Source organism: Mytilus californianus, unplaced genomic scaffold (genome assembly GCF_021869535.1).
Source record: "Mytilus californianus isolate M0D057914Y unplaced genomic scaffold, xbMytCali1.0.p SCAF_3, whole genome shotgun sequence".
Taxonomy (NCBI): domain Eukaryota; kingdom Metazoa; phylum Mollusca; class Bivalvia; order Mytilida; family Mytilidae; genus Mytilus; species Mytilus californianus.
In genome coordinates, this window is record NW_026262679.1 from 58902461 (window position 1) to 58962999 (window position 60539).

General features: G+C 32.1%; 1 protein-coding gene and 3 long non-coding RNA genes across 6 annotated transcripts; 1 reads left to right on the forward strand and 3 right to left on the reverse strand.

Annotated features, from left to right (window-relative positions):
* Nucleotides 1–6794: 6794 nt before the first annotated feature.
* On the reverse strand, nt 6795–9603 carry LOC127733102 (uncharacterized). Its single transcript, XR_007996751.1, has 3 exons — nt 9110–9603; nt 7479–8958; nt 6795–7081 (listed from the first exon to the last, which is right to left on the reverse strand). It is a non-coding gene; the product is annotated as an uncharacterized LOC127733102 (long non-coding RNA).
* Nucleotides 9604–10966: 1363 nt separating this feature from the next.
* On the reverse strand, nt 10967–45880 carry LOC127733101 (uncharacterized). 3 transcript variants are annotated; one of them, XR_007996749.1, is made up of 4 exons: nt 39439–45880; nt 38780–39041; nt 26354–26489; nt 10967–11931 (listed from the first exon to the last, which is right to left on the reverse strand). It is a non-coding gene; the product is annotated as an uncharacterized LOC127733101 (long non-coding RNA). The 3 variants fall into 3 exon arrangements; XR_007996750.1 differs by lacking the exons at nt 10967–11931; nt 26354–26489 and adding an exon at nt 23781–25966; XR_007996748.1 differs by lacking the exon at nt 10967–11931 and having other exon boundaries at nt 23781–26489.
* LOC127733092 (max-interacting protein 1-like) lies at nt 14527–23450 on the reverse strand. The gene is made up of 6 exons (XM_052242386.1): nt 23268–23450; nt 23067–23154; nt 20602–20631; nt 19477–19591; nt 17763–17940; nt 14527–17039 (listed from the first exon to the last, which is right to left on the reverse strand). Exons 1-6 carry the CDS (start codon nt 23323–23325, stop codon nt 16903–16905), a joined length of 606 nt encoding a protein of 201 aa, XP_052098346.1. The 5' UTR covers nt 23326–23450; the 3' UTR covers nt 14527–16902.
* On the forward strand, nt 18353–55286 carry LOC127733108 (uncharacterized). Its single transcript, XR_007996757.1, has 2 exons — nt 18353–19078; nt 54593–55286. It is a non-coding gene; the product is annotated as an uncharacterized LOC127733108 (long non-coding RNA).
* The last annotated feature ends 5253 nt before the right edge of the window (nt 55287–60539 follow it).

The window sequence follows — 60539 nt, forward strand, 5'->3', positions numbered from 1 at the left end:
ATATAAAAAAGAAGAAAATATCTTATTTTATTGTAGCATCGATACAATTAAATTAATAGGATTTTGATATTTGATGGGCTTGAAAGATAAAATACTTATCTTATTTAACATATAAGTGTTCCATAACCATAAAAAGAAATATTAGTAATAGTTATGTCTTTCGTAAATTACAAGTGTTTTCTGACCTATTCGTCAAGCTGAGAAAGTTACGTAACACAAGATAAGATACGATCGAATATATACATGTAGCTCTATAAAAGGAAATTTTCAAATAGTAATAAATTGACCAGTGACTAGCTGTTTGATTGATGTGACATTTGACCGCATACCTTAGTTGGTCAATTAGTTCAAATGACTCTGATATAACCAGCCTGTTTCAAGTCCGGAAATACTCAATCTTTTCAATCTTAATTTTTGTCATTGAATAGGAAAACGTTCTATATTTGAATCATAGCAAATAACCGCGTGAATGTAAATGGCTGAATTGTTAGATAAAGATTGCAATGTATAGCTAAATTATTATTAAAATTATTGATATAAATTTACAAGACGCTTAATTAATTGATTTATTCGTCAGTTAGGGACCCCATTTGGTAAAAACATGCATTGTTCGGGGTTTTTAAGCGTTACACAAGCGAAACTAGACTAAGCTTAAAGTCAAGAAAATAAGTAGGTCTGGGTGGTGTCTTCTTGCAGATCTTGTATGAACCAATGCACCTCCCTATATGAATAAGGAGATGTGATATGATTGCTAATGAGACAGCTATCCACCAGAGACCAAATGACGTTGATGTTCGCAACTATGTGGTACCGTATGGCCTTCAACAATGAGCAAAACGAATACCACAATGCAAGCTCTAAAAGGCCCATACTTGACAAAATGTAAAACTATTCAAACGAGGAAACCAGCTACCTGATGTATGTACAAAACAACAAACGAAAAACAAATATGATATACAACAACAAACGACAACCACTGAATAACGGGCTCCTAATTTTCGACGGACACATAAAGAACTCCGAGGGGTTAAACATGTTTGCGGGCGCTCAACCCGCCTTCTTACCTGGAACAGCACAGCATAAGAACAAACTATAAAAATTCGTAAAGGGTTCCGCAGAACCCTGTGTTTCGCGTATGATTGCTGTTGTCAGTGTATAAGTATAATATTGACTGTAAAAGGTCCATTTTAAAGGCTTACGATACAGTTACAGGGGAGGTAATGACGTTGCTAACGTAAACTGCTACTTTTCGCGACGTCAAACTGCGACATATCGAGAAAAGGTGCGTTTTTCAAGTGATTTCAATCATTAGCTTGAAAACGAGTACATGGACCACTCTTTTTTAAAATAACATTTGACTTAATACTGTATAAAGATTATTTCTCCGATGATTTTTTTTTAAATTAGATAAATATGCAGCAAAAAATGCCGTTTATTTTCTAAAATCATGAGAATTCTATATATAAAAATGAATTATTTGCAATGAATTGTTACACAAATCAAGAGATATTCCAAATCTTTTTACAAAAATTCGCATGTATTTATCTTTTGAAACAAAACACTTATGTCTGTCCAAAGGATAGAAATGTACATGAAACATAAACACTTATGATTCCAAGTACCGATTTGAAAATACTCGCAGTGGTTGAAAACTAGTTCAAAGCCAATAACAACTAATATCAAAAGAGCACACACACTGAAATGTATCGCCTTCTTTACTGACCTTGATTGGTGTTATGTTGAAAGTTTTAAAGGTAAAGGTATTATTACGAGTATCACATTAAAAGAGAGTCAAAAGATACCAAAGGGACATTCAAACTCATAAGTCGAAAATAAACTGACAACGCCTTCGCTAAAAAGAAAAAGACAAACAGACAAACAACAGTGCACTAAACACAACAAAGAAAACTAAAGACTGAGCAACACGAACTCCACCAAAAACTGGGAGTGATCTCAGGTGCTCCGGAAGGGTAAGCAGATCCTGCGCCATCTGTGGCACCCGTCGTGTTGCTCATGTTAGTACAAACCCGGTATTAATAAGTCTAATTCGGTAGGTCACATTCGGGGGAAAGGGGACGGGATAGTAGTTACGACAATTGGAACATATCCGCTATCATCTGTGAAACAGATATTCCATAACGGTCAACCAACTCGTGATGGCGTCAGTAAAATTTACTAAGGGATGATTTCAACTTCACCACTTGAAACTCTTGGTTTAATAGCTTCCTTGTGAGCAGCAACCCTCTATCAAGGAAATCTTATGATAAAAAATACAAGCCCTGGAATATCGTATCAACTGGGAGATATATACTCCATATGCAGTCGCTGTTGGAATGTTGCCACATAGAAATGGAAAGTTCACAATTGGGAAGCTGAAATCATCTCTTTTGTCGTAAATTTTTGTTTTCAACCGACCCTCAATGTCAATTTCTAGATGTATGTCAAGATATGAGGCAGACTTAACTGTATCTGTTGTATCCTTTATCTCAAGTTCGATGGGATAGATGCGTTCAACATAGTCACCAAATTTTGAATTGTTTAGTGAGAGAGCATCATCTATATAGCGGATTGTGAAGTTAAATGATACTGCTAACTTCTTTTCTTCCTTCCTAAGAAGTTTCTGCATGAAGTCAGCCTCATATGAATAAAGGAAAAAGTCGGCAAGAAGAGAAGCACAGTTGGTTCCCATTGGAATGCCGATTGTTTGTTGAAAAACAAATCCTCCAAACGTAACAAATATCTTAACTTTGTCAATCAAGAAATCAAGCATCTTGATAATGTCAGATTCAGGGAATTTTGTTTGAATTAGATTCATTTTTTACAAAGTAGGATTTATCCCTCCCTACGAAAAGAAGATAATTGTATCTATACGATGGTCATTCTTTTTTATGAAACAAAGCAGGACCAACTCTTTCAATTTGTCTTTTAGTTTGGAATGGGGAATACTAATGTAAAGTGTAGAAAAGTCAAATGTTTAATACTATTGCAAGATGAAAAAGTCTTAGATTGTGTGTACTCTAAAAGATCTTTGGAATTTTTTAGTATCCCCATCTGATTCACGCCACCTCAAGAATAATAACTGTGAAGCCCGGCTTTGATTGCTGATAAAATTTATGTAAATAATTTAGAAAGAGGTTAAACTTAACATTATCAGTGGGCCATAACAATGAGGTCAAGGTCAGATAAACTTTGCCTGATTGACATATACACCTTTAATACAGTCATTCCATGCACCAAATATAGTTAACCTATTGCTTATAGTTTATAAGAAACGGACCTTTACACGTAACTTTAACATGGGCCAATGCAACATGAATTGAGGTCAAGGTCAGATGAACCCTGTCAGAGAGACATGTACACCTAATAATCATTCCACACACTGCATTTATTGAACCTATTGCTTACAGTATCTGAAAAACAGACAAAAACAAAAAACTTAACATTGACCAATGAACCAATGAAGACAATTAGGTCAGATGAAACCCGTCAGACAGCAATTCACACTTTACAATCATTCCATACACTACACATAGTTGAACTACTGCTGATAGTTTCTGTGAAAAGGCACAAGGTAACTTTAACCTTGATCACTGTTTCATGAAATGAGGTCGAGGTCAGGTGAACCCAGCATGACGGACATGTAGACATTGTAAAGAACCCATACACCACCGTTATCATATTACTCATAATACGCTAGAAATTAAAAAGACAAAAAACTGTATTATTTTAAGCAGTAGCTGAACCATGAAAATGGGTTCAAGGACAATGGACAACAGAAACTTTGTTATATAAGTCATTGGTATAATTGGTTTGAAGCCTCGACGTCTTCTTCCCTCTGAAATATAAAGCTTAATACAAATAGTTTACGCCGCCGATGACGGATTGTAATCCCTATTCATTCTTCATCTTTCGTCGCAGGCGAGACCAAAATCATGCATCCAAGTCAATTCAGCATAAAGTTCCCATCACATAACATTTTGTAAGCCTAAAACTGAAAGTTATATGTCGCTAGAGGTTGAACAGGAAGCAACTCTCACTATTTATTCTACACAGATGAAATAAAGATATATATAGCTTTATAAATTTCTTGTTTGAACATGAATATCTATGTATTTACATAAAAATTTGCTGATGCAATATCATGTGATTTTTAAAAAAAATAATAATTATTTCTATTTATTGAGCCATGCCAATCGCTTCTATTTTTACATTTAAACAATAAAAAGATTAAAATCCAGAAGCCGGAAATAACCTTTATGTATTTTTTTTTTTTTTTAAATTGAAAGGGTTCTATACGTGGGAGGCGTAAAATTCTATTCAAATGGTCGATTACTAAGAAATAACTTAGGTTTTTTTATTACAAATCAGACAATCCTTTTATTACAAATCAGACAATCAGGCAAAAATATTTGACTACAAAGACGAACTCGTGTATGAAATAATATCAAAACTAATACAAAACAGTAGGTTAAGTGTCTAAATTACATCTATTTTTTTTTTTAGATAATTAATAGTAATTCTCATTATACATTTACTGAGGTCATAGAAGGTTGCATGTTTATCTGCAGCTTCACTTAGGCATCTCTATTTTGTTAGCTATATACCTTGAAAAGTGCTAACATTTGACTGGGGACGTTCACCTTTCATTATGGCATTCACTTATTAAAATTGGCAATACCATGTCAAAACTTCAACTTGGATGTGGGAAAATGAAAAATAAAATAAATATGTATCAAAACATTATTTAAAGAACTGAACCATGAATGTATTTGACTATTATAATCTTCTTATTTTTGCTTGTTATTTTCCTGTTAATTTCTTTTTATTTCGTGATATCAAGTTCACACAATATCGGTATAACATGAATTAAATATTGAATACAAAATGTACCACTTGGTGTCACCAACTGATGGGACAAAGGCAGTTTAATATAATTAAAGCCAGTAATTTTAATTTGAATTGTGAACATCTACCTTTTTCTAATGAATTCAGAAACATAATTTGTTTTTAATTATAATTCCCTCTGGTAATGAAATATGCAGAAGTTATCCCATCACAGTACCTCACATGAACTAGGGTCATTGACCAACTGAAGGCACTGGCCACAAGGGTAATCTGTGTTTTTACAGTAAATGAGTTAATTTATTCTACATCAGAGGTACGAATTGGGAAATGATTAGAATAGCAGATAATATACCAGTTGACCTTCACACTCTTAACGTTTTTACATAGCATTTATCAACTAACTTCTAACTATCAATCCTGTTATCCAACGCGATTAATCATATCTGCTTTTCAAAGCGCATCATCAAACCCCAGGGACAAATGGACTGTTGTTAGATTGTAGTTTGGTACACAGATGGTACTGATATTTTTCTATTAAATTATAACAAATATTTTCATTATCAGCTATTCTTATTAATTCTGTAGCTTCACAGGGAATAATCTTTAGTCTTTAGTGTCATAACAGTGCAAAAAGGTAAAGGTGAAATATCTTTGACCTTATGATGGGTGCATGCATTTAACTTTACAATACTTTTTAAAATACCCGGAATATGCTTAGTTCAGGGATATAGGGGAAATTGACTGCTATAAGTAGCAGGCTATGGGACATATTTGTGATCTTTTAAATTTGTAGATCTTGGAAATTTGTGTTACTGGGATACAGGATAATTATAAATGTCAGCATTATGCAAGATTCCAATTAATTTTCCGTGAATCTGAATGTTAGAGAGAAGCTGGACTTTATCCTAAAAATAAAATGCTCCGCTGGGCGCAGCTTGATACGACCGCAGAGGTCGAACCCTGAACAGTTGGGGCAAGTATGGACACAACATTCAAGCTTGATACAGCACTGAATTTGGATTGTGATTAAATATTTGACACAGCATAGGTTTCTGACACAGAATGAATGTGGTCTAAGAACTTAAAATTGTTTAATTTACCTATTCAAACCATATCATAATTATTTGCTTTTATATATAAATCAGAAATAACCAATTTAAAATGAAAAATTTTAAAGAAAAAAAAAGGAAAAAAAAATCAACCCCTCAAATTTTTTGAACCCCCTTATGATTCATCACCCCAAACTCAATCCCAGCCTTCCCTTTGTGGAATGGTACCTTGCAGTACAATTTCAGAGAGATCCATACACTTGAACACAAGTTATTGTCTGGAAACTAGAAAAATGCTTGTTTTTTGGCCCCTTTTTGGCCCTAATATTCCTAAACATTTAGGGCAATTACCCCCAAACTCAAACCCAGCTTTTCCTTTGTGATATGGAACCTTGTAGTACAATTTCATAAAGATCCATACACTTACACACAAGTTATTGTCCTGAACAAGAAAAATGCTTGTTTTTTGCCCCTTTTTGGCCTCTAATTTCAAAAATTTTGAGGCAATTACCCCCAAAATCAATCCTAGCCTTCCCTTTGTGGTATGTTACCTTGCAGTATAATTTCAGAGAAATCCATACACTTGAACACAAGTTATTGTCTGGAAACTAGAATAAAATGCTCCGCAGGGCGCAGCTTGATACGACCGCAGAGGTCGAACCCTGAACAGTTGGGGGAAGTATGGACACAACATTCAAGCTTGATACAGCTTTGGATTTGGATTGTGATTAAATATTTGACACAGCATAGGTTTCTAACACAGATTGAATGTGGTCTAAGAACTTAAAAATTTTAAATTGGACATTCACCTATTATGGTCCAATATCCAAAATCTAAATACATGGTTAGATTCAGCGTATCAAAGAACCCCAAGAATTCAATTTTTGATGAAATCAAACAAAGTTTAATTTTGGACCCTTTTGACCTCAATGTGGACAAAGTTGATAACGGGGCCCAAAAATCAAAAATCTAAATACATGGTTAGATTCAGCATATCCAAGAACCCCATATATTCAATTTTTGTTGAAATCAAACAAAGTTTAATTTTGGACCCCGATTTGGACCAACTTGAAAACTGGGCCCATAATCAAAAATCTAAATACATGTTTAGATTCAGCATATCAAAGAACCCTAAGAATTCAATTTTTGTTAAAATCAAACTAAGTTTAATTTTGGACCCTTTGGACCTTAATGTAGACCAATTTGAAAACGGAACCAAAAATTAAGAATCTAAATACACGGTTAGATTCGGCATATCAAAGAACCCCAATAATTCAATTTTTGATGAAATCAAACAAAGTTTAATTTTGGACCCTTTTGACCTCAATGTGGACAAAGTTGATAACGGGGCCCAAAAATCAAAAATCTAAATACATGGTTAGATTCAGCATATCAAAGAACCCCATATATTCAATTTTTGTTGAAATCAAACAAAGTTTAATTTTGGACCCTGCTTTGGACCAACTGGAAAAATGGGCCCATAATCAAAAATCTAAATACATGTTTAGATTCAGCATATCAAAGAACCCTAAGAATTCTATTTTTGTTAAAATCAAACTAAGTTTAATTTTGGACCCTTTGGACCTTAATGTAGACCAATTTGAAAACGGAACCAAAATTTAAGAATCTAAATACACAGTTAGATTCGGCATATCAAAGAACCCCAATAATTCAATTTTTGATGAAATCAAACAAAGTTTAATTTTGGACCCTTTGGACCTCAATGTGGACCAATTTAAAAACGGGGCCCAAAATCCAAAAACTAAATACACGGTTAGATTCAGCATATTAAAGAACCCCATGAAATCAAGAATAAAACCACATTGAAATTGGTCAAGAAATAAGCAATTTATAGGAAGTATCTTCTTTTGCACAATCCTGTACTATTAAATATTTCTTGCTATTGCGCAATACTGTACAATTGACAATTTCTTGCTATTGCGCAATATTGTGCTATTGGATATTTCTTGCTATTGCGCAATACTGTGCAATTGAAGATTTCTTGCTATTGCGCAATACTGTGCAATTGAAGATTTCTTGCTATTGTGCAATACTGTGCAATTGAAAATTTCTTGCTATTGCACAATACTTATTATATAATAATTTACACATCCTGTTTGGTGTGTATCTCCTACCATATCATTATTATTTGATTTTAAATATAAATCAGAAATAACCAACTTAAAATGGAAAATTTTAAAAGAAACAAAAAAGGAAAAAAAAATAAATCCCCCCCCAAAATTTTTTGAACCCCCATTATGATTCATCACCCCCAAACTCAATCCCAGCCTTCCCTTTGTGGTATGGTACCTTGCAGTACAATTTCAGAGAGATCCATACACTTGAACACAAGTTATTGTCTGGAAACTAGAAAAAAATGTGTCTTTTGGCCCCTTTTTGGCCCCAAATTCCTAAACGTTTAGGGCAATTACCCCCAAACTCAAACCCAGCTTTCCCTTTGTGATATGGAACCTTGTAGTACAATTTCAGAAAGATCCATACACTTACACACAAGTTATTGTCATGAAACTAGAAAAATGCTTGTTTTTTGCCCCTTTTTTTGCCCCTAATTCCTAAAATTTGGAGGCAATTACCCCCAAAATCAATCCCAGCATTCCTTTAGTGATATGGAACCTTGTGGTACAATGTCAGAGAAATCCATACACTAACACACAAGTTATGTCTGGAAGTTACAAAAATGCTTATTTTTGGCCCCTTTTTGGCCCCTAATTCCTTTACTGTTATTACCATAACCCCCAAAATCAATCCCAACCTTCCTTTTGTGGTATTGAACCTTGTGGTAAAATTTCATAAAGATCCATTCACTTAAACTAAAGTTAGAGTGCGAAAACCAATGTGTCTTCGGACGACGCCGGACGACGATGACGACGACGACGACGCCGGACGACGACGACGCCAACGTCATACCAATATACGACCACAAAAATTTTTTTGCGGTCGTATAAAAATGCTTATTTTTGGCCCCCTTTTGGCCCCTTATTCTTAAACGTTTTGGGCAATTACCCCCAAACTCAATTCCAGCTTTCCCTTTGTGATATGGAACCTAGTAGTACAATTTCAGAAAGATCCATAGACTTACACACAAGTTATTGTCATGAAACTAGAAAAATGCTTGTTTTTTGCCCCCTAATTCCTAAAAATTTGAGGCAATTACCCCCAAAATCAATCCAAACATTCCCTATGTGATATGGAACCTTGCAGTACAATTTCAGAGAGATCCATACACTTGAACACAAATTATTGTCTGGAAACTAGAAAAATGCTTAATTTTGGCCCCTTTTTAGCCCCTTATTCCTAAACATTTTGGGCAATGCTTGTTTTTTGCCCCTTTTTTAGCCCCTAATTCCTAAAATTTTGAGGCAATTACCCCCAAAATCAATCCAAGCATTCCCTTTGTGATATGGAACCTTGTGGTACAATGTCAGAGAGATCCATACACTAACACACAATTTATGTCTGGAAGTTACAAAAATGCTTATTTTTGGCCCCTAATTCCTTAACTGTTGGTACCATAACCCCCAAAATCAATCCCAACCTTCCTTTTGTGGTATTGAACCTTATGGTAAAATTTCATAGAGATCCATTCCCTTAAACTAAAGTTAGAGTGCGAAAACCAATGTGTCTTTGGGACGACGACGACGCCAACGTCATACCAATATACGACCACAAAATTTTTTTGCTGTCGTTTAAAAAAGTCACTTAAAGTGGTAGAAAAACTAAAACAGTTGCATTGGCTTTCATGCCTCTTTTGTATAGTTTTTGTGCAATGTCCTGGCTGTAGGTTTAATAACAGATGAATGAGGGTCTGGATAGGGGGTCCTTCAATTCTGTATTCTTTAATTTTCAAGGACATTTTTCTCTATTCTTTATTTTAGCACTCCATTATTCTATATTCTATATTCTTTTGGTTGATTTTTCTCTTATTCTTTATATTTTTTGGCCTTTATTCTACACTTTTTACCCATTATCCTCTATTCTGTAAACCATTCAGACCTTCATGAATTCTGACCACTTACAAATTATTTGGAATTCATCTACCTTTATTTTTCTTATAAAAAAGAAAATGTGGTATGATTGCCAATGAGACAACTCTCCACAAGAGACCAAATGACACAGAAATTAACAACTATAGGTCACTGTACGGCGTTCAACAATGAGCAAAGCCCATGCCGCACAGTCAGCTATAAAAGGCCCTGAAATGACAATGTAAAACAATTCAAACGAGAAAACTAACGGCCTAATTTTGTACAAAAAATTAACGAAGAAAAAAAAAAAAAAATATGTAACACATAAACAAACGACAACCACTGAATTACAGGCTCCTGACTTGGGACAGGCACATACATACAGAATGTGGCGGGGTTAAATATGTTAGCGGGATCCCAACCCTCCCCCTAACCTGGGACAGTGGTGTAACAGTACAACATAAGAACGAACTATAATCAAAGCATCGTTGATGTTGTGATCCAGCCATATTCATAGCTAGTCTGATATTCTTTCTGACCATACTTTTTTCTAAATTTTTTCCCTTTTCATTTCTTATCTTACTGTAAAATTTCTATGTTATTGTGCAAAGGTAGGGAACTTCGCAATATTGATGCAAATATAAACATATATACTGATTTTTCAATTTTAGACTCTGTCAGATTTTATTTTTGACAAGAATGGAAAGGAAAATAGTCAAACAAGTAATATATATTTTATATGCCATTAAAAATGACAGGTTTAATAATTTCAGAAAGAGGCCTTATAAATGCACTTTCTCAATAACAAAAATTAAAAAAAATAACTATTTTTTATCTAAATTGGTGTTCATTCTTCATTAAGAAAAAATATATTTCCTGTATTCAAAACTGAATGTACAAATACCTAATGCTGAGATATTTCCAATTACTGTTAAATAGCAATATAATGGGATATAAATGTAAAACAAATAAATTTTATTGCAGAAAATGCTCAGGTAAGAGTTATGCCATTTTGTTTAATATTTAAACCAAATTTCTGATAATTGTAACTAATTAATTAGAACTTGATTATTGACTTGTGTCAGATGATAATGGCACTGATTTTACAAGTGAAATCAAATTTGCTTGCATTTTTCATACATATTTTTTTTTCATTTTAAGTATTTTCTTTGAAAAAAAAACCACATCAGATTAATCATTCAGCTAGCTAGCAAAATTAACAGAATATTTTAATGTAGTGTAGATCAAAATAAATAATACATTTGTAGGTTTACTATTGAGGTCAAGAATGTGTGAATTCAGTAAGGTGTGTAATAAATTGTGTCTATTTAATTATGTAACAGGTCATGAGATATTAACTGTTTTGAATTAAGCCTGGGGTTGTTTCTAATTAGTACTTATTTGAAAATCATGACAGTTAATAATCATTCTGACTCTTACTTGCCTATGGGAAGAATTGGAGTAATACCATTTCAAATAAAATGCTCCGCAGGGCGCAGCTTGATACGACCGCAGAGGTCGAACCCTGAACAGTTGGGGCAAGTATGGACACAACATTCAAGCTTGATACAGCTTTGCATTTGGATTGTGATTAAATATTTGACACAGCATAGGTTTCTAACACAGAATGAATGTGGTCTAAGAACTTAAAATTTTTAAATTGGACATTCACCTATTATGGTCCAATATCCAAAATCTAAATACATGGTTAGATTCAGCATATCAAAGAACCCCAAGAATTCAATTTTTGATGAAATCAAACAAAGTTTTATTTTGGACCCTTTTGACATCAATGTGGACAAAGTTGATAACGGGGCCCAAAAATCAAAAATCTAAATACATGGTTAGATTCAGCATATCAAAGAACCCCATATATTCAATTTTTGTTGAAATCAAACAAAGTTTAATTTTGGACCCCGATTTGGACCAACTTGAAAACTGGGCCCATAATCAAAAATCTAAATACATGTTTAGATTCAGCATATCAAAGAACCCTAAGAATTAAATTTTTGTTAAAATCAAACTTAAGTTTAATTTTGGACCCTTTGGACCTTAATGTAGACCAATTTGAAAACGGCACCAAAAATTAAGAATCTAAATACACGGTTAGATTCTGCATATCAAAGAACCCCAATAATTCAATTTTGATGAAATCAAACAAAGTTTAATTTTGGACCCTTTGGACCTCAATGTGGACCAATTTAAATACGGGGCCCAAAAATTCAAAAACTAAATACACGGTTAGATTCAGCATATTAAAGAACCCCAAGAATTCAAGAATAAAACCCCATTGAAATTGGTCAAGAAATAAGCAATTTATACGAAGTATCTACTTTTGCACAATACTGTGCAATTAAATATTTCTTGCTATTGCGCAATACTGTACAATTGACAATTTCTTGCTATTGCGCAATATTGTGCTATTGGATATTTCTTGCTATTGCGAAATACTGTGCAATTGAAGATTTCTTGCTATTGCGCAATACTGTGCAATTGAAGATTTCTTGCTATTGTGCAATACTGTGCAATTGAAAATTTCTTGCTATTGCACAATACTTATTATATAATAATTTACACATCCTGTTTGGTGTGTATCTCCTACCATATCATTATTATTTGCTTTTAAATATAAATCAGAAATAACCAACTTAAAATGGAAAATTTTAAAAGAAAAAAAAAAGGAAAAAAAAAAATCCCCCCCAAATTTTTTGATCCCCCTTATGATTCATCACCCCCAAACTCAATCCCAGCCTTCCCTTTGTGGTATGGTACCTTGCAGTACAATTTCAGAGAGATCCATACACTTGAACACAAGTTATTGTCTGGAAATTAGAAAAATGTGTTTTTTGGCCCCTTTTTGGCCCAAAATTCCTAAACGTTTAGGGAAATTACCCCCAAACTCAAACCCAGCTTTCCCTTTGTGATATGGAACCTTGTAGTACAATTTCAGAAAGATCCATACACTTACACACAAGTTATTGTCCTGAAACTAGAAAAATGCTTGTTTTTTGCCCCTTTTTGGCCCCCAATTCCTAAAATATTGAGGCAATTACCCCCATCATCAATCCCAGCCTTCCCTTTGTGGTATGGTACCTTGCAGTACAATTTCAGAGAGATCCATACACTTGAACACAAGTTATTGTCTGGAAACTAGAAAAATGCTAATTTTTGGCCCCTTTTTGGCCCCCAATTCCTAAACCTTTCGGCAATTACCCCCAAACTCAATTCCAGCTTTCCCTTTGTGATATGGAACCTTGTAGTACAATTTCAGAAAGATCCATACACTTACACACAAGTTATTGTCATGAAACTAGAAAAATGCTTGTTTTTGGCCCCTAATTCCTAAAATTTTGAGGCAATTACCCCCAAAATCAATCCCAGCATTCCTTTTGTGATATGGAACCTTGTGGTACAATGTCAGAGAGATCCATACACTAACACACAAGTTATGTCTGGAAGTTACAAAAATGCTTATTTTTGGCCCCTTATTCATTTACTGTTGGTACCATAACCCCCAAAATCAATCCCAACTTTCCTTTTGTGGTATTGAACCTTGTGGTAAAATTTCATAGAGATCCATTCACTTAAACTAGAGTGCGAAAACCAATGTGTCTTCGGACGACGACGACGCCGCCAACGTCATACCAATATACAACCACAAAAATTTTTTTGCGGTCATATAAAAAGTGTGGGAATCAACTTAGATATAAATTAATACACATGTTGACCTACATTTCATTGGACAATAATTTACACAAGCACAAGATACTAATATAATACTTTCAAAATTCTTATCAACTGATTCAATTGATATACAAATACTTTTTATAATTAATTCATAAATCCAATGTAAATAGTAAATCATCATAAATTTTGATTTAGAAAGGAACTATATGCAAGTGTATATCTAAAATAAAGTCACTATTCGACCAATTTTTTCTTAATTTAAAGAAATTACATGTCAAAAGTTTGCAGTTGATGATTAAAATGGGGTAAAAAGTTTCTGCAAGTCATAAAAACACATAATTAGTTTCATGATATGTCTTCAACTTAGTATTCTGCACCATCTCCAAAACCAGAGTGATCGCATAGATCCAGCATGGATGAACTCATCAGATGGATAAAAATACAAATACTACAAATACAAGTGGACTACAACTAAATTGTATATTTTGAAAAATATTGAATCCCTATATGGCTTAAGTGGCTAATACATGGTTGCTGTAACACTTCACAATTACCAAGTCCATATGCCACCTGGCCCTGGGAATGATCTTTGTAACAGATATCTAGAATCTAAATTGAAATCTATGCTGGAGAACTACATATAACTATTTCCAAAGGATTCGTTGGATACCAATTTTCCTGGATTTCCGAGGGTGAAGGTGAACCACGATTTTAATTGGTTAAAAAATTACAAATTTTCTACAAGGTTTTATACAGGCTTTGGCAAAACCAAGAAAAATCAAATGGTCTAAACTAATGAGCTAAAATGCAAGTTTTCCTGAATCCAAGAAAACTGTTAGCCTCGAAACTAAATGAATCAACAGTATCTCAATATTTCAATTTCGAACCACCATTCTTAAAGGTCATGGTCAAAATTTATCAACCATGTGAAATCAGTCTGTCTAAATAATAACAAGATCTTGTATTTTTTTATAAATAAAAATTTAATAGACTTTTAATTCTCTGATGAGAAAAATAAAACAACTGATGACATTGCCATTTGTACCAACATTTAACACTTATATTACTCTCTAAACTAACACATGCACATTTATAATTATTTAGTACAATTAAACAATGGAAAATTCATACAGTATCCATGTGTTTTAACACATTTCACTTGCGATGGTCTAATGATTCTTCACAGGTATTATTTCTTGCAAAATGAATGTTGATTTGGGACTGCCGTCATTTTACATTTGCATAATCACATTACACAATTGTCACTTACACACTTTTGATGCTGGTGTATGAAATTTTGAAAGTACAAACTTTTCTGTGTGTCAAACATATAAACCCATAGAATAGATGTTACTAAAAACTCCATTGACATATTCGGTCACATTTGTAAATAATGCTCAAATATGCAATTTAGATACATGGCATCTTATATCTATTCCACCTTTAAACATGCACACTTATAGCTTGTATTATGCGTAAGTTACAATTTTAGCACTTTTTCCCTTTCTGGAAATACAATCTTGCAGAGAGTATTTTTTTTGTCATTATAGTATTGTTTCTGGTATTTTGTCTTCCCAAATGACATCAATTGTAGAACATTAACGATCAGACAAATTTTGATATTTTGATTGAACAATTCAACTTACATTTTCATCATACATTTCTGCGATCATTTATGATTAGTACATCAGATCAACAATTTGTCCATTTATATATTTCTTTTCTCCTTTTAAGCAGTTTTTTTTGCAAAATGTATGTTTGGCACCATAATATTATTTTTGGATTCAAAGTGAACATGTAGAAGTAAAGAAAAAGAAAGACCCCCATTTTTTCATACTGAGTATTGTCAGTGGACAATGAAGAAAAAAGTACTTATTCTAAACATTTATTAAGTTTAAAATAATTAAAAATAATTAAAAAAAAATTTAAATTACTAAAATATGAATGACCATTTAAGGAGAAAATGGTTTTCATTACTTTACTATTCTTAATTTGCACTTTGTAAAATATATTATACATGTATAACTGAAATTATTATTAATCATATTTCATAACTGTGAAAAATTTCAATAATGGAATAACGTTAGCAAAAATTAGCTTCTTCAAAGAAATCTTACAATCAACTCTTTTTTCTAGTTTTGGAATAAATAACCCCCATTTTTACCAACTTTCATAACATCATTTCCCCCATTTGAGATTTCAATAACAAAATCATCTAAAACAACAATAATAATCACATCACCGGGTAATTGTGATTCTACCCTATTGTGTCAATGGTAAACAGAAATAAAACATTTCTTGAAGACATAGACCACTGCTGGAATGCCTACTTACAATCTATTTGCGTCTTTGGAAATAAAATACTATATACAAATCCATCTAATAGGTTCCAACTAAGATTTAAATGAAAAAGTATTTCATGTGGAGCATTAAATTCAATAAACAAAGGTTAAGTAGAGAGGATATCACAGCTATCAGCTTAAAGTTGTATTTTTTTAAAACCAAAACAAATTTGTTCAATTAGCTAGAAGCATCAACCTCTGCTTTAAAAAAAAAAGACAAATTTACACTTCGAAATTTTAGTTGATGCTCCAACTATTACTAAAAATTTCAACAATAAAATAACTTACTGGAAGATAAAACAATAAATAAGATAAATAAATATATATACAGACATGTCACAATAAAGATACTGTATAGAATTGTCTTTTGTTTTTTTTTTTGGAAAATTGCTGCCTAACACCTTACAAAACCTTTCAATGGTGTTTAGTTCTACCAACTCCAGGTCATGTGACAAAAGGTGGGTACAAGGGTCAGTCACTCAAGTATACCATTTGCTGGGAGGTATACTATTGCACCATATTATTTTGTACATTTTGGGTCTGCCTCGTCCTATCACCAGGGAGGCTACACTGAGATCAGATAAGTTTTGACCCTCTACACTTAAAGACAGTTATGATCAACATGACCAAGGGAGATAACTTTCTAAAATAATCATTACATTTACCAAGCACTTTTTTTATTGCCTGTTGTCATATAAAGTTATAATACTACACGATTAGAGTGATTCAACAAAATATTAGGGCAAGAAATACATAAAGTCTTTAATAGTTATCTGCCTTGGTCATGCACATTAATTCATCATTTCCAATCTCTCAGGTCATCACAATACAACATCAAAATTTAACAAAAAAGAGATTTACACATCTTCATACAATCAAATAAATAATAAAAATCTAACTGTCTGTGCTAACAGATCTGATAATATCATCATTCATCATATATATATATCCAAACATACAGGACCTGTCTCTGAAGACAGGTTACTACCATCCTCACAGGGAATCCAGGGAGGAAGAATTTAAAACTAGACGTTTAGCGGCTCCTGTATAGCCGTCGCTGCCACTTTCAATGCTGCTGTGGTCGTCTGTATCACTTTGACCACTCCCATAACCAAGTATGTCGATTTCATCTGAAATAACAAATATTATTATAGAGTGTATTGCTTAATATACAAGAAGATAAAATACAAGGTTGATAACTACTTCATGTATTAATTAGTAAATAGAGTTTTGGAAAACTTATAATTAAAAAGAAAAAACAACTATATTATTTTTTTCTGTGCATCATACTTTTACAACAGGATATTGTATAAACTTAAGCAAATGTTTGATTTTTTTTAAACTTATTTGAACAATGAAGGATTTCCTGAAGATTAAAAAACAAATAATGTATTTAAAAAGTTTGTTATTTAGTCAAAAAAACTTCTTAACATTTAAACAAAAATTTTGTAGCAACAGCAGATCCTTATAAACACTGTCGCTTATTTATAATAAATCTACAGCCTTGAAATCTTTTAAATTCAATATATTTTCAAAACCTGTGGTATAATTTTTTTGAACAGGAGTGAACTACCCATGGTGGGTATGTGAAACTGACCAAACCCACTTACAAGTATTCTTTATGTCACCAAGTGAAATAACTAACTTAAGAAGGTTGAGCAATAAGAGACCAATTGATGTCAAGTTCTTTTCTATGAATGAGTTACGTCTGTTGACCTGGGGTCAATCAGCATAAATGACATACTTGAACAATCAAACAGGCTGTGACATAATAGCATAAGCAATGCGAGATCAGAAACATACAGGAAAAAGCATGAAAGTGAAAGTTGTCTATGCCAAAATGAAAGGTTTACCTGACTCAGATGTTGAGGAGGTAGAGCTAGTTGCCGTACTACATTCGCTGATACTTCGTTCCTGTCGAACTCTGTACTGGCCTTCCATTAAACTTTCTAAACGACGCTGCAAAAATCGGTGTTCTCTTTTCAACTGATCCTTCTGTTGATTATACTTTTTTTCTTTATCTTCTAGGTTCTGAAATTTTTAAAACATCATTACTACACCTTTAATAAACTGCTTCACCGAGAACAGCTGGATACAACGGCAGAGGTCCAACCCTGAACAGTTAGGACAAAAATGGACACAATATTCAAGCTTGATACAGGTCTGAATTTGGATTGTAATTAAATATTACACACATTATAGGTTTCTGACACAGAATAAATGTAGTCGAAGAACATGAAATTGGTTATATGATTTGAATTTATATTCAATTGAAGATTTCTTGCTGTTGTGCAATACACTGTGCTTTGCACAATACTTAGTAAATCTGTTTTCAGACTATATACAAAGAATCAGCAAAATAAATTGTGACTCCCCTAATTTTTTTTTGGAAAATTGACAATTTCTTAAATCTTGAGGAAAATAATTTTTTTTTAACTTTTTTTTACCCCCCTCCAAAAAAGAAGATATTTAAAGAAATGTTCTTTTTGTAAAATGTGGAACAATTTAAGAGACATCCATACACTTAAACACAAGTTATTGTCTGAAAACTAGAAAAATGCTTGTTTTAGACCCTTTTTGGCCCCTAATTCCTGAATGGTTTGAGCAATAACCCCCATAAAGAATCCCAACCTTCTACTTGTGGTATTGAATTCGAACCTTGTGGTACAATTTCAGAGCAATCAAAATACTTATACACAAGTTATTGTCCTGAAACTAGAAAAATGCTTGTTTTGGGCCCTTTTTGGCCCCTAATTCCTAAACGGTTGGGACCATCACCCCCAAAAACAATCCCAACCTTCCTTTTGTGGTATTGAACCTTTTGTTTAAATTTCATAGAGATCCATAAACTTAAACTAAAGTTATTGTCCTGAAACAAAATGTCTTCGGACCACGACGAAGTGATAGCAATATACGACCGCATGATTCTATACATATATATTTTCTTTTCTGGTTAAGAGTTCACACCTTACTTTTCTCAATTTTTAAAAGTTCTTGATTAATTAAACGTCATCGAAAAAAAAAAATATGATGATTAATATTTAACTTTATCTTATATATAACATGCACATTATTCTTCAAGGAAGAATCTAGATGAATGCATTTATTTGAACATTACATTGAAGATATACGACAATGGTTGTCCTCTGATCATCTTATTCAAGATAAGGTAAAAATTTCAATATTTATATGATATAATTTTTAATAATAATAATAAATTGGATGTAAGCAATATGACTTGTGATATAATATCACGTCATATTGCTTACATCCACTTTATTTGAACTTTGTCTCATTGGCAATCATACATGTACCTCATCTCCTTATTTTTATATATACCGGTAATAATTTTGTTTTTCTACATGTACATGTTATTGAACAAGAAATATTATCCTGCATAAGATTAATGTTCAACACAAATCTTAACCTTTCTTCATGTTATTTTCATAGCATTGATACATGAACAAACCATAAATAGCTGTATATATTTTCAAATAAATCTTTTCTTTTTTTTTCAATATTTAAACAGTTTAAACATCTGTTGTACATTTATTTAAATTAACTCACCCTGATAAATCCTTTGGCATTTGTTAAAAGTCCTAATGTTGTATGGCGTGTGTGATCATTTCCCAAAGGGACTAAATCTTTTAATGTTTCTAAAGATGATCTTAAATGTGCTCGTCTGCAATTATATTATAAATGAACATTATTATAGTTAAACAAGATTCTATACATAAAAACTTGTACATTTGTACATGTACACATGTTACTTATGGTACAAATAAAATGTAGCCATTATTTATGCACATTGACATGACTAACTAAGACAGATATTTTAAAACAGTCCAATAGTCTCTTTAGACATGTTAGACATCAAACTCAAATTTAAATGCAAGAATAAAACTGCTACCAAAATATTAATTTTTATTTTAGAAAATGAAAAAGTCACTTCAGAAAGCAATAGGACCACTTTCTGAATAAAACATTTTTGCATACTATTCTAGAATTCATTTTTACATAGAACATTTAAAATGTATACATATATATATGTAGCTCATATGGAATTTAAACTGTACATACATTATTATATACACATCATCATATTTTTAGACAACACATATACATTGCATAGCTTGTCAACCATTTACGACTAACAGATGGTTTTCATAAAGGGTGAAATCATGTTAAGCATAAGTGTTAATCTTTGATTTGATAAGCAAACATCAACAGTTAAATCAATGTTTACCAGATGCTAATCAGTAATCAGAAATCCAACCTGTACTTAATTCCACAGCCAATTCAAACATTTTTGGTTTAGAACATATGGCAAACATTATATTAAATATAGATATTCCATCTTTGCTCCTCCTCCAGTTTCTTTGGATCTTATTCATGATATGATAATTTTTATACAATTAACCTCTTTAATATTTTTTTTGTGTGTATTGGTCCTAAATTAAAACATCATGTGATCACATATTTATCTTAACTAACTTCCTTGAAAGATGATCTGAATTTTTAATAAAATCACCTTGTCATTTCAAATTTTAAGTGCCAATCAGAAATTTAAAATATGTCCAATTTATGTCAACAAGTGCTGACCTAGAAATAAAACTGAATGATCTCCCTTTGCCGCATAAACAGTAAACATAGAAACTAGGTCATGACCAATCTATTGATAGCAACACCTACCTGTTTTTCTCTAGCTCATTGTGTGTAGATCTGAAAATGAAAGATAAAAATCAAATATTTGTAAAAAAGGAAATGCATTTTAAATCATTCCTCTTTATCATTGCATTTGTTCATACATAGCATTTACATGTATACCACAAAGACACTGGTGTATATATTTACCCATGAAAATCTAGTGAAAATCTGCAACAAATTAAATATTGCATCTGATAATATATGTACATTTCACATACATTATACAATGTACTTTGTGGAAGCTGATCATGATAAATAATAAATGCATTTATTTACACTTTGCTAATAATACACGACTAATAAAATAAAAAATGAGAAAATGTGGAGACCTCAGACCAAAGGACAAGAATGTATACAACTACAATTCACCTAGCAGTCTTCAACAATGAGCAAAACCTATATAATATACATTGCTCTTTATCAGGGTGTAAAAACATTATAAACTAAACATATTTGTATGAAGTTCAGAAAGGCTTTTTACTAAAAATGTGTGCAGGGTCAAGCTTTTTTTTAACAACCATACAAAAATTAAAATCAGAAGCATTCAATTTAATTTTTTTTTGTCACATTTCAATGCAAAAAATGGACATTACAAATGAAATCATGTTTTGTTTGTTTTGTTTAAAATATTCTTACTATTTGTTGGAACGTTGTCATGGAGAGCATATGTTGTCATGGATCTTGGGTTTTATTGGTACATAAAACACCATGTAATATTGTTGTCTTCTAATCAAAATGATGGGATCTTTATATACAATGTATAATTATAAAACATCCATGTAATGTAATTTTATATTTGTTTAAATTCTCAATGTCATTGGGGATTTAAGGACAGAGAAAACCAGGCACATCCCTGTTATTTTTTTCTTTTGGGGGGTTGATATGTGAACCTCTATAACTTTCACTACACAATGGGCTGGCCAAGGTAATAAGTTATTGTTTCCCTATAACTTAAAAAATCTGGATCTACACGGGACACTAGCTAGCAAATATGAATACATGTAGCTTCAGTAGAGTGCCTATTTAGAAATCCTCATTTTTTTCCATGTTAACCCAAATGGAAATAATATGCAATAAGGTTACTACGGAACATGTATAAAGACAAGATGTGTATCCCTTACATTTGTACATTTTTCTAATACATTGTAGCATTAATGACACCAATAGTTCTGCACAAGATGCACTATTCAACAATAAATGTCTCTTCGGTGTATAGCTCCAGCTCAAAATATTTGAAAATCCAAAACTTATAAAAAAACAACAACAGCTTATAAACCAAAAAGGACAAAAGTATAGCCAAAGCTGGACAAGGAATCAGAGCTTTGCATCAGGGAGATATATTCCTTAATTTAAAAATTTTGTAACAGCAAATTTTTATAACACATTGACAATATCTGTATGTTCATGCCAGTACCGAAGTACTGGCTACTGAATGATTGTATCCTATTAAAGGTTAAAATTACAAATCTAGGTCTGACATTTTAATTAAACATGTGCCAACCCTTTACATTTTGCCAATCAGAACCTTAGTTATTGATTGAGAATAAGGAACAAAAAAAATATTTAAACAATATAACATGTCATATTATATATAATAATTAGTAAGCTATTACAAACTGGTTTTCTATTGTAAATATAGACTGAATTAACCGTACAAAGGAATTAATGATCCAAGCCAATAACTCGCATGTCAAGATATTTCCACGTGGGCATAGTAAAGTAAAGTTTCCGTAAATTCTTGTTAGTGATTTCATCTGAATTTAAAATAAATCCTAAACCACATTAAATTTTTTAATTTCTTCAACAGGGACAAAAGGGAACTTTTAGATTCCCTCTATACATATACATTTTTTAAAAACATTTGCAGTAGATGACTTAAAGATTGGGAACATGTGGCTTTAATATAATAATAATACTAACAAGATTGCAAATTTCCCTACTTCCATCAATTAAGTAGGAAGATTTTGGAACACTTCCAGGAAAAAAAATTACTGGCTATTAAAGAATTTGGAAATTGTCCACTATTAAAATTTAAGATTCAACTTAATATGAACTTTAATTGTTACTTTTATCCCTTTGGTTATAACATGAGCAAAACAATAGCATAAAATATATTTTTTTTTTTGTTGTTTACATTTTCTTCAGCTGCTGTATTTTGTAAACATCAGCGTTTTATCAAAGATGGCCGTCCACATCGATTTGGGTCATGCTGATCCAAAATATTCGGAGATAAAATGCATTCATATAACATTACAGTATACAATAAAAACTAAAATATTTTTAGAAAAGCACTGTAAATCTAATCCTTTCATTGGAAAATAATCATTTCAGAAAACAGAAAAGAATTCTGCTTTCGTTTCAATTTTGTTATGAGGAACTCTCATCAGCTGATTCCAACATGGCGGCGATGAATATTGACACGTGAATTTGACACTTATCGAACAACTTACCTATTACCCTGAGATTTCTTTGGTTTGATTTTCTTTTTGCTCACATAATCTGGCATAGGAGCTGTGGATGCATAGCCATGCTCTGCCTCTAAAATGCAAAGTAAACAAATATTTGTCTATATCCAAGAGTACCGTTGTCAGCAAAATTTGTCAACAAACGATGAAAATCCGCTAAGAAACGCATTAAAATGATAAATATACCTCTTTCACGTCTTTCTAGATATTCAGCAGCTTGTAGTAGTGTTGTTATATTAAACATATTATCAAAAATTAAATTTCTTTACAAAAAATCAAGCAAGCATTAGATATCCTGTGTTCCCTAACAGTAAAATTTCCTTCTGTCAAAGTTACACGTTGAGGCAAGCGATGTTTGTTTACTTCGGGTGTTTGAAAGCGACTGGTTTTGATTGGTCAAATCTTCAATATTAACCTTCAACCTCGGCTAATCAAAAACCACAACATATAAATGAAAACTTTTGTAGACACGCCCATAACAAAAAGGCTCCAAAATTGAATTTATAGTAAAATTGACCTAAATCGAATCAGCGACCTATATCAGAGAGTTTTGGAAAAAAAAGGGGGGGGGGCTTTAATTTCTGTATATTCTTAAAATTTTTGGTACTTTTTTCTTTAACTTTAAAAATAACACTTGTTCTGAAAATAACTCCTGAATGCAAGTGATTTTATTTTCAATAATATGGACTTTTCTGTAATCAGAGACATATAATACAAGAGATTCGCAACTCGGCAAAATCCCGTAATAACACGCGGCCACTAGTTAAACCTCGCGAGATCTCCTTAGGTAATAAAGTCATTAATAATAGTATTAAAAGTACTCGAAGTAAGGACGAATGTTTAAGCATAACATAAACTGTTTCAGTGTTAAATTTATCATAATTAATTAAATAATTTGAGTACATATATAATTATTTATTTTAATGTAATTTTGATTTTAGATTTGTATTATTGAAAAAGAGACATAATTTGATATTGTATTAAAAAAAACTGATATTAAATAATTAACACTTGATAAATTGTGTCAGAGTTCATTTTATTTGATAGTTACATAATGGGTTTCTATTGAATATACACCTGTCTCGGAGACATAATTTCACAGTGTGACATGTATATTAGGTTTGAATTTTTCGATGACCAGGTAAATCACGAACATGTTATAAATAATGAGTTTTAATTGACACCTTGTAAACAAGAAGTTGTTACACCACAGGTGTCCACACTCTTTCCAAAAATACAATTCACAAAATGAAAAAATAATTAATTTGGAAAAAAAACTTAATTTATTTGTTATTTAATTGTTAATTATGATAGGCTTTGTTTTTTATTCTTGATATTTATAAATTATTAAAATTCTATTTATTTTTATATTCATCATTTATTGGGCTTGCATTGAGTTTTTTCTGCAGGATTATCGGTAAATGTTTGATTTCTAAGTGTTGTTTGACAGTTTCATCATAGGCTTGCATTGAGTTGTTTTTTAAATGATTGTCGGTAAATTTATGGTTTCTTCATGTTCGAAGTGTGTATTGAGAATTAATATTATTTAAGAAAATTACAATTAATTTCTCATTTGAATAAAGCTTCATTAATGTGCACGCAATATGGAAAATTCCGATTTTATTTCGTGGGATGATAATCTTAATAGTTACGACTTAGATATACTCCAAGTTGAATAAACTGATAACGGAACTCTTTGTTGATAGTGAAAAGGACGAAAACATAAGCGAGAGACCCACCAACAAAAACAATTGACAATACTGCATACATAGATGGATATGTGTGTCCTCGAAGCAACAAAAAAATCTACAAAAAAACACATTGAAGTGGGAGCCGAGGTCATACATCAAAGCAACATGGAAGACACTATTTAAAAAGTATTTTATAACCTTATTTCCACGAGACAATCATTTGTAGTGGTTTTTGTCTTTTTATTCTGGGGTAAAGAGATGGCAGTTTAAAACTAAGATTGTTTATGTGTATACATATACAAATCCTTGGTGTAAATAAAATCTTTTATTGTCAAAATATATATATATATATATCTTTTGCCGTCACCATTGAAATGTCCTCAATACGATTTTAATTTAGAAATGAATTAAGTTCATGTTTTGAATGAGAAGCGTAGTCTGAAACGACAACAGATGCATGAAGCTGATTCATAATATTACGACCAGGTTTCCTTTTATACTAGGAAAATGTTACTCCTTTTGTAAATTTACTGCACCCTTAATAAATTTCGTGGCACCCTTAAAAGAAGAAAAAAACAATGACTTCAGAATAGGAGAAAATAAACAACTTTGCCATAAACAAAATGAATAAAATGCTTCGCTGGGCGCAGCTTGATACGACCGCAGAGGTCGAACCCTGAACAGTTGGGGCAAGTATGGACACAACATTCAAGCTTGATACAGCTCTGAATTTGGATTGTGATTAAATATTTGACACAGCATAGGTTTCTGACACAGAAAGAATGTGGTCTAAGAACTTCAATTTTTTTAATTTACCTATTATGGTCCAATGTCCAAAATCAAAATACATGGTTAGATTCAGCATATCAAAGAACCCCATATATTCAATTTTTGTTGAAATCAAACAAAGTTTAATTTTGGACCCCAACTTGGACAAACTTGAAAACTGGTCCCATAATCAAAAATCTAAACACATGTTTAGATTCAGCATATCAAAGTACCCCAAGAATTCAATTTTTGTTAAAATCAAACTAAGTTTAATTTTGGACCCTTTGGACCTTAATGTAGACAAATTTAAAAAACGGGACCCTAAATTAAAAATCTAAAAACACAGTTAGATTTGGCTTATCAAAGAACCCCAATAATTCAATTTTTGATGAAATCAAACAAAGTTTAATTTTGGACCCTTTTGACCTCAATATGAACCAATTTGATAGCGGGCCCACAAATAAAAAATCTAAATACATGGTAAGATTCAGCATATCAAAGAACCCCATATATTCAATTTTTGTTGAAATCAAACAAAGTTTAATTTTGGACCCCAATTTGGACCATCTTGAAAACTGGGCCAAAAATCTAAAATCTAAATACATGTTTAGATTCAGCATATCAAAGAACCCCATATATTCAATTTTTGTTGAAATCAAACAAAGTTTAATTTTAGACCCCAACTTGGACCAACTTGAAAACTGGTCCCATAATCAAAAATCTAAACACATGTTTAGATTCAGCATATCAAAGAACCCCAAAAATTCAATTTTTGTTAAAATCAAACTAAGTTTAATTTTGGACCCTTTGGACCTTAATGTAGACCAATTTAAAAAACAGGACCCAAAATTAAAAATCTAAATACACGGTTAGATTTGGCATATCAAAGAACCCCAATAATTCAATTTTTGATGAAATCAAACAAAGTTTAATTTTGGACCCTTTTGACCTCAATATGAACCAATTTGATAGCGGGCCCACAAATAAAAAATCTAAATACATGGTAAGATTCAGCATATCAAAGAACCCCATATATTCAATTTTTGTTGAAATCAAACAAAGTTTAATTTTGGACCCCAATTTGGACCAACTTGAAAACTGGGCCAAAAATCTAAAATCTAAATACATGTTTAGATTCAGCATATCAAAGAACCCCATATATTCAATTTTTGTTGAAATCAAACAAAGTTTAATTTTGGACCCCAACTTGGACCAACTTGAAAACTGGGCCCATAATCAAAAATCTAAACACATGTTTAGATTCAGCATATCAAAGAACCCTAAGAATTCAATTTTTGTTAAAATCAAACTAAGTTTAATTTTGGACCCTTTGGACCTTAATGTAGACAAATTTAAAAAACGGGACCCAAAATTAAAAATCTAAATACACGGTTAGATTCGGCATATCAAAGAACCCCAATAATTCAATTTTTGATGAAATCAAACAAAGTTTAATTTTGGACCCTTTGGACCTCAATGTGGACCAATTTAAAAACGGGGCCCAAAATCCAAAAACTTAATACACGGTTAGATTCAGCATATTAAAGAACCCCAAGAATTCAAGAATAAAACCCCATTGAAATTGATCAAGAAATAAGCAATTTATACCAAGTATCTGCTTTTGCACAATACTGTGCAATTGAATATTTCTTGCTATTGGGCAATACTGTACAATTGACAATTTCTTGCTATTGCGCAATATTGTGCTATTGGATATTTCTTGCTATTGCGCAATACTGTTAAATTGAAGATTTCTTGCTATTGCGCAATACTGTGCAATTGAAGATTTCTTGCTATTGTGCAATACTGTGCAATTGAAAATTTCTTGCTATTGCACAATACTTATTATATAATAATTTACACATCCTGTTTGGTGTGTATCTCCTACCATATCATTATTATTTGCTTTTAAATATAAATCAGAAATAACCAACTTAAAATGGAAAATTTTAAAAGAAAAAAAAAAAGAAAAAAAAGAAAAAAAAAAAAAAAAAAATCCCCCCCCCCCAATTTTTTGAACCCCCTTATGATTCATCACCCCCAAACTCAATCCCAGCCTTCCCTTTGTGGTATGGTACCTTGCAGTACAATTTCAGAAAGATCCATACACTTGAACACAAGTTATTGTCTGGAAACTAGAAAAATGCTTATTTTTGGCCCCTTTTTGGCCCCCAATTCCTAAACGTTTCGGGCAATTACCCCCAAACTCAATTCCAGCTTTCCCTTTGTGATATGGAACCTTGTAGTACAATTTCAGAAATATCCAAACACTTACACACAAGTTATTGTCATGAAACTAGAAAAATGCTTGTTTTTTGCCCCTTTTTTGGCCCCTAATTCCTAAAATTTTGAGGCAATTACCCCCAAAATCAATTACAGCCTTCCCTTTGTGATATGGAACCTTGTGGTACAATGTCAGAGAGATCCATACACTTACACACAAGTTATTGTCTGAAAGTTACAAAAATGCTTATTTTTGGCCCCTTTTTGGCCCCTAATTCCTTAACTGTTGGTACCATAACCCCCAAAATCAATCCCAACCTTCCTTTTGTGGTATTGAACCTTATGGTGAAATTTCATGGAGATCCATTCTCTTAAACTAAAGTTAGAGTGCGAAAACCAATGTGTCTTCGGACGACGCCGGACGACGCCGGACGACGACGACGACGACGACGACGACGACGACGACGACGACGACGCCAACGTCATACCAATATACGACCAAAAAATTTTTAATTTTTGCGGTCGTATAAAAATGAATAAATTGTCTGACAAAATGCAGGCTATAAACTTCATAGTGCACAAAAATGGACTGATTTAAGGAAATGTGTCCATGAACAATTTCAATATTTAGCCAGTTTAATAAAAAAAAAAAGAAAAGAAAAGAAAAAAAAATTGGGAGTAATATATATCCCCATAATATGACATATTTATTTGTAAATTTCTAGTTTTGACGAAACAGATTGATAAAATTAGCATAGCTGGCTTTGTGTATAAATAACAAAATAATAGTCACCTTTATTGATATTTTTGGAATTAACTGTTGGATCAAATTTTACGAAACTGGTCTTATTTTCACGACATAACATCTGAGAGTAATATAGCCCCATGCAATTGAATATTTATTCGCACATTTCCAAGTTTCACCACGAGATAAAATGATAGTACCAGCACAGCTAGCTTCGGTATCAATAAGAAAAATTCGCCACATTTGTTGATAATTTTGAAGAAAAAAAAACACTATTGGATCAAATTTTACGAAAATAGTCTTATTTTCACGAAACAACATTTGGGAGTATTATTGCCCCATAAAATTATATATTTATTAGCATATTTCCAAGTTTTAAGAAAAAAATTGGGAGATCAAATGGTTTCTACGGCAATAGGTGAAGTAAAATGGGCCGAGTTTTAACTTTGTTTGTATTTGATTAATCTCATCATTATAACACATTTTATCAATAACAAATTATTAGAATTAGTTTTTTGTAACTTTTAAATATACTTGCATGCTTTAGCTGTGAAAGGTATCGGCATTGTCCAAGAAAAATCGTGAGGCGTACGGTAAAACCTTTTTCACTACAATAGCGGGTTTTTACCCATAAATCCATCGGATTAATCGACTTTCCGGTGGCCACGTCATTTCATTGGCTGTTATATAGACTCTGCTAGAGTTGCGAATCTCTTGTATTATATGTCTCTGCTGTAATGATATGATTTCTTTCTTCTGTACATTACTAATTTCTGTAATCAGTATTTTATTTCCTAATTGTTTAATTTCCACAATTATTCTGTATTCTTTTGCACTCATATTTTCTCTGTTCTTTATTATTTTTGCTAATTTTTCTCTATTCCTTATTTATTTTTGCCATTATTCTCTATTCTGTAAATCACACCCAAACCCTCCTATATTGCACTCACATATTCTCTGTTCTTTATTATTTTTGCTAATTTTTTTCTATTCCTAATTTATTTTTGCCATTATTTTCTATTCTGTAAATCACACCAAACCCTCTTATATGGATATGATCGAATGTATAATTCAATTAATGGATTTTTTTCTAAAGCGATATGTTCAGTTAATTTTTTTTTCTGATATAAACCAATATTCATTCCTTTAGCCTTTAATGTAATATTACTTTATTGTTAAAGTTGTTTAAATTACAATTATATGGCCGAATTTTGTTTTAGTACCGCCGGACATTTTCAGACATTTAACCGCCCCCTCCTAAGTTATTCAATTGTTGGTGCCACGGTTCCTTTGGAAAAGTTCTGGATCCACCACTGTCAAATAAAATTTGATTTGTAGCGATGCAGAATTAATACAGATCAATACAGAGAAATATAAAACACGAAAGCTTTAATTTCTTCTATTTATCCAAGGTTTGGTACAAAACATGTCTTCTTATTGAAAAGAGAAATTTCCGGTACAGCGGCTTTAAAAAAAATGTATATGTTCTTGGAAAATTGTACTTCCTAAAAAAAACAACATACGAAGCTCCTTTAATGGTGGTTCGTTATGATTTAGGGGACGACCATTTGATTTTCGAGGGGGGAGGGGGGCAAGGAGGATTTTGAACATCTATAACTTGACCTGGTAACAACTGAAAATAAATATATTTTCATAAGACATGATAAAAATGAAAATTCTGCAACACAAAAGTGAGAAATGTTGTCTTGAAAACCTGAACACTCTCGGGTATAAGCAAAGATCTATGTCGAATATAAGATTGGATTGATACATCTTTAAGCATGCTATCTGGGACTATGAATACATAGTATATTATCCATTGGCTGCAAATTGTCAAAGTTCGCGAATCTTCTCACTTCTCTCTAAATGGGATATCTATCTAATGGCAGTCAGCTTTACTTTAAAGTAAAATAATTATACATGCGATAATCCGGCCATTTCGTCATATTCATTTCGACAATTGACGTGATATTTGATGCAACACACGGAAGCAAGGACTGGCCATAAACAGGAAGGATATCCGGATAAAAATGAAATCCGTGTTTTTTTATGTTCTTTATAAATTAATTAGTTAATTAATCGATTCATCAAACAAATTAAAGGCATCAGAATCCACATTTTAATTATATTTAATATTGATTTTTTACGTTGAATAAATCAGACCATTGAAAATTTAATCAATAGAAATACACAATACTGAAAACAAACAGAAAGGTATTTAAACAACTGTTTATTTCGATCAACAAATTATTGGAAGAGTTACATCTGAAGAGAATCAATGAATAATTGTCTAAAAATAACTATACTCAGTGATGCGCGCATGCCACAGAGCGGACATTTAACGGCACCTGCAAGATAGGTGACCGTATTGTAACGGTTCTTGCACACATTCAAGGAGCCATCTGCCAGAACACAAATCAAACGGCGGCGCGTGTCACTGTTGATTTTGGGTATCTATTACAACCCAAAGTACAAACAATAACAAGTTGAAAAGCCCTTTGTTAGGACAAAGAGAAGTGGACAGGTGAGACTAATAAAAGACCCTAAGAAAGTGTTTGAAGGAGCAGTTGTACTACAACCACTTTTGGCGCGATAGTAATCTTGGTTAGATGTTTGCTTACTCACGAAAAAGACAGATCATAGAACTGAGATATGTAAATTGACCACTTTGATCGAAGATTTCAAATCAGTTATGCAAACAAGAAATAGAAAATTAAACACAGTTAATGAATTTATTAATATCGCACGTCCGAAGCGCTTTTCTGGATTTACCTCTATCAGGAACGCTAAAACACAAACATTTTAAAGCCGGGATGTATAAATACGTAGAGACGTTAGGAGCTATTTGACAAAAAGGGACTTAAAAGTCAATTTCGATCGACTGATGTCAAATTTGCATGAATGAATTGGAACCTTAGTTTCTTAGTAATTACTTGACTTATCAACGGGGACTTTTAGAAAAAAAAGAGGAATAGTTAAAGGGGGGTAATTATCCAAATTTGCCACAGGACGTACGGCAACCAGGAACTAGCGATTCATTAATTCGATTCAAGGACATGTATTTGATCCTCGCCTTGAATATATATGCCATGTACTGTTTGTAGCTGGACATTGAAAGGAGAACCATTTATCATATATTGTGACTACATTTGTTATTTTTACATGAACCTGTTCATTTCGTATTTTTTGTAAGATGTTAAAGAATGCAAGTTGTTACAGCGCTTGAGGTTTCATCGTTGTTCAATGGCATATTAGACAGATGTATAATAGAATATCTTCTAAACAAATCTTTAGGTATTTCTAGTATAACATGATTCAACATTTTCATCAGTATATTACAATTATTCATATAGATTTTTTTACACAAAATGTACATGTGTGTTCTATACTCGAATACCACCAAGTGAGACTGGGAAATAGAAATATGAATACTTTGGTCTTCTTCCGACTGACAGCTCAGTAAACCGTTGACAAAGTGGGGCGTCCGTTTGGCTGTGCGGGATGAACAAGTACGCAGCCATGCATGCACGTCCGGTCAGAATGGTGACGTTAAATCCGATGCCTCGTGTAAAAAGTGGCACACACTCTGCACGTTATTTAAGAACCCTTGCAACAACTCTTTGGGGCCTGCTGCAAGGCAAAATTTATTTCCCTATCCAGTATACCCTCATTTTCCAGTCACAATAAAACTTTCCCGACCTTCATCCCGGACGGCCTCTTATAACAGGACATACCTATTGTATTTATTGTTAATTTGTTCTCGTCCTGAATATGCATGAAATATTGCCACTAGACGTTAGGCAACCAAAGATCAATCATCGATCTATTATACTCAATTATCGCTGAGATAGTTTTCACTGTGTGTCAATAAACAACTTGAGATCTGAGGCTGGCACGTCAGTAATTGCTAGAATTCCTTTGTTAATTTATTTTTATCGTTATCATTTTTCTTACTTTCTTCTGTTACCTATTCTTAAATCGGACTCGGATCGACATCTTTTAAACTGAGTTTTACTGTGCGTATTGCTGTGTGTTTGTTTATTCCACATTGACTATAGAGGTAAAGGGGGAGGGTTGAGGTCTCACAAAACATGTTTAACCCCGCTTCATTTTTGCGCCTGTCCCAGTCAGGAACCTCTAGCCTTTGTTAGTCTTGTGTGTTTTTTTTTAAATTTCGGTTCATATGTATGTTTCGCGGTTAAGTGTGGCGTCCATTCCGCCGAACTAGTACACATTATTGTTTAAGGGCCAGCTGAAGCCCGCCTCCGGGCGTTATTTTCTCGCAAGTCCTTCAAGACCCATTTGTGGCCTTGGACTGCTTCTGCTATTTGGTCGGGTTGTTGTCTCCTCGACACATTCCCCGTTTCTATTCTCTATTCTATTATATACAAACAAGGTGTTTTTGTATATCGTAATAAATGCTGACACCAAACCTTAACTATGAAGGCGATACTACAATTGAGTAAATGATCGCTTTTCCAAAGATACCGGTATATGAATGGAATTGGTTTGTTTTCAATACCTTTGAGTTGAAAATATCGGTTTTACCAGAGACACTTTATATACATGTATTTTATGTCTCTGGTTTCACCATACAAATTTTCTTTTAAAATATTATTTATGTAATTATTTATTCATTAATTTTGCAGAAGCCTGTAAAAATATGAACTAAGCAATAGAAAACATACCCGAAACCACGACAAAAAGGGAAAATTAATGAGAGAGGGTATATGTCTGAAATTGCCCAGACCCTAAAGAATTTGCATATTTATGACAGGATTTAATATAAGATCAAGAGATAGTATTTTACAAGAGAAACAAAAAATCCTTCTGTCAGATGGAAAATTTCAAAGATCTTTCAATTCACGATTTTTATTAACTGCAAAATAACCAAAAGAACCCACATTACATGAATTGCAAGAATATTATTAGACGCTTATGTAACACTGCTTTATATGTACAGATTTTTATCATGTAAATATAGATAATTTAAAATAAATCCACGCAACTTGGGTATAATAACCAGGACGTTAAACCTTTACCCTTTTCACCTTTTCGGAGATCAATAATGATCGACGTACTACGTGAAAGAAGTGAAAGTGAGAGTTACAGGAGGACGTTGAACTGTAGTATAAAATGTTTATTACAGATCATTACAAGAATGATCAATCTGATTATTCAGCAGAAAATAATCAATTTCCATTTCGCATATCACTGGTAAACACTAGCGCCTTAGCTACGCATGAAATACCACCTAATTATTAGATACCATGAAATTAAAACAATTTATGAAATGATTTTCCTGAAAGTTATGTTTCAACGAACGGAATAAAATAAAAGCCTGAAATATAATTGAAAAACTATTTTGACATTAAATCTAAAAATAGAAATTTCAAGATATACTTTGGGATATAATTTTCTTTCCTTCAGATTTGCTATTCATTTTATCGTGATCATGTTAATTGCACCTCACGAGGGTTTACTGGTAATCATGTTACAGCACATTGCAATTATTTATTTTTACTATTTGCAGTCGCTTAAAAGATTTGCAAAGAATTCTATATTCTAAAATTACTAAAAATTCATTATTGTCTCACCATAATCGTTTCTGGTCGATCATTCAACGTAATATCATGACAGTTTCAGAAAAATTCCGAAACCGTAACTCAGTAATTTCTTGTATACATATTTAGGAATCGAACATGTAAAAAGTTTATGCATTAACCATATATATGTAGCTCCATTAGGGGGACCCCTAAATCCGCCTTTGAAGGTAACCGAATATTTCAGCGTTTCTTTAGTTGAGTAAATAACCCAAGCTTCGACTCTCTTAAGTTAAGATGATTTTCAATGGTTTATGTCTTAAGCTTTCCTAACGTTTGTTTTCGAGTGTGTATCTTGTCAAAACATAAAAATGAGCTAAAAAATGTGGGTATACGTCGAGGCAAAAACAATCAAAAATGTTTCATATTTTATGTCTAGGCCTTTTTATAGCTGATTATATATATTATCGGTATCGGATTTTCTCATTGTTGAAGGCCGCACGGTGACCTATAATTGCTTATACTTATTTAAATTCTCAATCTCATGGGGGTTTTAAGGAGAGAGTAATTGCTTAGATCCACGTCATTTGAACTCTGGTGGATAGTTGTCCCATTGGCAATCATACCACATCTCCTTATTTTTGTATTAAAAAGACACACATATGTATAGAGAGAAGTAGGTCAATGTAAAAGTCGTCAACAATAGACAGGTGTGTATACAATGTGTGCCCCAAGTCGAGAAAAACAGAGTCTATCAAAGATCTACCATTAACACTAAACTTAACATTAAGATATGTGTGAAAAAAGGGGGGATCAATACGGCAACATTAACCATATATGTAGCTTCGTAAAGGGGGCTACTCCCCACGAATACCCCGCTGGTATACAGCATGTATGCAGTAATGCACATGCTAGATAGGGGCGATTGTTTGTATTTTGGCTGCGTGTGCATGATGTATAAATTCTCAGCCACAGGCCGGAATGTGACGTTAGCAGGTGGTATGAATCTTACTTCCACAATGAATCTCTGTTTGTGATATAATTTAGGTAAAGTTTTGACAAATTTATGATATCAATATCCCTTACTGGTACATTTATTTTAGTAAAGGGAATTTTACGTTCATTGAAATCTGAGACGTTATACCTGAAAGCTTTAGATGTATTTTGCTATATTTAAAAAAAAAAAACTTTCTTCAGCAAACATTGCTATGAAATTTAATCTGTAAACTAACTATTATAGCTAAAGTATACATTTAGTTATTTTGGGCATATTTAGTCAATGTAACAAATTTAGTCCACCTTCGGGCGCGGAATGTCGTATAAGGAAATTTAGTGTCCCTTGACGGGTATGAATATCCACAGGTCAAAAACTCGGTCTCCATATGGAGTTCTCGGAATGATCACACCATTTTACGGTTCTACTTTAATATGTGGTCGTTTACGTCAATTTAATGCTGAACTTTTCCCCATTAAAATTAAAGTATGAACCGTCTCTGTTACAAACATACCTGTTACATTAAACATCAAAATCCAAAGTATATGCAGTCTACAATAATGTTACCTCCGACACTAACATTAATTTTCAAATAAAGATGCCAGAGGCGGATTTAGTGGAAAAAGGGGAAGGGAGGGGGGCAGGGGACAGGACCCCAATATAGAGCAACATATATGATAAATGCATAGATTTTTACAAGTATCACTCCAAACCGGTTGGCTTTCTAGTCCCCCCTTTTTACAAATCGTGTATCCGCACCTGGACGCACATTAAATCTGTAAGGTGTAACTGAAAGAAATCCATACAGATACTTATGTGCACATAATGATCGTAATCAAATATATTTGGAAGGATGAAACACAAGAATAATAGGGGTAGTAAAAACCAATGAAAGCCAAAAGATTGTAAAGACAACAAAATAATGCGTAAAGACATACTTATTACACTGTTTATAGCGCAAAACATATGAAGAAGGTTCTGTCCACCGATGGAATGTAATATAACACTTCCATGATCCAATTTACAATCTACAATCACTATTTCTGCCATGTCAAATTACCCAAATTTATTACAATACATTGATTAATTGCTGGTCACCTGTTTCACATTGGAATCACTTGTGTTACTGAATAAAACTTTTGTGGTCAACAAGTGGTCAGTAAGTCAATGAAAAGGTTATCTCCGGACACTGAACTATATAAATAAAACACACTGCAATATATATTCACCTACGGACACCTGTAAAAATCAGGTATTTCTTGGTCTGTTAAATAAAAGATGCCTGAACTTTAAATCTAAAAGAAAATTGTTTTGCCAGCAGCTGTTTGGTAGACCTTAAAGACAATACTATTGCTTCTCATAAAATAGAGTATTTATAGTTTCCAAGGAGGAAGAGAAATGATTTGCTCTAACCATAGAACCTAGCACTCTTTTTTAAATTATCAATATTAATATGATAGTGTCAAACTAAAAATCTCTTTTAACAGTGTATTTCCAAACAGAGTATTTTTTAGTATGCTTTTCAAAATTTGTAATACATTGTATTCTATACCTATTCAACCTTGATGAACTATGATAAAACATCACATTGTTACTATCAGAGACATATATATACACATATATGTCTCTGTTACTTTTTATATCTGCAGGATATCAAAAGGTACATTTGTACCAACATTATAAAAGTGTCAAAAATTAAGAGATTTTTAAAGTGTATTTTCTAAACAGATTATTTTTTAGTATGATTTTCAAAATTTTCTAATACATGTACATCGTATTCTATGAATACTTATTCAACCTTGGTGAATTATGATAAGACAACACATTGTTACTATCTATATCTGCAGGATATCAAAAGGTACATTTGTACCAACATTATAAAAGTGTCAAAAATTAAGAGATTTTTAAAGTGTATTTTCTTAACCGATTATTTTTTAGTATGATTTTCAATATTTTCTAATACATGTACATCGTATTCTATAAATACTTATTTAACCTTGGTGAATTATGATAAGACAACACATTGTTACTATGTATATCTGCAGGATATCAAAAGGTTAATTGACCCTGACAGATGTTAGGCAAAAAGTTCAACCCTTAATGTAGTGAATCAGAGGTAATCAACATGTATGAGTTACGATGCACAGATATGACAAGTACATTTGGTATACTTGGGTATGTGACATGATACAGGAATTCGACCCTCAACAAATTAACTGTCAATAAAACGTATGGTCACTTGATCCAGTCTTTACACAATTCAGGCACTGAACTTTACCAACTGGTTCTTAAAAGTTATATAGTGAGCTCTGTACCCCTACCAACCAGCTGTTGTTAAAAGTGATAGCATTACCTCTTTCTATGAGCTCTGAAATATTACCTACCATGCCATATGTGAAATTTATTACCTTACTGCATATCACATTTAAATGTGCTGAAGATGTCAATCATTTACTGTCCTATTTATAGATTGATATGACTTGTATCTTACTTGCTTACATCTGGGATAGATATATAGATAGATGGATACTTTTTTCTATAAATCCAATTGACAAAGGTACAGAGAGGGAAACATAATAATTTAACATACAATGCTTAAGGTATTATATTATGTCCCAGCTTACATGCAAAAAAAATCAATCTTTTCACGTTTCTGTTGGATAAAACAGCACCGCTGTATATTTGATCCATTTTTACTCTTTTTTGCCTCTATGTTACTATTCAGTGATCATATTTCACATGTACGTTTAGGACAAGTTTTCAAATATAAATTAATTCTATAATTATTGTAGCCTTTTATTAACAAATTCATTATGAATATTACAAATAACAGTAAATCAGTCAGAAAACAAAACAAAATGCATATACATGTATATAAAACATTTTCATAATAGTTTGATCTAAAAAAACAAAATAAAGATAAATAGCTTATAAAACAAAATATGAAATGTGAATACAATAACACATTATTTCCTCATTATAAAACTGGTCTTTCGTAATTCATAATCTCTTATCAAAACCAACTTCTGTTAATCTTTTCCTGAAATTGCACATATTTCAGATAAAGATCTTAACTAGTTGCCTTCCCTGTTTTTTTTTGTGGTTTAATATGGACTGTATGGTGTACATGTATCAGAAATGTCCTTCCTATCAAACATAGCAAAGGGTTAATTATAAATGGAGATCAGCAATCTACTAATGGTAGTGGTTGGTTAGAACTATATATGATGATGATGAAGCATTTGGTGTTAAAAAATATCCAGTGGCAAACATTACATGCACAAGAACATGTTAATGAGATATGAAATATGAGCCCTGCATTGTACTAGTCCTTTTTAACAGGCTATATAAAATATATTTACTTAAGTCTCCAAGAAGTATATTTCACTCACCTTGCACCTGAAACACAGTTTAATAGTTCAATAAAATGCTCCGCAGGGCGCAGCTTGATACGACCGCAGAGGTCGAACCCTGAACAGTTGGGGGAAGTATGGACACAACATTCAAGCTTGATACAGCTTTGGATTTGGATTGTGATTAAATATTTGACACAGCATAGGTTTCTAACACAGATTGAATGTGGTCTAAGAACTTAAAAATTTTAAATTGGACATTCACCTATTATGGTCCAATATCCAAAATCTAAATACATGGTTAGATTCAGCATATCAAAGAACCCCAAGAATTCAATTTTTGATGAAATCAAACAAAGTTTGATTTTGGACCCTTTTGACCTCAATGTGGACAAAGTTGATAACGGGGCCCAAAAATCAAAAATCTAAATACATGGTTAGATTCAGCATATCAAAGAACCCCATATATTCAATTTTTGTTGAAATCAAACAAAGTTTAATTTTGGACCCCGATTTGGACCAACTTGAAAACTGGGCCCATAATCAAAAATCTAAATACATGTTTAGATTCAGCATATCAAAGAACCCTAAGAATTCAATTTTTGTTAAAATCAAACTAAGTTTAATTTTGGACCCTTTGGACCTTAATGTAGACCAATTTGAAAACGGAACCAAAAATTAAGAATCTAAATACACGGTTAGATTCGACTTATCAAATAACCCCAATAATTCAATTTTTGATGAAATCAAACAAAGTTTAATTTTGGACCCTTTTGACCTCAATGTGGACAAAGTTGATAACGGGGCCCAAAAATCAAAAATCTAAATACATGGTTAGATTCGGCATATCAAAGAACCCCATATATTCAATTTTTGTTGAAATCAAACAAAGTTTAATTTTGGACCCCGATTTGGACCAACTTGAAAACTGGGCCCATAATCAAAAATCTAAATACATGTTTAGATTCAGGATATCAAAAAACCCTAAGAATTCAATTTTTGTTAAAATCAAACTAAGTTTAATTTTGGACCCTTTGGACCTTAATGTAGACCAATTTGAAAACGGAACCAAAATTTAAGAATCTAAATACACAGTTAGATTCGGCATATCAAAGAACCCCAATAATTCAATTTTTGATGAAATCAAACAAAGTTTAATTTTGGACCCTTTGGACCTCAATGTGGACCAATTTAAAAACGGGGCCCAAAATCCAAAAACTAAATACACGGTTAGATTCAGCATATTAAAGAACCCCATGAAATCAAGAATAAAACCCCATTGAAATTGGTCAAGAAATAAGCAATTTATAGGAAGTATCTTCTTTTGCACAATCCTGTGCTATTAAATATTTCTTGCTATTGCGCAATACTGTACAATTGACAATTTCTTGCTATTGCGCAATATTGTGCTATTGGATATTTCTTGCTATTGCGCAATACTGTGCAATTGAAGATTTCTTGCTATTGCGCAATACTGTGCAATTGAAGATTTCTTGCTATTGTGCAATACTGTGCAATTGAAAATTTCTTGCTATTGCACAATACTTATTATATAATAATTTACACATCCTGTTTGGTGTGTATCTCCTACCATATCATTATTATTTGATTTTAAATATAAATCAGAAATAACCAACTTAAAATGGAAAATTTTAAAAGAAACAAAAAAGGAAAAAAAGAAAAAAAAGGAAAAAAAAATAAATCCCCCCCCCAAAATTTTTTGAACCCCCATTATGATTCATCACCCCCAAACTCAATCCCAGCCTTCCCTTTGTGGTATGGTACCTTGCAGTACAATTTCAGAGAGATCCATACACTTGAACACAAGTTATTGTCTGGAAACTAGAAAAAAATGTGTTTTTTGGCCCCTTTTTGGCCCCAAATTCCTAAACGTTTAGGGCAATTACCCCCAAACTCAAACCCAGCTTTCCCTTTGTGATATGGAACCTTGTAGTACAATTTCAGAAAGATCCATACACTTACACACAAGTTATTGTCATGAAACTAGAAAAATGCTTGTTTTTTGCCCTTTTTTTGGCCCCTAATTCCTAAAATTTGGAGGCAATTACCCCCAAAATCAATCCCAGCATTCCTTTAGTGATATGGAACCTTGTGGTACAATGTCAGAGAGATCCATACACTAACACACAAGTTATGTCTGGAAGTTACAAAAATGCTTATTTTTGGCCCCTTTTTGGCCCCTAATTCCTTTACTGTTATTACCATAACCCCCAAAATCAATCCCAACCTTCCTTTTGTGGTATTGAACCTTGTGGTAAAATTTCATAAAGATCCATTCACTTAAACTAAAGTTAGAGTGCGAAAACCAATGTGTCTTCGGACGACGCCAGACGACGCCGGACGACGACGACGACAACGACGACGACGCCGGACGACGACGACGCCAACGTCATACCAATATACGACCACAAAAATTTTTTTGCGGTCGTATAAAAAGGGATATCACTTTCACTAATGTTTTCTAATGTCTAATGAATTTAATTAGGTCATTTAAAACATGAGTCAACGGTAGCTACTCATATTATTATTTTCAAGAAGTTTTCCCTGTATAAGGCTAACAATTCTGTTAATACATGTATTTAAATTTTGTCCTTTGCAATTCAAAATTTTACTTTAACAACCTTATAGAGAAATTTGAAATTGTCAAAGACAAAATTTAATATTTCAACATAACAATTCCAAATAAGTTCACCAGAAAGAAACCCTATTTGAACTGTTTGTCAACTACCTTAAATGATATCAAAAGAAGGTCATTCACACTTATATATACTGATCTCACTTTTTATATACCAAATACCAGCTTAATATAGGTCGGAGAGGGTAACAATAAATGTGAAAGCTGTCATTGTTCTAATGGCCACAATTAACACTACCTGACTATGAGTCACAATATGAAGGTTTTTAGCCAATGTAATTTAGTTAAATATGACCATGCAACACAGATGCCACTGTCCACCAAGACATTTAAGTTTTGACAAGGTGTTTTTGTTAACACTATTTTAGCTTAAGTAAAGGATACAAGGTGGAAAACATCGTAATCTCTATCATAATGTGTAATTTGTCAAAAATTGATAAAAAAATGGTCCCTCTTTTATTTTGATTAGTTCAATAACAAAAGGATCCCTAAAATAAGATGCAATGATCCCCATTTGTTAACAGAGATGCAGTTGTAGGATAAACTGTTAACAGATATCTATATATTATATGATCAACTGTTAACAGAGATTTATATATTATATGATCAACTGTTAACAGATATCTATATATTATATGATCAACTGTTGACAGAGATCTATATATTATATGATCAACGGTTAACAGATATCTATATATTATATGATCAACTGTTAACAGTGATCTTTATAATTATATGATCAACTGTTGAATGAGATCTGTACAATGATCAACTGTTAACAATATATGTATACAACTCTATGATCAACTGATAACAGATATATATTCGATTATATGATCAACTGTTAACAGAGATCCAAATAATTTAATGATCAACTGTTAACAGAGATCTAAACAATTATGATCAGCTGTTAACAGAGATGGATTCAATTATATGATCAACTGTTAACATAGATCTATACGATTATATGATCAACTGTTAACAGAGATCGATTCAATCATATGCCAGATAGAGGTTCATCAAATATCTTCGTGATCGTCATTATGCAGGATAAACTAGAAATAGCGTTTGTTCTGTAGGTACTTAATCACAATTCCCTAATGACAGCAGTGCTGATTATCAATTATAAGAATTTAATTTGGCGAATAATTCGTGTACTATAGCATCATATTTTTTTAACCTCTCGCTCATCCTGGGAAGGAAGTGACGATGCTCCTAAATGCACGAACGATGTTAATTAAAACCAAAGTTTTTGAAGGAAATGCAACGAACTCGAAAGTGGTCTATTATATGATCAAATGTTAACAGAGATCTATACAATTATATGATGGACAGTAAGACTGTTATCAAAGATCTATACAATTGTATGATCAACTGTTAACAGAGATTTAAACAATTGTATGATCTATATGAATCTTTTACTAAGATTGTCACCACGAACAGTACTGTTCAATTTTTAAACCAATATTTAAAGCATATAAAAAGATTGTATATAATTTATGTATAAAGAACTTCTAGATATAGAAAGATATGACATATCAAAATTGTATACCTACAGAGTATAAAAGAAAAGCTTTCATAAATGAAAATACATTTTTATAATACAAGGGCTTAAAAACTATTGCACACTTTCAGAAAATTATGCCCCAAAAAATTAAACATCATATTTCGTAGAGCCTAAAATTACTATAAATCAAACAATTGAGAAAAATATGACAGGAATAGTAAAGCATTAATCAGAACCCACATTTTAAACTCCTTTCCATTATTTATATTCAAATTTTCTGAAATTGCATAAATTAATCTCACATTTCTGTCAACAATTGCAATAATAAATGCATGCATTAATTTCTGAATTTACAATACCTCTTATGTCTAACAATGGTAAAGTTAACAGTAAATATAGGATAGAAAAGTATAATATGACTTTGTCTTGTGTTCATATACATTGAGAACTGACTATTGACTCATAATGTAAATGTTTTTGTGCATTCTTGTCTGGTCCTCTGATTATCATAGATAGTAAAGAAAGCAATTTTTCCATTTGTAAAGGGGCATAACTCTAGAACGGTTAAAGTGACACCACCAAAATTCAAACTTGATCTGTGTTTTGTGGTAATAAGCATTGTGTATAAGTTTCATAACATTTGATTGAGGCAAACTAAAGTTAGAGAACGGAAACCAACTTTGGGATGTACGGGGGGAGGGGGGGGGGGGGGGCATAAAAAAAAGATCCCCAGGAACCAGTATCACATGCACTTGGCTTAAAATTACCACTTGATAAACAGGTTTTCAACAAATCATACAAATCAAGAAATCTTCTAGAGCAATAGTGACATTGTTCATCTTATCTTTCTGTTCTGATTCAAGCTAATATTAGTATTTTTGTTTATTTTCTATTGTTAGGAATGTCGTCATCAACCACAGGGGGAGGTTTAATATAAACCATTATTTGGCTCCTAAAAATGCAAAAAAATTGAAAAATTCATCAATCCTTGAAAAATTATATGATAATTTTGTCTCTGATGTCATTTGTGATGTCTCAGTGAGGTCATAAATATGTCAATAATGATGTATTTGACAATAAATGACATTCTTGCAGGATAAGCTGGAATTTATAATACAAGCAACAGCCTTAACTTAAAATAAAATGCTCCGCAGGGCGCAGCTTGATACAACTGCAGAGGTTGAACCCTGAACAGTTGGGGCAAGTATGGACACAACATTCAAGCTTGATACAGCTTTGCATTTGGATTGTGATTAAATATTTGACACAGCATAGGTTTCTGACACAGAATGAATGCGGTCTAAGAACTTAAAAATTTTAAATTGGACATTCACCTATTATGGTCCAATATCCAAAATCTAAATACATGGTTAGATTCAGCATATCAAAGAACCCCAAGAATTCAATTTTTGATGAAATCAAACAAAGTTTAATTTTGGACCCTTTTGACCTCAATGTGGACAAAGTTGATAACGGGGCCCGAAAATCAAAAATCTAAATACATGGTTAGATTGTAGTACAATTTCAGAAAGATCCATACACTTACACACAAGTTATTGTCATGAAACTAGAAAAATGCTTGTTTTTTGCCCCTTTTTTGGCCCCTAATTCCTAAAATTTTGAGGCAATTACCCCCAAAATCAATCCCAGCATTCCTTTTGTGATATGGAACCTTGTGGTACAATGTCAGAGAGATCCATACACTAACACACAAGTTATGTCTGGAAGTTACAATAAACTGCTTCGCTGAGTGCAGCTAGATACCCCTGCAGAGGTCCAACCCTGAACAGTTGGGGCAAAAATGGACACAATATTCAAGCTTGATTCAGGTCTGAATTTGGATTGTAATTAAATATTTGACATATTATAGGTTTCTGAATAAATGTAGTCAAAGAACTTGAAATTGGTTATATGAATTGAATTTATATTCAATTAAAGATTTCTTGCTGTTGTGCGATACTTAGTAAATCTGTTGTCAGACTATAAACAAATAAAGTTCAATAAATTCTCAATGTCATATTAGAAATTTATCAAAATAAAAAGGGAGCTTTCATCAATAGATATAAACAATTCACCAACGTTTCATGAGAATTGGTGACAGCATTTTTGAGTTATTGTCCGAAAACTGGAAAATCCCCCCTTTTTTAATGAATAAAACCCCATAACTCAAAAATGTAAAATGTAAAATTTATAAAATTCTAAAGGGAGCTTACATCAATACATACAATCAATTCACCAAAGTTTCATAAGAATTGCTGAAAGCATTTTTGAGTTTTTGTCCGAAAACTGGAAAATCCCCCCTTTTTTTATGAATAAAACCCCATAACTCGGAAACGTAAAATCTAAAATTTATAAAAATCGAAAGCGAGCTCATGTCAATAGATATAAACAATTCACCACAATTTCTTGCAAGTTGGTGAAAGCATTCTTGACTTATTGTCCGAAAACTGGAAAATCCCCATTTTTTTAATGAATAAAACCCCACAACTCGGAAACGTAAAATCTAAATTTTATAAAAAACGAAAGGGAGCTCACATCAATAGATATAAACAATTCACCAAAGTTTTATGCAAATTGGTTAAAGCATTTTTGAGTTAATGGCCGACATGTTGACGACGGACAGACGGACGGATGGACAACGGTATGCCATAATACGTCCCGTAAACGGGCGTATAAAAATGCTTATTTTTGGCCCCTTTTTGGCCCCGAATTCCTTTACTGTTGGTACCATAACCCCCAAAATCAATCCCAACCTTCCTTTTGTGGTATTGAACCTTGTGGTAAAATTTCATAGAGATCCATTCACTTAAACTAAAGTTAGAGTGCGAAAACCAATGTGTCTTCGGACGACGCCGCCAACGTCATACCAATATACGACCACAAAAATTTTTTTGCGGTCGTATAAAAAATATTGTATGGGGGGGGGGGGGGGGGGGGGGAGAGGGGTTGCTCATATCTAAATTCTATCTCAGAGTCTTAAGCAATTTTTACATTTTCTCCTTAATCTTAAAAGTTTGAAGCCTGAGGAAAATAAATAAGACAAGTTTTTTACTTTAACACAATTTTCCTTTAATTTTTTTTATTTTCTTAACCCTTTTTTCTAGTTCTTTTAGAAGTAGACATGTAGCTTTTAAACTGGTTTATTTTATGCACAGTTTTTGTTATGTTCTCCACATTTGGTCTTAAAATCTGGTAAAACCTCATCACAAAACAATCATTAAAAGCAATGCCATGATGATGAATTTCTGCCAGCAGAGTACATTGTATCACTTAAACACCATACTTCCATTTTAAACCTAGAAAAGAATGAAAAACATCATGAAATACAAGATTATTATCAAGTTTAATGACTATCTGTTCAATAATATGTAATTCAAAACTTAAATTTGCATTAAAATGTCTTGACAGATAGTTTTAGTCTTATAAGTGGCGACTTTAGTATGGTTAGGATTGTTTTATTGGTTCAATGGCTGCTATAAATATAAAAATAAGAGGTGGTATGCCAATGTGACAACTATCCAACAGAGATCTTATAAATCTTGTAATAATCTTTATTTACAAATTATTCTCATATGGAAAAGAAATAAACATTTTTGCATGTGACATACAAACAAGACACATGATATGATAAGGAAGGCTGTATAATATAGACTTGCCAAGTACTAAATAAAATGTTGGAGCTTTTGACTAATTAAGGTCTTTCCACTCCGTTAGGAAAGACCTTATTGTTTTTCTAATGTTTTTTTTTTTTCTTTTTTTTTTTTTTTTTCTTTTTCTTTTTTTTTTTTTTTTTTTTTTTCTTTTTTTTCTTCCAACATTTTTTTGGGAATGCCCTCCCCCAGTTTCTGTTAAAGTTATCAAGACCAAATATGGACCATCGATAGACATCATCATGAAGTATTACCACATGACCCTGTTAAGGATTTCATCATCCCCTGTAGAAGTTATCCCCCTTTTATTGGATTTTTTCAACATGGCCCCCCTTCGTTGTTTTTAAAGATATCATGACCTTATTTTGACAATAGGTTGATCTCATCATGATGTACTACCATATGAGGCTGCATAGGATTTCATCATCCCCTATGCGAGTTATATCCCCTTAAAGCGATTTCTTTCCTTTGCATTTTTCTCAAAAAGTATTAGGGATAGAATCGATTTGAAAACGGCAACATATACAGGAACAGATGGCAATGTTAATGAACATATAAAATAATTTTGTTATTGACCCTTATAAGGAGTTAATTCTCTTAAAAAAATATACACAATTTTTTAAAAATTGTATTTCGAGAACCGTAAGTCGTAGAGACTTGGGACCTACACCAATAATCTTAAGTTCATGTGACCTTCAATTTGCACCCAAGGTCAAAGGTCACAGAGTGCAAAAAAAATTTACGCTGCAATTTCAAGCTTGCATATTAAGAAAACGATAAGAGTTTGCTGTATACACACTGTGCATAAAATGTTTCTCTCGACGAGCTCTACATTTTATACATTAAGCTCAAAAATGTCCGACCGTCTGTTCAAAAGTTACATTAACATAATTCTTAAAACTATAGTAACATATGTATATCTTTTGAAAGGTAACAGATATCAACCTACTATATACTGCAAAGATGATCAGTAATTCAAGGCCTTCAATTTGAGGTCAATGTCCGGTCATGATGAAATTTAACCTTGACCTTCAGAGTGTACTATGACCTTGACCTTGTGACATTTGAAAGGTCAAGTGGTCTTGAGTTGAATGGTGGTAGTCCCATGTCTCTACGACTTCCGGTTCTCAAGTTTGATATTGCATCATATATTTGATAATTCATTGTGACCTTGATGAACTTTGGAATTGTCCAATTTTTTTCTAAAATGTTGTCCTTTTACTGTAGATCATTTTTCTTTTAACAAATTTGAGATACCTGTTGTCGTTTAAGAGATAATGCACTTTGAAATTTTGCGAGCGGAGGCATGTATTTCTGAATCAACAACAGGTAACCACCTGAAATTATAAGAAATTGAAGAGTTTAACATGGTTATGTGTTTGACATAATACCAAAAACATTCAATGAAAAAAAAAACCAAAAAATCAATTTGAAATTTTCATGTTTTGCATTGACTTTGTAAGTTTCATAGGTTCTATTTATATAATTGATATTGCATCATTTTTGGCACTTTGCCAAATGGGGTCATTTGATATATCAAATTGACGGTCTTAACGAGCTCTACTCAAAAATGAAAATGTAAAACCCCCTTTTCATCCCAGGGGGAAGGGTGGGGTCATTTAGTGCAAAAAATTAAAACTTCTCAGATGGTTAGGTTGTCGCATATCAAATGAAAGTCCATAAAGCGTACATTTCAAATATCAAATTGACGTCCCCAAAAAATTGGTTGGGTGGGGTCATTGAGTGCAAAAAATATAATTTTCTTTTAAGGTAAGGTTGTTGTATTTCAAATGAAAGCTCGTAACGTGTACATTTCAAATATCAGATTCCTGTCCTCCAAAAATAAGTTGGATGGGGTTATTAAGTGCAGAAATCAAACTTTCTAGAACATGGCGTTGTTGCATATCAAATGAAAGATAATCAAGTCTAGATTACATATATCATACTTCCGATATCAAAAATGTAGGCGGATGGGGTCATTAAGTGTAAAAAGTGAAAATTTTTAGAAGGTATGCTTGTCGTATATCAAATGAAAGGTCTTAAAGAGTACATTACAAAAACATCACTTTTACAGGAAAGACCTTTCAATTGTTTTACAAACAATTGAGATACTAGTTTGGGCTTAATGTTTTCAACTTTAATGATTGCTGCATTAAAAAAAAACACATTGACTTCTAATTTCCAAATTTGTTGATATTTCATTTTGTCTCACTGACATTTACCATACATCATCAGTCATGTTTCAGACCCTGCAGCATTTTGTCATTCAGATGAACAAACTGCTATAATCCCAGTGACTGTAATTCTCCTTTACATCCAACAGGCCCACATAGATATTCAACTGAAATCCAACTCCAATGCATTATTTTTTCAAAAATATAAAAGGGGCTGCCAGAAACTTACAGGCTAGTAATTTTAATTTGAATACATATTACCCTTAAATTCAATAGACTATAAAGATGCTTTTACACTTCTCAAAGTAAGTATTTCTTGCTCTTGGACAGTATCTCATGCAGAACATTTTAACATTGGTAATTGTAATGTTGTATTATATTCTTAATAACATTACTAATTATTTGTTTACTTCCAACCTAAAATTAATGTCGTCTTTTGAAATAAACTATAACCTTTTTCTGAACATTTAAAAACCTCTGTGTTTAACAAAACATTTAACAAGGATATTGCTAAGTGGGAAATTTTGTCTGAGGTTTATTTTCACTAATTTTATGAATAAGATAAATCGTAAAAGTAATTCCTCGAATATATTTGATCTATTAGAAATATAAGAACCAGGAAAAGATAAAAACGAAAATAAAACCTGGCGAACAGGATTGTACTTTCAAATCATGAAATCAAATTTCTTTGAAAATAAACCATTTTACAGTATGCGATTAAATGAAGATATGTGTACATCACAAACACAGCAACTTAACAATACAATAAAACAGACAACACATTTTAAGGGATCATAATGGTCTTAAACCAATATACAAGCATATAGATGACTGAGTAAACACAAGATTAAAGTATTACACAGGCCTTTTAGAAATGCAGAAATACCATTAACCAAATAAGAGATCTCTGACATGTATCATTTTCTGCCCATTTTAGAAAAGCATGCCTCTTAAAAAATTTATTTGAGAAACTTGCCATTTCCCTAAAAGTCAACCATTTTCTATTGAATTCTATAAGTCACTTTCTGCAAATTATATAATAGAGAATGGAAACAGGGAATGTGTCAAAGAGACAACAAACTGACCAAAGAGCAGAAAGCAGTCCAAGGCCACCAATGGGTCTAAAACGAATCAACACAGCGAGAAAATCACCCACCCAGAGGTGGGCTTCTGAGCTGGCTCCTAAACAATAATGTATACTAGTTCAGCGAAAATGGACGTCACACTAAACTCTGAAACAGTATTAGTATTTGTTATTTCTGATAGTACTGTATATGTAACTGTAATTTAGGGTTTATATAATTATTTACATAAACAAATCTATTAACCTTAAAATATAAGAACCTGTTGAAAATTAAACCAGGAAAACAATGAAAACCTGTGAAAACAAACTATAACCTTTTCTCTTAACATCTTACAAAACATTTGTGCTAAACAAAACAATTGACAAGCTTATGCCCAGTATATAAAACTTTGAAACATTATATAACCTTTGGACTGCTGTAAATACCATTACCCTAAGCAACAAATATTAAAAACATTTGAACTTGAACTTGGTATAACGCATAATGTAACTACTAATTGAACTTAGTAATGTAAATGTCCAGTAAGTTGTACAGTAATGTCAATGTCCACTACAAAGATAGGAACAGTGACCTTCTAATTTTAAATCGGTGAACACATAAGCTTATATAATTATAACTAATCCTCTGTTGTTGTATTGTCATAAATGCGGAATCAGGACAATATTTTTACATTGATTTTAAAGGAACATGTATAAATATTTCCTGTCTTTTTTTTCTTTTCTAAACACGCACATTGACTTAAAACAATTTCTATTTTTGATTTTGATTTTCTGTAAGAAAGTATGATATTCCATAATTTTTAGAAAAAAAAATAAAAACGAAAATAAAATTTACTTTTTATTCAAAATAATTGTCAACATTATTAGAAAAAGTAAACAGAAAAGATAGCCTAAATGCAAAATTCATTTTAAATTAAAAAATTTTTTACAATAAAAAAACAAAATAAAACCCCCAAAAACATGAAAAGAAAAATATACAAAAATTTGCATAATGTTTAAGAATTATGATAATAATAATAATAATAATAATAATAATAATAAATAAAATGACTGAAAAAAGTAATAATGCTAACACCATCACTATCTTCCTTTTATGCCAAACGATTTTATCCCGACACTAATAAATCATTTGAAAATATTCAAAGAAAAAAATGTTTAAATGTAATGTTACTCTTATCAACAGGATCATGGCACTTATTAAAACAGCATTATTTAATATACAGATTTAAATGTAACAACCTCTAATCAAAAATAAATGTTTGTTTATTATTCAAAACATTTACGATCACTTCAAATTAAAGTTCATTCAGGTTCATTCTCTGTTAGCCTTTAGTACCCAATATCTACCTTTAAGTGGTAAGGTTTATAAGCAAACACAATGTTGATTATGCTAAGCTAGCCATAAACCAATTTCGTTATGTAATTTTATAGGATTAATAAAAAGAGTTTATGGTAGGGGAAGGTGTATCAGTAAGCCTGGAGCTAAATTATAGGTCAAGTACAAATTACACTATTATCGTACATGTAGTAAACACCTAAGTAAAAATTCAACATATCTAAGAGGAAAATAGTTGTTTACAAACAACAAACAAACAAATATTTGATTGTCTTATAAAGAGATTTGTGTGACAAAAACGAAATAAACATCGTTAGTTTTCTCAATTGAATTGTTTCATATTTTTCATGTCAGGGCCTTTTATAGTCGACTATACGGTATTGGTTTTTCTCATTGTTGAAGGCTGTACAGTTGCCTATCATTGCTTACATCCACTTTTTTTTAACTTTGGTGGATAGTTGTCTCATTGGCAATCATACCTCATCTCCTTATTTTTATATCATACATGTACACAATAAACATTCAAAAAGAAAACACCAACCCCACAGGGAAAACCACCCTAAAAAGTATGAAAGCAAAACAATCTATTCATGTTTCCCCGGTCCTCAGTTCTAATGCCTCTTTAATAAAGTGCCTAGCCTTTCGAAACTGAGTTTTACAGACTGTTTTGACAGATCACTGAAGCATACCTTTCTCTGATTTTAAAATATGTAGGTGTTTGTGTATTGGGTCATATTTATTTACAACCCAAGGTAAAAGAATTTACAAATTTCCTGTAAAGTTTACAATTGTTTGTTTCAATACACTTAGTCATCTGACTAAAAATAACAGTTTAATTTCCAGGTAACAAGTATAGTATATATAGTATTACATGTGATAGTATTTCGTTAGGTTTTTAAATAAAGTACAACAGATCTACCTGACGAATATTCAATTAAGTTGAATTTGGAAAAATAATCTTAATATGAATAAAAGGAAATGTGAGGCATACATCAATGACAAAGCAAACCAATGAAACAAAAAACTAAAAGACATCTAGAATATAAAAATAAGGAAATGTGGTATGATTGCTAATAAGACAACTATATTCACCGGCTGACCTAGATATAAGCAATTATAGGTCATGAAACAACCTTCAACAATGACAAAAACCCATACATATAGTTAGCTTTAAAAGGCCCAGACAAAATAACAAACTATTTAAACTAGAAAACTAACGGCCCAATTTATAACAGTTCAGTTTTTACGAAAAACAAATATAACCGACATGAACCAATGACAACCACTGAATTACTCCTAACTTAAAATAGACACATAAAGAATGTGGCAGGGTTAAATATGCTTGTGAGTGCTCAACCCTCCCCTAACCTGGGACAATGGTGTAACAGCACAACATAAGTCAGTAGCAATTTATGCTAAATGTGACAGTCTGTTAATAATGTTGTCTGCATACATGATGATGATACAAGCCTATAGATAATTTGAATTTTGTTGAACTTTTAAATTCGTGCGTGGTTAACCTAAACCTAACAAATCCACAAAAATTGATATTTAAAGAAAAATAATTAAATCCACAGTAGTCTACCATTATCTTTCCATATTTCCTTCACCATTTTTCAAATAGACAGACCTTCCTATTACAACAGTACATAAACATCTTGGCTTAAGTCTAACATAAACAAGGAGGAGATACCGAAGTTTGGTGCAATCTACGAATAGTTAGAAAAACAATTTCAACAGAAAAAAAAAAATAGTGCAAAAGAGAAATACTCTTACATTTCAACATAAAGAATATATAAGATACCATAAATATGAAAAAATAAGATTTCGTGAGATACAATAGTTGAATTAGGATGTAAAACTTGTAACTGCAACTGACATATTGAGATAGAAAGATTACAATAGATTCTCATAAATTTTTCTACTAAAAGGTTACAAATGTGTCCAAACATGTACACAGATATAAGATTTTCTCTCCTTTTTCTTGATACATTACTGATTGGAGTGATTTCTCAGACTTTCTTTGATGTCACATCAAAAGGGTGATTATATTTATATTAATTTAAATGCATATCAGTCATTATGCAAGCTACCTTTTCATTGGAAAGTTAACTTCTCATGTTCACTTTTTGGGTTCAATTGTTTTGAAGACCCAAGACTAAATATAGATTGATGACAGACACTGACAGAGTTATTACATCATCTCTTATATAGTAGACTGTACCACAACAAAAATACAGACAAATATGATAACAAAAATACAGACAAATATGATTTAGTTTTTATAATATTAATAATCTCAACAGAGGGCAGTCTGAAAGATTTGACAAAATATAACACCTACTTACAAAACATAACACTTGAGTCGTTTCTAACATGACTTTCCAAAACTATTCGGTCACAAACTTTTTTTCATGGATATTTTGTCTGATTGATTGACTGATTGTGGCTGTATGTTCAGTGGCAATTATTTCATGAATATTCAAGCTATCAATATATCTGTTGACAGGATATGAAAAAGAAGCTAAATTGAAAGAAGGGCAGATAATTTTGGCTATCAAAATTTTTACCCCCCCCCCCCCCCCCCCCCCCCCCCCCCCAAACAACAACAACCAACCAACCAATTAGCCTAGGACTTCCTCACATGCACATAGTGTGATGGTGCAACCACCTTAGCAGGGGTCTTACTATCTGATGGAAGAATTTCAGTAGCCATATTTCTAAAGTAACCCTATCTACCTTTGAGGTATTCTCAGATATTCTGGTTTCGTTCATATTCTTTATTTCTTTATAGGTTAACATGACCAAGTTTTGCACCAACTTGGCAAAATATAATGGGGTATCATATATATTATATCAATAATATCATAAATTAAGACCACAAAGTTTACAAAAGGATGTTTTTACTGATATGAGCAAGACAAGATCACTAGAATTATTTCAAATATGAATTTTTAAAATTAAGAACAATCTTTACACTTATGCCAAGTTAGAAATTAGACTTATTAGTTTTTTTCTTTAAATAACATTATTTCATTAAACTTTTCACGCATATAACTCAGAAAGTGAAACACAAGTGAATAAAGATAATAGAACAGAAAATACTTGGCTTTTAATGCAGGTAAAGCACACATATGTTGACACCAAATTATTATCACAGGATTGGTGATGATGTACATGTATCATGAAAGCAATCTTCTATCAGCACGTCATTCACTAATGACTTGGGGGTCTTCCATTAAGTAGGTTCAACAATCTGGTACACATGGTCCCTTACCTCATCAATAACAGGAAATCAATAAATTAATGTACCAATTACAGTGGATTGTCCTTGTAAATACCTTAGTGACACATCTCCATTAATCCAGATAGAGAGTGTACAAAGATTCCACTGTACCCTCACAGCTCTGAACGGGTGCTCCAAATAAAGGAGGAATCTACCAGTATATACATACATACATACATGGTGAACAAGCTTTATCAAACCCATTATTTCAAGTCACTTACATTTCAATAATTAATCTAAGATGAGGAATTGATCAAAGAAAATCAGTATGAAACCTGGGGAAAATCATTTTAAGCCATATGTGGTTACAGGCAGATGTCATGTGATTTTAAATCGATGTTGTACAGGGGAAATACATATGAATATCAATATATCATCACCTCCTTTCAGAGGCAAATTTACATTCACGTAAAACATAGATCAAAATTCAGTCAAATAATTGCCGTTAATAAAAATATTTTAACTACATAAATCTTTTTACAACTACATTGATTTTTTCAGATTCTGGACTTGAAATATCAACCAATCAATTCATCTTTCTACAAAAGATTGTATCTGTGTCACAAGAGGATAGGATCAGGACAAAAACATAGTGGCACTTATAAACATTAAGGCATGGCTGGAAAACAGTAGTTTTTATTTATCAAACAAACTTCTACATCATATGGTCTCTTGGAGATAGTTGTTTCATTGGCAATCATACCACATCTTTATTCTTATATTGTAGAAATCTTCAAATCTAGCATGATAGGAGAGGACTGCTGGAGACATTATTTAACACACTTGGGAAATCAACTTTTTCAGTATGAAGAGAAAAAAAAATATCGGTTATGATAAAATTTACCTGTTACATGAGTGATACATGAATATTTTAATCTGATTTAATCAATTATACAAACAAGTCAAAACTTGTACTAGCAGATACCATCAATATATTATTGGGCGTAAAGCATATTCAAACTTTTATTTTTATACAAACAGTATTGATTAATATTTCATTAACTCATATTTAGAGTCTGAAATTCATTATAAACCAGCATATTAATTTGTCATTTGCATAATTTGTAGTAAACATGATCTAAGGGCAATAACTCTAGATTTTTTTCTCTAAAAATATCCTTGTTGTATAACATACAATGTATTAGTACATTATAGTTCTAGTCTGATTAACAGTTAAATAAATTTAAACAACTTATGACTGTCTCTAATTTCTACATGAAAATTTCATTTGCATCTGTAAATGATTTATTGTACTTTAATGTTTCAGCACATAAGACACTAGACCGAATTCTTCTGTCTCTATATAGCATATATTTACTGATCTTCATTTACTTTTTTCAATATTTTTTTTGGGAGAAATATTCCTAGCTTATTCATGTACCCAGGTGACTGCATTTAAAGTAATAACACATGTGAACTTTTGTATGTAACAAAACCTTTGGAAACTTATCTTAAGGGAAATAAATCTTTGATAGCAAACAAAATATTGTGCTTCGAAATATCTATTGTATTTTGATAAATTAACACTTCTGGCAGTCATCTTTAAACAACATTTATTATTGGAAAACAAATAAAATCTGTAGATTACATAACCATAAGTAAAATCTTAGCTGTTGAAAGTTGTGGAAAAAAATAGAATGGGTAAAAATTTTGACAACATACAATCTTCAACAACAAACAGGTGTCTGTACAATATTTCAAACTCTGAGTTGTTTTGGGGTTATTTAAGGAATGACTGTTATATTTTTTCTGTCTATGAAGAAATAACATAAAAAATGTGGTGCACACTGAATAACCCGTGTCGCGGGTTATTTTAAAGTGTGCACCACATTTTTTATGTTATTTCGAATAGACAGAAAAAATATTACAGTCATTTCTTATAATTTAATTCTAAATTCCATTTTAAACCGGAGTAAACCATGAAAAAACGTTGATGACGTCACAGTCACATGACAAAATTATGTGTATGAGCTGATAAACAAAACAACGTCAGCCAATCAAAAGACGCATTACATCCAAAATTAAATTATATAAAAATAACAATCAAAGATGTGTAATCAACACCAAATTCTCTGAAAAACAGACACAAGAAAACCACTGACAAGGTTCCTAATTTAAAATCGGGGCTTGAATATTTTTTACCCCCCTTTTTTTACCTTAATCTATTGACTAACATAAATTATACCCCTGTGAACACATGTTTATTTTTTGGATCATAAACATAATCTTCTTAGATATTAAAGACCACAGATCTTAATTTGCTTTAAACTGGGTAAACAAACTCAAGAGAAAAAAAATCCTGTTTTAGTTAATCAGGAAAATGATGTGCATCCAAGTTTTTTAAACCATTTGAACCAAAAAAGAAGTATTATTAAAAATGTACTAAAACCATTTTTGCCCAAACAAAATTCACATTTGCTTCTCCCCATCAGAACAAGCCCAAAGTGTTACTATAGCAGATGTAATTCTTTTCAACAAATTGATTTCTTGTTTCTTAAAACAAACAAAAAACAGTCCAGAAAATTGACCACAAACTATAAAAGCTCATACATTTCAACTGAATGTTCTAGACTTTTGTTAGAACAAGAACACAATACACATCAATGGACCTTCTTGCATCCTCTGTTAATTCAGGAAATAATTCTTAAGAATTAGTTTTTTTTTCTATAAATGTAGAAATAGCTTCAATCACCATTTAGTTTGTGTGTGCTCTTTTAATTCTAAGACTCTTATGTCCATTATCAATGTCCTGGTTTTATATAGCCATCCCTGAATCTAAGAGTTCCAAGAATTAACACTTATGTTTAGTCAATCCTTGTGGGTGTCTTGCTTATTGGTGCAACCTTTGTTAAAAAAAATCAATTTTACTGAAACTCGCTTAAATAACAGTTGTGTTAATAGTTAATTTTTTTATAATTAAGTTCAATTGTACTAAAATTGCCTAAATATCTTTCAAATTAAACACCTTTTCAGTTGTGTTAATTGTCCATTTTAATATTTATGTTCGATTTTACTGTAATTGGCTAATATATCTCAGATATTAATCCTTTTTAGAGGTACTAATTGTTCATTATTAATTCTAAAATAAAATGCTCCCCTGGGCGCAGCTTGATACGACCGCAGAGGTCAAACCCTGAACAGTTGGGACAAGTATGGACACAACATTCAAGCTTGATACAGCACTGAATTTGGATTGTGATTAAATATTTGACACAGCATAGGTTTCTGACACAGAATGAATGTGGTCTAAGAACTTAAATCTTTTTTAATTTACCTATTCAAACCATATCATTATTATTTGCTTTTATATATAAATCAGAAATAACCAGTTTAAAAAGGAAAATTTTAAAGAAAAAAAAAAAAGGAAAAAAAGGGAAAAAAATCCCCCCCTAAATTTTTTGAACCCCCTTGTGATTCATCACCCCAAACTCAATCCCAGCCTTCCCTTTGTGGTATGGTACCTTGCAGTACAATTTCAGAGAGATCCATACACTTGAACACAAGTTATTGTCTGGAAACTAGAAAAATGCTTGTTTTAAGCCCCTTTTTGGCCCCAAATTCCTAAACGTTTAGGGCAATTACCCCCAAACTCAAACCCAGCTTTCCCTTTGTGATATGGAACCTTGTAGTACAATTTCAGAAGGGTCCATACACTTACACATAAGTTAATGTCCTGAAACTAGAAAAATGCTTGTTTTTTGCCCCTTTTTGGCCCCTAATTCCTAAAATTTAAAGGCAATTACCCCCAAAATCAATCCAAGCCTTCCCTTTGTGGTATGGTACTATGCAGTACAATTTCAGAGAGATCCATACACTTGAACAGTTATTGTCTGGAAACTAGAAAAATGCTTATTTTTGGCCCCTTATTCCTAAACGTTTTGGGCAATTACCCCAAACTCAATTCCAGCTTTCCCTTTGTGATATGGAACCTTGTAGTACAATTTCAGAAAGATCCATACACTTACACACAAAATGTCATGAAACTAGAAAAATGCTTGTTTTTTGCCCCTTTTTTGGCCCCTAATTCCTAAAATTTTGAGGCAATTACCCCCAAAATCAATCCCAGCATTCCTTTTGTGATATGGAACCTTGTGGTACAATGTCAGAGAGATCCATACACTAACACACAAGTTATGTCTGGAAGTTACAAAAATGCTTATTTTTGGCCCCTAATTCCTTAACTGTTGGTACCATAACCCCCAAAATCAATCCCAACCTTCCTTTTGTGGTATTGAACCTTATGGCAAAATTTCATAGAGATCCATTCACTTAAACTAAAGTTAGAGTGCGAAAACCAATGTGTCTTCGGACGACGTCGACGACGCCAACGTCATACCAATATACGACTGCAAAATTTTTTTGTGGTCGTATAAAAAATGCATTTAATATTGAACCTTTCAATTTGTACAACCAACTATTGTTTAAATTCTTGAGATTTCTAATGATATTTAATTAAAAGTGCAAATAAGAGTGACACCAATGTAAAATGGAGCCCAGGGTCAGGGTTTCCCCTGGGTCAATTTTCTTTTTCACCACCTCTTTCGCCACTTTCAATTTTTTCTCCAACTTAAATAAACATATTTTTTCATGTAAATTTTTTTCAACAAAAAAAAAATCAGTTTGCCCCATTTCCTATTATAATTACTTTAAAATTGGGATATAGATCATGAAATCCATTGTTTTTGACTTCTGGGACCACGGGATTCATCTCCAATAAATTTATCGGATACTTCCCATCTAGTTAAAAGATAAAGACTCAAGTCAGAGATTATCATACTTTTGAATATATTTCTTCATGACAACAATTTTCTTTTCCAGACCATTGTCAAAAGAAGAGGTCAAGACGTAAAACTATGCTTAAAACGTGTGCGTCTATAAAACAATTGTATAGTACCCACTTCAAAACAGTTATTTCTATCAAAGTTAAAGGATAAAGTTTTAAGTCAGAGATTTTTCTTACTTTTGAACATTTTTCCTCATAACAGTTTTCTTTTCCGGACCTTCATTAAAAGAAAAAGAGCAGATGTAAAACTATGCTTCAAACACGTGCGTTTCTAAAATGATTGTGAAGTACCCACTTCAAAACAATTATTTCTATCAAAACTGTAAATAAATCCTTTTAGGTTATAAACAGATATATTTCTCACCCTGGTAACCTTATCACAAACTTTAACAATCATTGATGCTTTATATACTGACCTCGATGCATAATGCATGTATGCAGTTTTTAAAATTCCCCAAATTTGTGACAATGATTTAAAAAATTCTATCACTTTAGATAGCTCAAAGACAAGTTATTTTCAAAGGTTATTATAATAGTTTCAATAAGAGCAGTACTACTGTTTACTGTTCATTGCATAACAGTCTCCAAAAAGTCATTACTCAAAGCACCTGTTCATTATCATGTTATACAAATATTCCTTCTCATTTGCAAGGATTAGGTCCTGTTATGCGAGAAGAGATCCCCCGTGAGACAGGTAAGTCAGAAAATGTTATTCAAGTGAAACAAAAGAGAAAATGTATAATTATTATATCTACATGTACAAAAAATTTAGATGCATTGTGTTATGTTAATCAAAGTGCTTGTGAGCACTGAAGGGTAAAGATTGCATTCATTTTGCATTGGGAGAATTAAATAATACTGAAAGGCAATACAACAACAATTATGGACAAAGGAAGATAACTCCAATTTTAAATATTACTTTAACAATGACATTGATATTTTTTGAACAGCACCATCATGACTACACACAATTTTTGTGTATTTTTTTTTTTTAAATATGGTTATACACATACACATCATTTCGTAACTTGAATATCTGTGTATATATTTCATAGATAAATTTCTTAATATGTTCATGGATAGGATATATTTAAACTCATCACAGATACCAGGATTAAAATTTTGTACGCAAGACAAAACTCAGCAGTGATGCTCGAATAAAGTTGTATTCAATGAACTATGTTCAGTTTATCTTAAAAGGTGTGGTAAAGTTGGAAAATTGATAACTATCAAGCTAGCCATATAAGGGTTTTGATTGCATGAATGCAATTTTCCCCCAAAAAATTTATTATTGTAACATTCAAATGTTGCCCTACATTATTCAAACAGCCTTATACAACTCATGTATTTAAAAATGAAAAAATATATTCCTATTGTCTTCATTCTTTTGCCTTGAGAGTCCAAGCAACTCTATAATTATGTACAGATAAAAAAATTGATGTTTTAAACCAACAGCTGTTCATGTTGACTTTGAAGAAATAATTATAGTTTGATGTCGGGAATTTATTTCCATCAGCTCCTTAAATGGTTCTCATTTTCATCTGACACAAGTATGGTTTTTTAAATCCTTGTCCTTCAGTCACTGGTGGATAGTTGCCTCATTAGCAATCATACCACATCTCCTACTTTCTATATTTTGAAAAATTCAGTCATTTGGACACATTA

Excerpts from the sequence above, each read along its gene's own strand:
- LOC127733092 (XM_052242386.1), bottom strand. The coding sequence starts at position 23,325 with ATGTTTAATATAACAACACTACTACAAGCTGCTGAATATCTAGAAAGA. Across the intron at positions 20,632-23,066 it reads AAGAAATCTCAGGGTAATAG|ATCTACACACAATGAGCTAG; the intron begins GTAAGTTGTTCG and ends TTTCATTTTCAG. Across the intron at positions 19,592-20,601 it reads AATGAGCTAGAGAAAAACAG|ACGAGCACATTTAAGATCAT; the intron begins GTAGGTGTTGCT and ends ATATAATTGCAG.